Raw genomic sequence first — 68,200 nt, 5'->3', positions numbered from 1 at the left:
GACCATTCTATGATATGGTACTTAATATTTCTAGCATGCTGTCAGTCCTATAATCTCCGAAGACTTGTCTCTTCTGTGAGAGTAGATAGTGGATGTGTGAGGAAAAAAAATAGTATGACTTTTTTTGGATTGCAGCCTCTACAGTTTGGATAAATGGAAGTAGATGTACTGTGTTTGGGTGTGCTTACTATCATATACTCTGTATTGCTGTACTAGGCACTGCTCTTTGCTTCAGTTTTCCTGTCGCATTTTATAAATGGTAGCTGTGGGAACTGTCACTAGGCAGTAGGAGGGTTTTTTCTTCCTCTAAGGCTGTTAGTGTTTATAAACAATGCTTTGTCAGCAGTGGAGTTCAGAATGGTAAAGGTGGTGTAAGGACTTAAATAACTGCTTAACTCTCATGTTTCCTAAGAAGTGAAACACCTTTCTTATGTAACACTAGTCCATTTTTTCAAGAAGACTGTTGCTTTGAGCCATTTCAAGAACAGCAAAAACAAAGTGGATAAATATCAGTAGAGATGCACGTACAAGGAATAACACTAGATGTAAGCGAGGGAAACTACTGATAGAATCATGAAGGCAGGAAAAGACACTTCAGATTATGTCATCTAACCATTGACCCATCTCCGCCCTGTCTGCAGATGCCACATCTACACGTTTCTTGAATGCCTCCAGGGGCAGTGACTCCACCACCTCCTTGGGCAGCCTGTGCCAATGCTTAACTGTACTTTTGGAATAGTTTTTCCTAATATTCAACCTGAACCTCCCCTGGTGCTCCACACCCTTCACTGGCTTTGTTGCCCCAAGGGTCCCCTTGGATGATGCCAGTGGGGCAGCATGGCACATGGGCACTGGGGAAATTGATCTTTCCCTATTTTCAATTTTTGAGTAGCTGACAGCCAAAAACCTTAATTTTCATTGAATTTCTCATGGTACCCTTAAGCACACAAGGTGAGAAAGTACACGAAAAGTACACTTGTCTTGTTTAACCAGCACTAATGTCAAGAATCACTGCCCTTCTGGTCTGGCCTAGTCAAAACTATGTGTACTCAATCAGCTCGATCTTTTTAATTGCCGTACAAAAGTAAAGGTGTTATTTTGGCAGTTCACTGGAGGCTAAATAGAGGTGAGGAAACTGGACATAACTCCAGACAATATTGATGGAGAATTATGGTAGCATTTCAAAATAACATTGTTTAGGCATGAATTCATAATGGAAATTCATCATTGTCAGGTTTTTAAGGGCACATAACTTTAGGATACACTTGTGTGTTTGTGCATTGCACAAACAGCAAACTTTTTTTTGAGGACTTACTTGAGCTGCTTTTCATAATGCATTTCATAATGAGTAGCATTCTGCTAAGGATATGTTATGGGGACCAAATTAACTGAATGGCAGGGATTAAATTCCTTAGGTCTCATGCTCATTAAAAGTATGCTCCTAAAAAGCCTCATTATTCCATGGATAATTCTTAGGGTTAAAGCACCTTGGGGAAGGCAGGACATCAATTGGTCTAAACAAAGCTTACATACACTGTATATACACTGAAAAAAGCGTGGAGTCCCTAAACTGATAGCTTTGAATGCTGGTTTTTCTCTCTAAGTAGCCTTAAATTGTGAATAGGAAAATGGCAAAGCAGGAATGAAAACCTAGAGCCATTTTTCTGGAACAAATCATTTCACTTAATTATGCCTTATTTGTATGATGCCATATTCATTTAAGTGGAGCCTGCACTTTCCTGAATAAAATTGAGTAAAATTGGGTCAATACTTCCTTCTGAAATCACTTTGAATTCTACTGGTAAATGTATATGTATAATGTTCATTAAACATGGTAAGATCCTCGTCTGGAAGAAACAAGTCTTCATTTTGAGATGCAATGATGTGACATTTGGAATGCTGAGTAGTGCTCCTCCTAATGAAGGGTGGTTAGTTTTGAGCATGGCTGCTACATAACAGTTTACAATAGCAGTGTCACAGTTATGAACTTTGGTCAGTTGTCCTAAAACAGTAGGATGGGCTTGTGCTGCTCTAAGTTCTCCTTCCAGATGCAGTCAGCCAAGAGGATGAGAGCTGGACACTTCTGAAGTGGGGTAGTAATGATGTCCTTAGTCTCAGCTTGGAAATACATTTCCATTCGGGCTATTGCTACAGTAAACATGACTGCAAACAAACAGTCCCACAATGAAAAGCAAACAATAAATGCCTTCCGTGAACATTCTGAAGATAAGGTTACCTTGGATTGAGGCACACATCAGAAGTGTCTTAGATTCTGTAGGAACTTTGCACTAGTGTTCTGCAGAGCTCAAATAAGGACAGCTCAGCTTTAATCTTCCCACAATTTCAATAAATCTGTATTTACAGGCATTTCTATTTTAAGGCTTGCTGAAGTCATCAGCATTTTGTCACTTATTCTTTAACCTAGAAAGGCGTTATGAAATAGTGTCTGTGTAGCCTCTATTGATCTTGAAAAAGAACATGCAATGAATCTAAACACTCGGAATACATTTTTACCTCCAGTTTTGATACTGGTTATCTGTTAGTGAAGTTGGGAAGAAATAACACATGCTTGAAGGAAGGGAAGCTGGCAGTCCTCTAGCAGATTGAGTCATTTGTTTATAACGAAGTGGAAAATGAGCTCTTCTGTCAGATCTGTTACTGTATACATGTCACCATGCTAAGCAGCAGCCACCTTTTGCATTTCATGCGGTCTCGGAACAACTTTCTAACACTGAAATTTGAACACAGTGTTCTAGTTGGGCTGGCATTTGAGGGAATGTGGGCTGATATAGCTTTATGGCTAGAGTAAGGAAATATCCACAACGCTTGGCAAAGATGAGCAAGTTTGAACTTCTGGCTTTTTTACAGTCCATTGAGATAGGAAATATCAGAAACTGTCTTGGACCAATGTGAAGATGGTGATAATGCTACTGCTGACAAAGCAGTCTAAGAGAGACATATTATTCTTGTAACTTCAAGTGTCATATTTTTAAATGGTGTCATCAGGAATCAGTTGAGATTGAAGAGGTGACTGATTAAGTAAGCTGCAGACAGACACTATTGGTTTCTAATGGTATCATTTTAGTGTTTGGGTTCATGGACATGGACGATGTCCAGAAACTGGGGCAAATGAGTAAGATTAGAAAATCTTATGTTTAAAAATCCAGTGCAGTTCTTAGCTGTTAAGCCTGACGCCCTTTGGATATGGGAGGTATTTTCTGCCACCAGATGTCAGTATAAACATGATGAAAATTTCCTTTGTGTTTCTCCACTGTTTTTCCCTAACAGTGTTTCTAGGATTTTGGAGTTTTTTACTTGCTTGTTTTTCTCCTGCTGAATAACTGCATTGTTAACACAGCCCTTATGTAAGTGTGACTTTCTGTTTCAGGGGTTTGGTAGCATTAGAGCAGGTATTAATGTCATTACTGCCTACCGCTGTGAAAGAAAACAGCTGTTGGTATCCAACATAGTCAGCAAAGGAATCTATTAAACAGAGAAGACTTTTATATGAAAAGGAATCTCGCTTCTTGTGCGCTGTAGTGCATAATTCTTTAATTTTGTCTGCCTTGCAAAAGATGAACTATAAGCATTGAAGGAAAAACATCATTTCTTGTTTCTGAGGCATCTTTCTGAGATAAGATAATACTGACTTCATAGAATCATAGAACACCAAGGTTGGAAAAGACCTCCAAGACCATCTATCAGAGTGACTCTGGATGACAAGAGGGCTTTTCAACTTCTGTTATCATTAGAAGGAAATTATGTCTGCTTATGTATGAGTGGAATTCAGCCTACTGTCTCTTGTTATGCAGAACCAGGAGACTTGGTTATGAACTGTGTGGAATGTAGCACTCCTTCATGATCAGTATTAGAGATGGCAATGCCTTACGTTGCACTGCAGTTTCTGTGTCTTGAAAGAAAAACTGCTAAGGGAATCTTGTGCTACTCAGCAAGTATGTGTAAGATAATAAATAGTAAAAGTGTCATGTGACATTATTTGATACTGAAGAGATTTGTTTTGTTTTACTTAAATACAGGTTTGTAAACGAATGGACTTGGTTTGTCAACGAATGTTAAATCAGGGATTTCTAAAAGTGGAAAGATACCACAACTTGTGTCAAAAGCAAGTTAAAGCTCAGCTTCCAAGGTATGTACCAGCTAAAATTGTAGTTGAACTTCAGTGTGCTAGATTCTTTTCAGTATTATACTAAAAGGGAGGTTCTTGCTGGCTAATTTGGTTACATATCTTGAAAATTTGAATCTCTTTTGTTTTCTGTTTCTCCCCCCAAAAGCATTATAACCTAAGATCTAACTACAAGATAATGGTGTGGATGAATGTACTTTGTATTATACTATACTAGGAGCTGGAATATTGGAAATTGTCTCTGGTGTTCTAAACAGAGTAAAGAAGAATCTTGTGTTCTTCAGCCTTTCTGGCAAATCCAGAAGGGACTCTTAGGAATGAATAAATGCCATTCCTCTTCAAGACAAACTGATGATTTTTCTATGGCTCTGCTTAAAAAAGCAAGGTTCTTCAGTGCCAAGGATTAAATTAGGAAAGGGAGGAGGCTGTGAGCTCTCCTTACTGGGAGCTTAAGGTTCTCTCAAAAGCAATATTTTTTCTCCTCTTTCCAGTGTATAAGTGCAGTTGCTGCTGCCGTATCCTATCAGATTTCCCAGTCAAAGTGAAGAAACTAAATGCTACTTACTGCTGAGATTATTTGCCAAAAGGTTGTACCTCGGCTTGAACTGTGTAGCCAAGCAGTAATGCTATATTAAATCTGTGTGTTGCATTGAAATACTAAATGCAGGAATATAGGAGGATAAAAATAACCACCCTGACTCATTGTCTGCTGCTAGTTAGTATTGAAAGCCTGTTTTTAGGCTTTGTATGTCCCAAATGACATACAGAGTTTATGGGTAGCAAAAGATGTAATTATTTAGAGAAAAAAAAATTGTCATCAGAAAGTGTGCTATGCTATTATGAGCTGATATCTAGTCTCTGCCATGTTTTGTCCATAGGCAGAACAAATGTAATGGTTATGTTTTCAAACCTTTAAATGGTTTTGAGCATTAACTTGAGTGATAGTTACAGTTTTATCTTGTGGACTCTTTATTAAATTACTGTATGTAAATCACTTAATGGTCTATCTTTTAGACGAGAGTCAGAAAGAAGAAACCATTCGTTAGCTCGTCATGCAGACATCCTTGCTGCTGTAGAAACGAGACTCTCTTTGTTAAATATGACTTTCATGAAGTATGTGGATTCCAATCTCTGTTGCTTCATACCTGGAAAGGTAAAGTGTAGTCTAATTTATGTGAATGTGAATGTTTTTAAAAAACATGATTGTGTAACTTCAAGTACGTTTGTCCCAGCTGCCCCAGATTATGTAATGTATGTGCATACTGAAACTGATTGAGATACTTAGAACTCACAAGGTAATGCTCCTCTGTAACAGGCAGCGTGAAATGAATGAACCAGGCTATATCTAAATACTATTTAAAATTTAATATCTGCTTTACCTTAGGATTTTTACAAGGATTTTTACAACTCTGAATTGTAACTGTATAAAATAGCTGGAGTCCAGGTCATCAGAAGATACAGCAGAAGACTTTAAGTTCTTTTCATATGGTTTTTGATTTTTTTTAGTCATATTTGAATACTTCAAGTTAATTGAAATGAGATGTATATAGTATGTGGAAGCACCTTTCAGTGTTGCTCTGGATGAGGTGTTTCTATAAATTAGGTAGAGTAAACTTTAAATGTAGGTAAACTTTGTTCAATATTATTACTACTAAACAGTTATGGTATTTCAGACTACTACCCCGGCATAAAGTATAAATTAACACGTGATAGGATTGTCTTATAAGCTGTGAAAACAGAGGTATAGAGGGGAATTGACAAGATCATTGTCTGAGGAAGAAACTCAGAAAAAGTTCAGATTGAAACAAAATCTTTCATTAGCCTAACATTCTGCTATTCATGGGCAGATAACTGGGTTGCTCTGGGATGAATGCAGAAGTTAGCTGTTGGGTTGAGATGAAGCATGGCAAGCATTTCTGCATTCAGTACAGCAGGATAGGCTATCAGCATGAAATAGTTTTTATCTTGAACTGGTAACTTGATTTCCATACGCTTTTATTGCCTTGATACTAAGTTAATCTAAATTACTATAGTTTAATACATTCGGGTTTATTAAGTTTATATTATTTTTATATCTATAATCTAATTTAAAATACAATGTAATATAACAAAGTCAAATATATGTAAGGCTGTGATATTCATATACTGAATAGGATACCTAAAAGAAATGTTGCCTTACTTTTCCTGAGGGGTAGGTGAAAAGGCAATGCTGAAGCTAGACCTGGGGTGTGTAGGAGTTGTGCAAACAAGTTTGGCAGCCATTTTCCTTCTGGGCACTGGGTCATAAAGACATTATTTGTATTCCTATGTAACAGTGAAAAGAGATCTTTTTAACTGTTTACTTGGTATATGGGCTTGATACTGCTGCTGCTCTTTCACCATAGTTATCAGTTCACCAGAAAGTCAGGTTTTGGTCAAGTCTATTCAAAGGCTTAGCGTGTGGTTTTCTTCCACCTGCCCTGTTTCAATGAAGCTGCTGCAGAATTTTCAGGAAATGAATGTGTTAGAATACGTGAATCCTGGTTTGAGGTTCAGCGTATTGCGTTAAGGGTTCTTAATACTTCATAGTGAAGTGCCACTGCAAGATTTTATGTTGAGGATAGCAAAAGAATGCTTTGTGGATGTTGTTACTGACGGGTGTCAATCAATGGTTTACAGGCTGGTTTGGCCCAGTTCTGTGACTAGCGGGGCAGAGGGATTTCACAAAATCCGTGCCTCCGGAAAAAGGGAACAGGGAACCCCACAATAATTAAAAAGCAGCGGCAACGATATGAGGAGAAACAAACTAATTTACTAAATATAGTATCAGAATGCAACATAACACACCATAATACAATATAATTAGAATTGAAACTAATAAATCAAATATAATGAGAGAATATCCAAAAGGTGGATAGGCCTCACCATAACACTAAGGCGAGATGCACAGTCCAGTTGAGCAGCAGGGAGACAAGAGAAGAGCCGACGAAGAAGAGCAGACGAAGAAGAGCACATCAGGTGACCTTGCCAAGGAGTTATATCTCCTCTCTGCGACCACAAAGGCCCCTGGGGAATGTAGTTCTTCTCTTCCGGGCAGGTACCCAGAACTTGAGCATTAACAGTTAAATTCCGAGTGCCCCACATGATGTTATGCTGTGGAATACCGAAAACCAAAAATCACAAAACCATGACAACGGGATGTAATGTGGATAAAATTAGAGAAAGAAACCTTTGGGAGCTTGCTGTGAGATGGGATGCTTTGGTGACATCTAGCTTTTACAGCTTTTTAGCTAAGCTTCCTTTATGAAAACACAAGATGCAGCTCTGTTGATTCTAGGCTCTTAAAGCCCACATCCTTCAGTAGAGTCTTAAGCCATTCTTAATCATGTGCAAAATTCCTGGTTTGGTAGTTTCTGTAGTAAGAAACCAGCACTCCTATCTTGGCCTGCTCAGACTATAATTCATAGATTAGTGAGGCACCTTTCATCTCTGTAGTTCTGCCAAACAAAAGGCTGCTTTTCAAGCCTGTTAAGAGGGTGCTTATGCTCTCTGCCAGTCCTGGATTGGTATTTCATAAAGTAATACATTTTGGGTATAATCCAAATTTGCAACATTTTGAGTAGGAGCAAGCGAATTCATGTAAATATTTAGAGCTCTTCAGACTGACATAACAGTAATTCTTCTTATTCCATTCCTATGTTGTGTATGTCTCATGACTGGCTGTGGGAATGACTGCTTAGCTGAATGGTTTTCATCTTGGTTCTCCAAAAAGAAATGATGATGCTTTACTGAGCATGTAGAATTCCAGTGTGTACGCAGTAAAATAATTTCACACAGATGTTATTTCATGAGTTTCAATAGAACTGTGATCCATCAAATTAATGGTTTGTCTGGTATATCGCAAACAGTACTTCATTTCCAAACACCAATAAAGAACTAACACACACAGTGATGTGCAAGAGTAATAGTTCTGTAATGAAAGTCTCTGATGTGCCAATGCTTTTAGAATGATCTGAAATAATCCTGTCTTTATCAGAAAAATCCTAATTCTTCTTAAATGTTTTAGGTAATAGATGAAATTTACCGTGTGCTAAGGTATGTAAACTCTACAAGAGCTCCTCAGAGAGCTCATGAAGTTCTTCAAGAACTAAGGGACATTTCTTCCATGGCTATGGAATATTTTGATGAGAAGATTGTTCCAATACTGAAAAGGAAGCTTCCTGGGTCAGATGTATCAGGACGTCTGATAGGAGCTGCCCCAGGTATTAATTCCAATGTATAGTTAAGTCGTTTTTTTTGTTGGTTTTTTATTATTTTATTTATTAAAACTCAGAGCACTATCTTTTTAAAGCTCCCTCCCTTCAATAAGTGAGCTTTATCACATAAGAATTAACGATACTTGTTTCTTAAGAATGCCAGCCATGAAATTCATTCGCTTTGTAATTTAAGGAGGCTTTGTATTGGCAAAAGAACGGTCACTTGAATGTATGTTACAATTATGCATAGTGTGTATTCATTAAACAAACGCTTTTGTGCCACCAATGAATGAGACTTTATCGTTGCACTTCTTTGAAATTTGGCACATGAGATGACAACTCAAGACGCCTTTTATATTTAGTAAGGATCAGCAAATGAATTGGCCTAAGCTGCTGTAGTACATAGAGAGCTAGAACACACAAGTATGTGCTTTCTTTGTGTTCCCAAAGCAATAAGGTATATGTTAACAATCAGAATGCTTGTGGGTAACACTGAAAAGGCAGCTAAAATAATAGTCTGTAAATAAACAAACTGGTCCTTTGTATAACCTGTCAGGCTTTCTATAATTGATGTGAACCAAAGTGTTAAGGTAGTTGCTCATAGAATGGCCAGAAGCAAAAAGTTAGTAGAACTGTAGCATTTTCCCATACTGAACTTCTTTCCACACACCACTGGAGAACGTTAGGGATTGCAAAATATGCTCTTTGAAAGGATAACTCTAAAAAAAAAACTACAGCTTAACTAAAAATGATAGGCTGAACTGTAGGAACTGCTTGTGGTTTGTTGCATGTCTCGTCCATCCCTTTAGCCATAAGTCTGTATTCCACCTCTTAATTATATCTAGATAATTATACTTCAATTCCAATGAGTCTGTCAACTAAGGAAGCATTGCCCAAAACCATAGTTGATGTCAATCTGCTCACCAAACCCAAGGCTTAATGTGATGTGAAAGTACCTATCCTGTGTTGAGGGAATAGTATATCTAATGGCAACCCTTTAGTGTCAGATAACTGCATCTTAAAGAAAAAAAGAAGAGGATGACTGTTCAAAGCTGTTCCAGATTGTTCTGTCTTCATAGTGCTTAAAAGTTGCATTTTACTTGCACTGCATTGCTAGAAGAGTAAAACAGTAGAAAAAGTGATGGATACCTTTTTATGTTAGAAAAAGTGAAAGAAATTATACAGTAGCTGTTAGTCTCCTTGATTTGCAGGAATTTTAATAAAAACAACATTCCCAAGCTCAAACTCCAGTATGATTTTAGGACTTAGGAAGAATGAGTATACATCATCATGGAAAATAAATCCCCTTCTTCTAAAAAGTAAGTTAAACTGAGATATCTTGTTAAGCCCTGAATAAAAAACAATTAGAACTGTAGCTGTCTACAACTATGACAGCAGAATAAGAGTGCCCTACTGAAATACATTTAATATAGCTGTTGTGTAATACGTCAAATTTATAGCTGTGCTCCAGGTTTTTGACTTAACATGTGTCACTAACTCAAGCTGACCACATGTTCTCTCTGTAATTGTTGATCTGGCTGAAAGGGGGGAGTGAGGGGGGGGGGCTTATATATGGAAAATGAAGAATGAGCTGTTTTCCATGCTACTGGAAATCCAAGTATTTAAAATTGAACTAGCTGTGACCTGAAATGCCATGTGCTTTTGTTAGATACTTAAAATAACAGTAAGTCTGTTTTCATGTTCATGTAACTTATAGCCAGTACTCAGGTTTGTGCTTGGGGGTGGTGTAGGAGAAAGCAAAGTAGGAGAAGTGGGACAGGATTTCTGCTTTTATCCAAACAATGTGGAGCACTAACCAGAGTTTTCTCTGAAGTTCCAGGGCCTTCTGCAGCACTAACAACAATGCAGCTGTTCTCCAAGCAGAATCCTTCAAGACAGGAAGTCACCAAACTCCAGCAGCAAGTAAAAGCAAATGGTGCAGGTGTGACAGTGCTAAAGCGGGAAATCTCAGAGCTTCGCACCAAAGTGCAAGAGCAACAGAAACAACTCCAAGATCAAGATCAGAAACTGCTAGAGCAAACCCAAATCATAGGTGAACAGAACGCCCGATTGGCTGAGCTCGAACGCAAGCTGCGAGAGGTGATGGAGAGCGCAGTAGGAAGTTCTTCAGGTTCTGGTTCAAATGAACAATCTCCTAGAAAACGGAGGAAGGCGGTTGAATCCACAGACTGTCCTAGGAAATCTAAACGCCTTCGAAACAGAAAATAACTTGGGGAGTCACTGACGCCTTCAGGAGGATACACTGCTTTAGTAGCCCAAGCAGGTCTGCTCGTTTGGATACTGTGATTAGCTTCATGGTGTCACGTAGGCTGCTGGCTCTTCAACACACCACTTAGACTTGAACGTGAATTTTCTTTCATTGAGACTTCTCCCCTGCTTTCTGGATGGGTGGGCCTAATGCACAGGATCTTTAAGATTTGCAATAGATACATACTAACCAGACCTGCTCTGTTACATTTTGAAGGGTTAACCTTTTTTTTTTTTTCCCCGTGCAAATGTGTTGAAAGTAAACTTATTTGTGTTTATGCGTATGTTCACATAAAATCTTAAATAAATTCAGTCTTAACTGACTAAAAAATTGAGCTTAAAAACAGATGTCCTGTTCACTTGAAGAAAAGACACGCTTTTAAAATCATATTTTAGAGAACTTGACTTTTTTGTTACAAGTGACCTTGTCTGGAATGTCTGAAAAGCAGTGAATACTTTTTTGGGATCTCTGTAACAAGTAAAACAGACTTGTTAAGTTACGCTATTGCCTATATATTTTTGTAAACTTACAAGGAAAGGCTTCTATCCAGTCTTCACATGCACACGCCCTAGTTCTAGGTCTTGGCAGCCATATTCTACATTTGCATGGATAGATGCATGTAGAGCTTAGCCTGCTAAAAGCACTTGTCTGAAGTTGTCCTTCGCTCTGAGTACAGAGACTTATAGAATGATTGCTTCGTTCCTCAGCCGTAGCTCCGCACCTGCATTCAGCACAACTGCTTTCTTACAGCAAGGTGGTCTTGCAGAGCTAGCAGCAGGAGCTTTGGGAGCCAGCTACCTGCAGGCTACCTGCTGCTTTCGCTGCCTGTAACTTGCAGGTATTGTTGGCCAAAGCAGGAGAACTGAGAAGCTGCCTACGCATCACTTGATACGTAGGCAAATATAAGAATCAGACAAACTGTCCCTATGGTAACTAAACTCAGGGGGACACCAACTGAATGAAATGTTGTATTAAGGAATAATTTAAGCTATTTTGTGTATATGCGTTGGGAGTGGGGTGGAGATTTCTCTGTAATACTGAGGCCGATATTCCAGCCTTCTTTGTCCTGACAGGTAAATCACTTCAGACAAAGCTTTAATTTCTTTTGCACTTCTATTTTGAGCTTGTAACTGGAAAAGCATGTCTCGCACTGTTCAATCTCCCTGCTCACTTTAACAACCTCAGAGTTGTATACAGTGATTTTCTTTCCTTATCTGTGTATTTTTGGAACCTTATACAAATACCATTGTCCTTGGTTTTGTTTTAATGTACTAAACTACGTAGCTTTATCATTTGACTTACGTTTTCCTTTTTTGTTGGTTTTTTTTTTTTTTTTCCTTTCGGCTTAGGTGGTGCCCAGTTCAACTTGGCATGGCACTGAAAATGCAAATGCTGCTTTCAGAACCCTGACACTCTTACCAGAGGTTAAAGTGTGGCTTTCCTGTAGTGCTGACAGCTTAACATGGGGGTTGTACGTGAGTCACCAACAGAACCAGAAATCATCTGGTCAAATGTTCTAAAATTGTAGAGAAAAGATATTTTTCCTGAAACGTAAGGATTTTGCTTCTGGGACATATGAGCTCATATCAGGAGTGACACTGCAAATGCCTAATTTTTGGTAGATGATTTTCAGATATACCTGTTTGATGCTTTTAGGCTTTTCAGAAGGCATTCTGAAGAAGACAGAAGGTTTCTTAAGAAGAGCACTGAACAAGTGGTGCAAAGTTATCTGGGGGAGATGTTAAACCAGTAAAGGCCGATTTGCTATTACTGGTCTTCCACTGCTCATATATTTTTTACTCCTGAAGGTTGGTATTTTGAATCATTCTACATGCCAGCTTGCTAGCTGTATCTTTCAATACAAATTCAGTTGATGATCTTTCAGGTAGACAAAATAACATAACGATCCAATTACCAGATACTTGTGGTTAAATACCTCTGAACAAGCATAAACTTGTTTTTATTGCATTTATTGAGAAGGCTTGTTGGTACATCTCTTAACATCTTTCACTTTAGTTTCTTTGTTCTCTTCCACGAGATGCAAATGACACTCTTCACAGCACACAGGGACATTCGAGTTAATCAGCAGTGCCATTTTTTAATATGCTGGTGAACCTGTAGAGCTATGTGTAAACTGAGATTCAAAGAACAACAGTGTATTGTTACATGAAACATTCTCTGAGAGCGGTGCCAAGTTGGAACCTTCAGCTCAAGGAAGTGTCACATGCTGCAAGTCAGCAGGTGCATCCTGACCCTCGGCGGGCTGCCAAGCACACTGCAATTGAACCAAGCCCACTCAGCTGCACGGGTAGAGGGGAGCAGTACAAGCAAGCTCTGAGAAACGCCACCAAGGACCCAAGAATAGTGCACAGCCTATTTTCCTTTCCACTTCCTGAGAAGGGAGAGTTCAGCACTGGATGGTCCCAAGAGGACTGGAATACACATCAGTGGTACAGAATGTAGAAAACAGTGAATTAATAGCTTAGAGACAATAGCTGGACGTTAACTTCTGACTCTGGATAGTACCTTATTAAATAAAAAAGAATGCATTTTGCAATACATGAACAAGTTGATACCTAGGCTGAAGTAAAACTAAATTAATTTTGACTTTATAGATTACTGTGCATGTTTACAAGGCTTAGTGTGTCAACATGGTAAAGTGCAGCGATCATTGCAATCAGTGACCGTATAATCTGTGCAAGGGAGAACCTCAAACCAGTCAGACTAAGGTGTTGTTTATGAAGTAACATGAAAAGCGTTTTATTTGCAGCCAGTTATCAGACTGTAGCTTTATGACCTGCAGCAAGGGCTGGGACTGAGCAACTCAGAGTGGAAGGAAAGCGATAGCACTGGTTTTCCATGGTTCGTTTCTGAAAATTGCTTAACACCAAGGCTGGCTTTCCATCTTCTTTAGCTTATTTTATAAAACCAGCAGCTTCCTTTTTGTTTCACAGTTGTTTGGTGAGTTGTTTTTTTCTAAGTTTGTACATGTAACAAACGTGGTGTGGATGGTCTCAGAAGACTCTTGAAGCTGTACAGTCATATTTTCTGAGGAAGGGGCTGTTAGCAGTTGCATCCTGCTCCCCAAATGGAACAACATGGCATTTTCCAGTGAGTACGGAAGTACAGAACACAAGCATCTTCTGAACAAGGCCTGATGAATGTAATTGGTCAAAGCCCTGAAGGAAGGAAGACTGCTTAACAAAGTAGATCGCTCAGATTCAAGAGCTAGTAAATTCTTAATATTCCTAATACCCTTTTCATAATGCATTAATCACAGAGGTGACTGATGTTATGAGGATGTCTTCACATAGTTTCTTCACATAAAAGTTAAGGCTGTTTTGAAAAAGAAACCCAGTGGTTGCTCTTGTTGAGATCTACTAACAGTTAACTATTGAAGTACTAAGGTTGCCAAGGGAATTTTCAGCATCAAGAGCCTCTTATAAATAGGATGGCATAGCATGTAGTTAAATCAGTCTTCAGATAGGACTATCCAATCTCTTGGTATTTCTCCTGGTTTTGAGAACGTAACTGGAAAACTGCAGTGTCAGACCATTCTTATGTTAATCAGTAATTTCACTTTGGAGTATTTTATATTAACATGTCTACTAATTGTCAACTATTCTAAAGCAATCCAGTTCCATGCCTGTGGCACTTTGCACCGTATTTGGAGCAGCCCGCGTGTCCTCTGCTGTGGTGGAGTCGTGCTCACTGCATCACACCTTCCTGGTTGGGCAGGGATGTGCTGCCAGCTTTGGTTTATGTGTAACCAAACACTGCAGGATTTTTGTCCTATCCTCGTGCCATCTGATGACACGCTACGTGCTGCGTCTCTGTCTTCTAAAAAGAAAATGTCAGGTAGGAAACCTGTTAGCTTGCTGAAAACCTAATAAATCTGGATTTGTTCTATGGACTGCTTAAACCAGAAAGACTCAGCAATTAAACAGAAAAAAAAAAAATAATAATAACAACACTTTCTTATTTAATATCTTTCTCAGCTACTTAAGCTCTGTTTGGCTGACATTAGCTGTTTAGTTTATGAATCTTTATGGAATGCTGTATTAATTTTCCCACTGAAACTTGTGGTTTCACAAACCTTCAGCACAATAACTCTGCCTCTGTGTACTGAGCTCTAGTACTCCTTGAGTGCTCACAGAAACCATCAGAAACCTTTCTTATCAGCAGACCCATTCATTCTTTGGCAGGATCATCCCAACAAATGAGAAGGCCTTTAGTGCCACGATGGATAGCAGTGCTAATATTTGCACTGCAACCCTAAGGGGTAATTTTCAGAAACATTATGTACAGGGCTTAGAGTGCAGGTGAGCAGCACACTTGGGATCTTGGCAATTGTGCAGCCTGCCTCAGCACTGAGAGCACAGAGCACTTCCTGGTTTACTGTTAAGCAGGCACTGAGCAAAGAATAAAACTGAACATCCCCTGCAAGGACAAAATGCCTCAGTGAAATTCAGACATCTGTTTTACTAACCACATTGCACCAATCCTGACAAAGCACAGAATTCAGATTGCGTGACCGAGCAGAGAAAAGCTGTGAATTCACTTATTTGCCATCTCTGCTGCTTTTTTTTTCACTGCACATTTTAACATAGAGATTAAAAATGCATGTAACCAAAGACATTTGCTGTTCTACTTTACAGAGCTTGTGCTTTGTCCATTACTTTACACCGTTTTGAAATGGAGTTTGTATTTCCCCTGTGTTTGGTACAGCTGCGGCTGTGTGTACTAACCTTGATGCATTATTATTAATACATTTTAAATGAGTCATCATGAGCCTTGAGATATTCATGTGACATTAATAGATAAGGTCTAGCTTTCTTTGTGATAACGTTTCCTGCTGTTTTTATAGCTGCTATGGATTTTGATTATTTTAATTTCAGTGGGTTTGTGGACAACAAAGATTCCAAGCAAACAGTTGTTTTACTTAAAGTCATCCTGGTAAGCAAACCATTCACAGTATTGTACAAAACAGAGATGCAGGACCAGATTAAATTGAGTTTGGCTCTTAGAGAGAAGTTTGCCAAAATTGTTCCTAAAATAATAGAAAACATGAAGAAATCAGAGACCCTGGTGCAGGCATTTTGAATTGCAGTTAGATACTTTTAGGCACCTTTAGAAACGTGTATTTTGGCCAGATGATGGCAAGTCCTTAGAGCCACACATCCCTTACCTTCGGAACAGAACACGTTTTGTTTAAAGAACTGCTACACTTTCTTATTATGAATTTAATTCTTGTTGTATTATTTTATCATCCTATTTATTTTAACGATATTTTAGTGATCCAAAAATACGTTACTGCTTTAATTATATCCCAAGTACAGCAACCAACAGCTGCTGTAACACACTGTTATTTCCACTCTCGCTGCCTAAGAAAATGAGTCACAGGGGAGTGCATTGTCTGCCCACGTACCTCTGACAGCTTTTGGACGTGTCCAAACAGCCGAAAGGGGCACAGAATCGCCCAGAATCACATTCACAGAATCATAGGGCTTAGAAGGGACCTCTGGAGATCATCATGTCCAACCCCCTGCTACAGCCATTCCTTGCAGTAGGTCGCACAGGAAAGCAGATCTTGAATTTCATCTCCAAGAAGGAGAGTCCACAACCTCTCAGGGAGCCTGTTCCAGTGCTCCGTCACCTTCGAAGTAAAGAAGTTTTTCCTTGCGTCTGTACGGAACCTCCTGCGTTCCACCTCGTACCCCCTGCCCTTAGTCCAACCTCGCTGTCTGAAGACAGCGCCTCTGAAGGGCAGGCAGGCCGGGACCCCGGCACGAGAGCTGTCCCACAGCGCGTGGCACGGCTGTTACCCCTGGACTGCCTCGTGTCCGCAGGGCGGGCCGGGGAGGTGGCTGTGGTGGCAGCCGGGTGCGCGGGGCACGGCGAACTGACCTCCCCACAGGGCGGGCGGTGCTTTCTGCCATTTTGAATTGTGGGATGGGGACAGAGGGACTTTTGGTTTCCGTGACGCTGCGGTGCCAGAGGGCTCTCAGAGGTAAAGCGAGAATTACAAGCCACGGAGTGTCCTTAACTCCTAATTAATTATGCATACAGCATTATTCCAAACTAATAATGCAGACAACGCTATTACCGGTTCGAAACGCCAGCTCCTTCCACGCGTCTTGCTCCGTGCTCCGGCCCCGCGGCGTTACAGACCCTCACGACAGCGGGGCTGAGCTCAGACGAGGCCCAGGGTGGGCAACTGGGCTCCTGCTCCGCCGAGTAGCGAAGGGACGGCTCTCCCCTCACGGCGCGACCGCGACACCGCTACCCTGAGGGCAGCGGCCCGCCCCACCCTGCTCCGCTGAGGCGCCGGCAGCCAGGCGGCCCCTGAGGGAAGAGCGAGGAGCGCGGGAGGCGGGGTCTGACAGCCTGACAGCTCGAGATGTCCAATCAGAAGAGAGAACGATACGAGGGGGCGGGGACTCTCTCAGCCATATAAAAGGACGTGCCGGGGGGCGCCGGCAGTCAGGCGGCTGAGGAGCGGGGTGAGCGGAGTTGTCGCCATGGGTAACACCGTCGCCAGGGAGGACTTCGAGTGGGTGTACACGGACCAGCCTCACGCCGACCGCCGCAAGGAGATCCTGGGTGAGGGGAGGCGGCGGAGGCGCTCCTTGGCGCGGGCTGCGTGGCGAGGGGGCTCCCCGCAAAATGGCTGCCGGCCCCGCCGTCGAGGAGCCTTGGAGGCGGCGGAGCGCCGGGGCCGAGCCGCTGGGGCTGCGGGGCTGCGGAGGAGCGCGCGGGGATGGGGCTTTGGGCCGGGCCTCAGGGCGTGGGGGTGGCGGCCGCCGCCTTGAGCGGGGCGGATGGGGCGGAGGGGGGGGGAAGGAGCGGGAAGGAAGGAAGGAGGGAGGGAGAGAGGGAGGGCGGACAGCGACGGTGTTGGATAGTGACCGGAAAGCTCATAGCTGGGCTTGTGCGCTGTGTGCTCGTTGTCGGCTCCACGCCATTTCCTTCCCAGATAGGTTGAGGTGACATTAGCGCTTGCCACGTTACTGGCAAGCCGCTGAGCGATTGAAAAAATGTGGAAATGGCTGAATTCTGGTATCGTTAAAAGCGTGTTTTTGTTCCTGTGGTAGATGAGTCCTCGCTGAATGGAGGGGGAAGGATGTCTGTGTGTTTCTGTGGCTTTATTAGGCTAGAACTCTGTGAGGAGAGGTTTGTGGTGGTGCCCTGATGGTTGGACACGATGATCTTGAAGGTCTCTTCTGACCTCGGTGGTTCTGTGGTATCTGTATCTTGTGTAACTCTCTCCCCTGTAGCCAAACACCCGGAGATCAAAGCGCTGATGAAGCCGGACTACAACCTGATCTGGGTGGTGGTGCTGATGGTCGCGGCGCAGCTGACTGCCTTCTATCTGGTTAGAGACCTGGACTGGAAGTGGGTGGTCTTCTGGGCGTACGTGTTTGGGAGCTGCATCAGCCACTCCATGACTCTGGCCATTCACGAGATCTCTCACAACAGTGCATTTGGCAACGGCAGAGCGATGTGGAATCGGTGGTTTGGAATATTTGCCAACCTCCCCCTCGGGCTGCCCTATTCGATATCCTTCAAGAGATACCACATGGATCACCATCGATACCTGGGAGGCGATGGAATCGATGTGGACATTCCCACCAACTTTGAAGGCTGGTTTTTCTGCACTCGCTTCAGGAAGTTCATCTGGATTGTTCTTCAGCCATTTTTCTATGCCATTAGACCCCTCTGCATTAATCCCAAACCAATTACTCGACTTGAAATCATCAACTTGCTGGCTCAGCTTTCCTTCGATATTGTGATCTATTATTTGTGGGGAGCCAAATCCCTTTTTTACATGCTTGCTGGCTCAGTACTTGGCCTTGGATTGCACCCGATTTCAGGACACTTCATAGCTGAACATTACATGTTCTTAAAGGGGCACGAGACTTACTCCTATTATGGGCCACTTAATTTGCTCACTTTTAATGTTGGCTATCACAACGAGCACCATGACTTCCCCAATATTCCTGGCAAGAGCCTTCCACTGGTAAGTTTAGTTCTGAGGCAGTTCTTTTTCTTAAGCTGAGCCCTACTCTGATGTGAAAATTGGGAAGAACACAAGCTTTTAGAAGAATGCAAGCTTAAAAAACCCCAGAAGTTAATAGAATATGGAGAATCTATTAAGCTTAAGAGTTGAATGGGGGAGAAATGCTGAACAGATCCTAATTTGCTGTTCCACCATTTCTTAAAGGAGGGGAAAGGCCTGTCCTCATGCTGTCTTGGCTTTGTGTTTTATCTGACTCCTAGGTTTCCGTAATTACAGCAGGCCTCCAGTGTTTTTTTTTTCAGTTTGGAAGTATGCAGAAATCTAATTAAGAAGTTAAAGGAACCTCCAAAACTTTGTCAGCTCTGTTTCTGGTATCTTAAGTAAAATAATGTGTATTTATTCTTCAATCTCCTTTACCAATGACATTCTCTGGTAAGGAAAAGATAAGACTAGAGATACTGCTAGTGTGTGTTGTAATTCTACAAATGTTCAATAGCTTTCTGTTCTGAAGCAGTTTCAGTTTTGTCTAGTGAGAACCTTTGAACCCCTTGATAAGTGTCAGCTGTACACTGACAGTTAAGGCTTCAAAGCTAAGACTTAGGCCTGTGGCATCTGCACAAGTGGCAGATGGGTCTTTCACATTGGTTCCCTCCCTCTTCTAGCTCAAGATGCTGGGACTCACTGACTTGCTGTTCGTACCTAGGTTTGTGCTGATGAACCAGATTTTACTTAATGCATATATATGTAAGTTCTAAGTAGGGAATTCGTTTTTGCTGCTACAAGACTGGTAGTCTATGGCTTTAATAAGAAAATGAGGGTTGTTTTTAAAAGAAGTGTAGTTAACTTTGTTGGACTGGAGTTTGCTATTTGGTGAGCTGAAGATAGCTGAAGTAGTGGGGTACTGCTGAGCTGCCCCTGCTTTAGATGACCTATTTCATAGGTGTGATGATAAATCAGAAGTATCCTCAGCTCTGAACCTAGCATGTAAACAACTTGGTTTGTTTGTTGCTTATAGAAATTAACAATAATCCTCTGACACAGGAATTCTGTGGAATTCAGTGAAAACTCAGTTTTGTTGTGTTCAGGCTCTTAAGGCTTCAGATAGTTAACTAGAAGTAAATAATAAGGATACCTGATTGAAACTCCAGCATTTCTAGACCTCTAGCTTACAAAAGCAGTCTGTTCAGCCCCTACATCTAAGAGTAAAATCTTCAGAAGCTGATTATATTCATTCTTAGAAATGAGATGTTCCTGAGAAATAGTGTTCAGAGTGAGGTTTGAAACTCTATATTAAAATGGCTGTTAACTCTTTCAATTTCGCAACATCTTTTTTTTTTTTTTAGTGAGACTTGTATATACATGAGCCAGCTCTGAACTGAGTCATTTCAGCCAGCAAGCCAACAGCTTTTGTGCTTTCTTGGGGCTGGTGAGCTGCATGGTTCTGTAGGCAGCACAGTAAACAGACCTCAGGGGTAGGCTCAGCTTGTTCTGGTTCTCCTCTCCAGTGTACAACTTTTCAAACTACTGTGTTTCAAGAAATTGCCACATTATGACACTAATAGCTGTTCTTCTACTGTCTAACATCTAAACTGGTGCTAGTGGAAATAGTAATGTAAATAGTAAATGAATCTTGTGTCTCTCTTTAGGTGAAGAAAATAGCAGCTGAATACTACGACAACCTGCCACAGTATAACTCTTGGATAAAAGTACTTTATGACTTCGTGATGGATGATACAATCAGCCCTTACTCGCGCATGAAAAGGCAATTAAAGGGTGAAGTGAAGCAAGATTAAACTTCTGGCAACCAAAAAAACTTTGTCTGCTTGCTTTGAAGTGACTGGTACAAGGTCTCTTGCTAAAGATGTTAACTAGTGTCCTGAGTTAAGATCCACAGCAACACAGCAATGCATTCTTAAGGTTATTTTGTAGGAGGCTACTACCATCTACAACATTCCTAGCAGTACTCAGATTCACTGGTTAAATGTGTGTGTTTGCCTAAGGATCAGTGTTATACACATAATGCTAAATCTCTTTGTTACAGAATTTACTTTGGCAGGTGTTTAAATCTGTATGAAATGTTTGGCGCTCATATTTTAAAAGTTCTTAATGTAGTACACTGTCCCTACCATGCAGTTTAGGTGATAGTAGTATTAAGATGCTGTACTTATCTGTTAATTCTAAACTAACATGATTTGGTCAACTTAAATCTTCTGTTGAACTTATTTCCTGATTCACAGGTGGAAAAACTAAATATCTGCTCTTGTTGAAGTAGGTAATGTTATCTGAAGCATTACTCAAAAGTAAGTTACCTGCTCTACAGAAAGTACTCTAAAGGAGCAATGTGTCACTTAGAATGAAATAGCCATGTTCTAGATGGCTTACGTGGTGGCCTTGTTAAAAGGTGGGGAATTTTGATGGTATTGCTGTTCTTGAGTGTCCTCTCCTACTCCTTAAGTGACTCGTGCTAGAATATAGCTTGAGCAGCCAGTGCCTGAAGTTGTACCTGCTGTGAGGGAACTTAGCAGAATTGAGGTTTCTCGTACTGCAGAAATCTTGCTATGGTTTGGAATTCTTCTTATCTGCAAAGGAAAATGAGAAGGTAGAACCTGGTTGGTTCTGCTGTTACCATGGATTTAAATACTGGCTCTAATATTTACACTTGCTTGGAAATTTGGCTGGTATGGAAAACCAAATTAGTTGAACCAGATACTGTTCTGGCAAACAGTGCTAACTACAGCAACTGGCAACTTGACCTTTTCAGTTATTAGTCCTTTATGTGTGCAGAAAGCTGTTGCTAAATGTTCTTCCTATTTTTTTTTTTAAACCTTCCCTACATAAACACTGGTCTTAATTACATAATAAAATGTGGTGAGAGCACAGGTGATGCTATTGAATTACTTGAAGCATTTAAAGTGGGAACAAAGAATGGATTTACTGAGCTCTAAAGAACCTTTATATACCTCAATACAGTGTATTTCTTCTGTATCATTTAATGCCTTGCTGATGGTCTTAAGTTGTGGAAGATGGATACAAATTGCTCCCAAATATCAAATGCTGATTCTATGATGTGTTCTTATTTAAAAGGTGGAATCTGATAAAGGTGGGAGGCTCAGGCTGCTCTCCATGCTGGTCTGCTATAATTTCATTTTTAGATGACTTTAATGCCTGCATTTTTTTACCTGAGAAGCATACATCCTTACATCTTAACCCTCACTTGATTGCAGTTGTATTTCTAATAGAGCTTTGCTTTTTTTTTTTTTTTTATAGAAGCCTGGGCCCTTATCTGTGATTAAGTAACAGAAGTGGTATGAAGGTGTGCCAACCAACTATTTACAACATGACCTCATTGTGATGCGAATGATGTAATAGTTAGCCAGCATATTGCTCAGGGTACAGTGTAATGTCCAAGTATACCTTATTCAGTATTTTTATGTGTAATTAAAAAGCAAAGATTAAAGTAATATTGGGTGAATTTTTAACTGATCCCCTAACACTGAATATCTAGATCAAGCTAGTATTCAAATGGTTGCTGCAAGAAGGGCTTTCCTACTGAGTGGTGTTGTGGAATGAACTGTTGAGAATTACTGCCTATTCTTTTTACTCCGTAGAAAATTTAGTTTGGAAGATTTGAATGGAGTTAAATTGTAAAACAGTTTATTTTTAAGCCCCTTCTTGTATGTCTGCTCAAGTGAGGAATTGAATAGTGGTATGAAGTATCTTCAGTGTTGATGGCTCACCATAGCAAAATGAAGGATGGGAAGTCCCTCTATAATGTTTTATCGCTAAAAGACTGGATAAATTGATTATCTTTATTTATCTAGGAAAACTGAGATCAGAGGTGAACAACTTCTGTTAGGCTTAGTAGCCTACTTTCAAGTCTAATTATAAACACTTTAAGTGCAGGATGGTGGAGAGATCTGAGGAAGTTATCTATGCTTGCCATAACCTTCCTGAAACCTCTAGCTGTGATTTGAGGAACGCTTGTACTAGGTTAATCTGAGCCAGTAAGACTTAATGTTTGGATCTGAACTCGTTAGATTTTTTGCCAGCATGGGTAACTACCCTTCTAAGGTATCTAACCTCTGCATTGCATAAGAGTTATCTGCATCTAACTTCATTAGCAGGTGTTGTGCTAGAAGCAGGTCATCTCAGAGCTGACCTATATTGCAGCATAGCTTCATTCTTAAAAAGAAAGTTAAGAACCTTCTGAACAACTGAGAAGAAACTAAGATCATTTGGGAGTACTGAATTTGTAGTGTATATATATTCTTAACTATTATTTTTTCAGTCCAAAGGTACAACACAAATAAGAAACATTAACAAACATTAACAAACTTCTTATTCATATGGACAGTGTCCTCATTGTTTAAGGAATTAAATAATCTTCATTAATGCTATTAAAATATATCTGGCAGAAACAGCTTGGTGTAATTGTTGAAGGCATAACCTGAAAGTTGGAGGCAGTATCAACTAGCCAGTGAAGATGAACTCAACCTAAAAAGCACTAAGGACCTTGACAGTTATTTTTAATTCTAGTCAGATGGAATTAATGAGCTGTTTGAGTTTATTCTGTCCTGTGTAACTAAAGCATCTTACTAGGTTGTCAGTTAAACTCTTCCTTTATGTGAAATCAGCCTGGAGTTTAACTGTCAAAACACAGCTGACCGAGGGTCAACTGTTAAATGTCATCCAAGTATTGTAGCTGCAGTTAAATAGCACAGAGCTCTGAATGCCCCTCAGGGCTTTCTGAGCAACTCAAAGTTTTCAGAGTAAATTGCTGTTCATGGTTCTCCACACTTCCTTCCCCTGCCCCTGATTATTTGAAGTTGCTTAAGTGGAGTAAGTAATGCATCCTGGAGTCTGATCCAAGGCAGTTTTCCCACAGGACAGGCGTGGATTTATTCCTCTTTCAAAATGCCTTTTGCCTTTGGCATTCTAGTTTTGCTGTAGAACCTGTCTGTTCCAGGACAGTAGCCAAATTATCCCAGGTTAAATAGCTGCACCCTTCTGTCTGCATGACTCCATACTTTCAGATCCAAGCAAGACTTTTTACTTAGAGCCATATGTCAGTCAAAAAGTAGTTATGGTTTCTGGTTCTGTATCTATATTAAAACTTTTCTGTTAAGGCTTTAAATGTAGCTTGTAAGTACACAACACATGCTTTAAATTAAAATCTATAAATGCTGAGAAATGATCTTTAATAGGTTAGCAGGCAGTGTTACATAATGAGCTCAGTGTCTCCACCCCCTTGTCCTTTGTTCTCACACCAGATGAAGTGCAGAGCTGCAGCGGAACTTTCATTATTTTCCAATATAAAACCAAGTTCCACAATCAGTAAGGTGGCCTTATGCTATTGACTTGTTTGGTCACTGGCACTTCTCCTTTGCTTAAAGTGCCAGTACTATGGATGAATCTGCAGGCTGCCATACCTGTTTTGGTGGATGACAAGTAGAAAAGTTGGTTTCAGATGGTGCCCTTGCCTCCTGCATGGTATTCAAGACACAGCTTTAGGGAAGTGCACTCTTTTGTAACTTGAGTTTCAATTCTTAGGGGAAAACCAAATTCTGTTGTACTTTGCACAAAGCAGGGTATTTCTACCATGTAGATATGCCTTTATAGCAATCTGTAACTGTACACATGCAATTCTCTGATGAATCCTGTATTTCAATCAAGCCTGCAGTAACAGACAAGACTTCTTAAGGACAAAAATGTTCAAAATTTTCCAATTGATCCTACACCAGCAAATTTCGTGTTGAAACTTCTCTGAACCATCTCCACTCCCTATGCATGCTTAAGCTACCACACAATATGCCCTGGTAGAGAGTCATTGTGATTTAGATATGTGGCTAGCCTCAGGAAAAGGGAGGGAAGAATGGCATGATAAACTTTTTCTTGATCTTGTCCCAACAGAAATAAGATGACTAGAGGGAAAACTTCCTCTAGATACATCTGCTATTAAGCAAGCAGCTGCATATGCAGAACAAAGTAGTGGTCTCTGCAGTAAGAACAGGCTTGTTCTTGAAGTGATGTCTATTTCTTATGTATGGGCACAAGCGATCTTGCATTTTCTCTTATCAACAGCTTTTCAGTGATGAATGCTGTAGCCTAGGCAGAACTTCTCACAAGAAAAAGCACTGTGGCTATACTACTTTCTTGTGGGAGCAGTCAAGCAGAGTACAGCTGAATGCTTTCCTGTTCTTCGACAAACAGGTAGCCCAGACATGGTAAGCAACTTCAACTTCAAATTTTCTGGTAATTTCAAATCTTCCTGCACTGAGTTTACTTTTCAAATGTCACACTTCAAGAGGAATGATCATCAAACACCTTGAACGTTACACATACTTCAGCAAGATGAATTATTACTACTATTTAGTATTTCTTGATCTTTTTTCTACCCTGCTTTCTTGTTTCATGTAGTTTCATGTATACACATAGGAATAGTATCATGGTAAGAGAAGAGTAGGAGAGAATTCTTAACGTATATGCCAGGGCTTCAGGATTTGACTCCTTTGTAAGCTTGTTAACTATAGCTATACTTAAGTCTGATAGCAGTATTTTCTTTTATGGATATATGAAGGAAAACATCCACATGGTTATTTTCAGTTGTGAAAGAGTGGCTTGTTTGCCACACCTTTTTCCAGGAAAGGACACCAGGTATTTCTGAATTGTATCACTGAAGTTGCATCACAGATTTTTCTTCTAAATTTTATGTAGTTTATTTCTTGTTAGAAATTGATACATGTTACCAGTGAGTTTAAAAAAAAAATATGATGGCTAGAATTTTCATTCTTGAAAGCAGAACTGCTTGCAGCTTCAGAATTGCTGTTTGATTCAGCACATGCTCTTTAAACACAGATTTCATTGTACACTTTCTGTGAAGTTTGCTAGTAGAAACACTTCCTTTTTTGATGCTTGACTGATAGTTGGACTGTTTTAGGAAGAGTAAGACTGATTATAGGTAGCAACTGGGGTACTTTCGTTGCCTCCTTAAGGAACTTTGTAGATTGATGACAGCAGTAAAAATCAGAAGGCAAGTAGGTGTCAGAAATTAGTTGCCCTGCCAGTAACAGTAACACTTCAGTGTTTTAACTTAGATACTTCCAGTCTACTGATGCTGAATGTTATAGCCATCTTTCCAAGATGAAATTTTCTTGTTACAAAAGATACAACTTTGTATTAAAACCCAGCTATGAGAACAAATGAAAGTATCTGATCAAGAACATACTGAAAAATGCCATCAAACTGGATTTCCAGCAGCACTTTAAGGTAGCTGGAAGAATGAAATGGAGCAAAATGAGTTCTTTTACATCGTGTAAAAGAATGAGATCTTTCAAGTGTGTTTCTGCTGATTAAGGCTGTTTCTCAGTTGTGAATTAATAATCACTTAAAGTAAAAAATGTAGTTTGAGTTTCTTCCTTGGCTGTTTCTTACAACAGTAATATTTTATAGAGGATATCAGAATGCTGAATTAAGAAATTCAAGTTGGTAAGAATTTTCAGAGTTTTTTAACAATTCTAACAGTTGTTAACACTTAATTTGAAGTACTTCTTAAATAGTTTAATCATAACATCACAGCATTTCTGAGACTTCCAAGATTTCCAGGGTAACTTTTAAGCTATCTCTAGATAGCTCATTTTCATAAGGTGGAAAAAGATTGTCAAACTCTGAGTAGCTGTGCTGGCACAATCAGTGTATCACTATTTCCAAACAGCATGATTAATAGAGTTACACACTGCACTATATCTCCAGTCTCCTTTCACAACTCTCTTCTCCATGTAATTCCTCCAGAATCCTTGTTCTTGAAAACATAAGTGTTTTAATATTTGAAGATACCTCTGAATAGTAGAAATGTGGAAGAAGCCTGTCTGCTTCTGAGGGATTTCTGATTAAGGACACCAAACATTAATGCAGAATGGACTCAGATCTTTAGCACTAAAAGCATTTATTTTTAAACTGTAAATGTGATGAGTAGAAAATGTATATTGCATCTTCTATTCTACAAATAGTTTAAGGACTGTTTACAACAGTAGATTACAATAACCTTTTTTTCAGGTGCATGACAACAAGTTCAGAGAGATGGGGTACAGCTTCTTTCCAACCTGTATCTTGAAATCTGGCACAGGGTTATAAAATTCTCTGCAGAGTAAGTCTTTCCTAGGAGAGAATGTATCACCTGCACAGTGATTGACGCAGTTCTTCATACATTATTTGATCCTGTAAGTGCAAAGACAAGAAGAAAAAAGACTCTAGACAATGGGAAAAATATATGCAGCACTTAAGAGCTACTCTTCTCTCTTGTCAAAATAAAGAACTTACCAGCTATATGAGACACTAGCTCTACTTTTAAAATATTTACCAGAAAGAAAGCTAACTAAGGGCAAACAAGATCCTACTGCCCTTGTAAATGAGGCTTTCAGCAGCAGTTAGTGGTACATAGTTAACAGAGGGCTTTGGCAGAGTTCACATAATTCACATTGCCATGCTAGGCTCAGAACATCACAAGAACACTAGTGCTCTTTTTGCCAGGGAAGCTCCCAAATTGTCACTCCCACCTACTTCTGCCAAAAATAAGCAGATAAGAATATCTTTTACTGATCTTGGTTAATAGTAACTGTTCCTTTATCTTTCCACTAGTCACTCAAAATGATCATCTTGAGGAAGTGAGTACTTTAAAAATGTTAAATCTTACTAAAATTAGCAGCATGCAGTAGGTATCTGGCTTCAAAAATAACTTGTGGTTAGCCTCTGATCAATCAAATACACAGTAAGTCAACTGAGATGTATGTAGGAGAGAAGAGACTCAAATGAATCAGTCAGATTCAGCTGTTTCCCAGTATTGACAGGAGAACATGTAGAATTTGCTTGATTCAATATATCTAGCAGGTAAGAAATAGTATATGGAAATGGGAGATAGTTCAAAATATTTATTTTGATAAATGCTCTTGGCTGTACAGGGAGAGCTATTAACAAGCAATTTCTATATAATCTTCTCAATTATAGTAATTAAGATAATTGAGCAACTTTCATTTCAAAATAACTAGTCATAAGATAACCTTTAAAATGAACTTCCTTGACAAATGCAAGCGATTAAAAACAAAGATGATAGGACATAAAGAAAACTTTATCTCAAAATGATGTATCTTACACCTTAACAGAGATGGCTGAGCACCTGATGGCATATCCATTAGGGGGAGAAATAGTGGGGGCAAAGGGTAATGCCTTGACTTTTGTGCCTGTGGAATATTCATTTAAGAGGTGAGGGTCAGGTGAATAACTAGTCTGGAAACATCAATTAAAAGTTCAAGGTACTACACTAAATGCTAACCTTGGCAGTGTGGTAATCCATTTACCACAAACCATCATCTATCTGCTGATGAAGAGGGAGACGTTTTTCAGAAGTTCAGAAATGAAAATCTTGGTTATTTAATGCAGAAACAGGTAGCGTCAGTAGTTGGTGAAATACATGCAAATATTTTGCAACTTTAAGTACTTCTACCAGTCTCTAACAAAGAAAGAGAATCCTTTTCAGAGGGCTGGTCAGCCTCACACACCTGAAGCTGTTCTTACCTTTTTTGATACTGAAGATTTCACTTTTCTAAAAGCTTCTTCAAAGTGTTTATGGGAAATCTTGATTTCTCCTTTAAAAAAAAGAAACAAAATATATTATACAAGGAAACTGCAGGTAAGTGACAATCAAGTGATTTTGTTTTTGCTTGTATTATAATGCAGTATTCATGAAACCTAATTCCATGTGCTAATCCTGCTACTTTTATTTCTGGACTTTACTATCTAGATGTGTTCAACATCAAGCTTCCCTATGGAATGCTACTTAAACACCTAGAAACTTAATTAAATATTAATTTATATATTTATATATGTTTACTTAAATACCTAGATTGTTATCCAGATTCTACAACAAGATTCTCAATTCCTAAATAATTCAATTCATGTCATTTTGTTTGACCTCAACCAGAACTGAAAGCTGTCTTTACTTTTTCAGTTGCTGTTTCTTTTAATGTGTATATAAATCCCCTTTCTGACCCTAAAGCAGCTGCTTGGAGTAATTTTTTCCTAACCATACTTCTGGAACAGGTTTGTGGTTTGGTTTTTTTGGTCTGTTAGCAGGTAAGCATACCTCAAATAAATCATGGTTTCCTCTGTTCTCAGAAAGCAAGCTTTCTTTAGCCCAGATGCCACTACCACAGATTCAGTACAGTGCTAACATGCACAGTTATCAAAGGGAGAGGTAAACAAAAGTATGCTTAGAGTTAATTTGGTGCATTTTTCATGCATTTCATTAAGAAACCTTTTGCTTCCAGGGATATGTACTGCCAGTGCCTTTGCAGATATGTCTGTCATGTGATAGGACGTGCAGATGTTACAAAACTTTAAACTTTTCAATATATTTGATGTCAGAGTTCAGAAGAATGTTTTGCTGCATAGCAGGTGGAGATGCCTAAATATGAGAACTTGTTCAAGATGCAGATAAAGTTGAGCAAATTAAACATACAACTTAGCTGCTTCTCATCTTGGTTCTCTGAAGCTTTTATTCAGGATTCCCTCTACAATATGAAGTTATACTAGTAAGAAATAAAAGGTGTAAACTTAACATCTGAATGTAAGTATCCTATTTCCCCAAGACAACACCTACAGTTAGTGAGGAAAAAGCTCAACTTCACAGAAGTCACATGGCTTCAATAGCAAGTCATCAAAACTCCATTAAATATAAAAAGACAGCACTGAGAATTTTTTGCTTTCACTTCTGTTTTTAAGTCTGTTTACTTGAATTATTAAACTAGCTGAGACTATATTTAAAGGGAGAATAAAAAGAAAACAGCTGCAGTCAATGAGGAAGACAATAAGGACATCACTATCAGAAAAAGTTATGGTGAAATAGTTTGTGATACAAATCTAAGTGTATTAGCCGTGACAAGCATATTCTTATGTACTGCTAGTTTACCTCTCAGCAAGAGTAAGTTGGGGGCTTTGCATTTCTTGTGTGGTAAGAGCAGGCACAGTGCTTGTTAATATCAAGCTAGTGTTAGTAACCTGTACCTTTGCTGCTTGCATTCATATAGCTTGCCTTGCTTTTTTTGACTGCAAAACCATTTAGCCTGGGAAATTAAGTTATGTGTGGTTACTTGTCTTTTAGCAGTTTCTCTTTCCATGTTGCATTCAAATCACAAAATATACGAATGTTTCTTTTTAAGCATTATATTTGAAACTTGAGTTACATATTTAAACAAATAAGATTTTTCTTGTTTATCTAGATGAGTAAAGGATAACTGCTTCCTATGATATTTTTGAATTCAAAGTATCAAGCAAGGACCAGCTCTGCTTTTCAGATTCAACAGCAGAAATGCAAAGCTTTATCTCAGTTAGTAAATCACCTTTGTTTTTAGCAGCTAAGAACAAGAGTTCTTAGAATTCCATACACTCTTTACTTAACAAGATCAGCTTTATGGATGATTCCAAGCCTCATGTGTGTTCTGTAGTAAGATACTCCCAGACTCTGTATGCACACTGCCTTTCTGAAGACGTAAATGAACAAGGCTTCAAATCAAAGTCTACCTTACAGCCTTCCGTACTAGCTAAGGGTGACATCCTGGAAGTCCAAATCCCACACAAACAGCTGCTATACATGTGGATCAATCTGTGCCTGTTTGATGGACTTCCTCGCTGCTACCTGTTAATGCAATCAGGGGTCAGGCTGCAACCTCAGGCTTAAAGTCTGGACTGAAGTGAATAACATCTTTGAATCAAATGTGCTCTGTCTGGAGTAGTTATAAAACCAAACAGGATAAGTTCAAAGATTTCCATCAAGAGCAAGCAAATGAGTAATACCTTCATACAACAATGTGAGTTTTTGTAGTCTCTTCTTTTTCCCCCTCTAAATTGAATTGCTCACTTCCCCTTACAGCAAGGGAATAGGATCAAAAAGAATGATTCAAAACCATTAAAATGCCAGTGTGACTCTCACAAATCAGAAGCATAATGAAAGCTCAGTATATTTTTCAAGGCTGTCTGACACCTTAGCATTATCATTTTGACTTAAGTAAAATAACAGAAGATATTACTGGAAGAAAAAAATAGATGCACACAAAGAACAGTTTGCAATTATATTTTCTTATCTGAATGCACTGAAGAAAGGAAAGAAAAGTGAAGCAGAATTGCAGAGAGATATGGAAAAGGCAGAAATTGCACATGAAACAATTTTAACTCCCTGTTAAAGTCCTGGCACAAGCCAAGGATAAGCTCAACACCTAAAATCAAAAACACTCAGCTTTTCCTAGTGCCGTTACTACTGAATGCTTGCACTTAATTACACAATACAATTGCGTGCCAAAGGCAGGCTCAGAACTACTGCTGCACTCAAATCTGCAAATAGATCAGTATAATTAGTCTTTGATAATTATGTGAAAATTGGACAAAGATGTATTCAGTCAGGCATGTAAATCATCTGCTTACACTGCCATTTAATGCTGACTTCTGATTAAGTTCAGAAGAACAAGTGAGCTCCAGGATAATGGTTTTTTCCCTGTTCCTGGCCACTATAACTACTTCATACATTTTCTGAAAACAAATCTGACTTGATTTTTGTTTGGAGCTGTAGTTATCAACCATTTATGACAGCAAACACATCTGTGCTTGTATTAAACACTTCACATTCCATTTATCACTGTTCAGTTAGAGTTTTTGGAAAGCTTTCTTACCTTTCTTGCTTTCAGTATTCGGCAGGGCCATTTCCTGTCTCAGCGCACAAATTGAAGCCTCACGCACTAAAGCAGAAAGGTCTGCACCTCTATATACAAAACCAGAACGGGTTATTTCAGAATGAGTTTAGAGGAGATGGGCAAAAGGGCAAGGGAATTTGCAAAAGTTTCTTAAATACCTACCACATAAATTATTACATTAAAAATATACTCACTAAGTTTCACTTTAAGACCTAGAATACCTTGCAGACTTAGAAATTGAAAGCCATTTAGTTGCAGAGCTAAATGGATCAACAATTAGAATACTGTCAGTGGGCTACATTTCCTTTTTCTCTCTTGTACATTGTTGCATTCTTCCCTCTACCCAACAGAAAGAGACAGAAAAACTATGGGGTACCTTCAGAAGAAGGAAAGCAAAATATGACAGAGAAGGGTCACTGTACAAACACTGAGAAGAGGTTCAAGGACTATCCAGTGCTGCAAGCTCTATTGTGGAATGAAATCCTCCAGCTTTCAGCCTTGGATTTAGATCAAAAGAATGAGAATCAAGGGAAGAGGCAAAATCCATCCAGCATCATCAAAAATATCCAGGAATTGATCAGTGGGAACATGATCCTTTTTTTTTTTTTTAATTGGTCTTATGAAAGATTCAAATGAAATCAGCCAAAATTACAACACAGAGTCGATTGCCCAAAGCTGGATCTCCAGATATATTAACATGCTCTTAAAATAACATCATCTACAAAATGCGGTCAGAACAGACTTGTGAAATGTTTGTTCCCAGTTTCCAGCTGTTAAACTTTTCACAAGCCTTCAGACTAGTGCAAGCTGCTGAAATAAAATGCTTGCAATTAACACCCCATGCTCCTTTGGTGATGGCAGGACTATTCCTGTATTTAAACACTCCCCACCCCTCTGCCCCAGGCTGGGGAGAGAACACAAGCTCCTCTTTCCTAGATCTAAAACACAGACAAACTATAAACGATTACTGGTGGTAGCCTCCACTTCTAGACTCAAAAGCAATATTGTAACATGCAACATGTCATTATCTCCAGAAAATTATCAACTATTAACACAAATATTAAAATATCTAACAGATTCAAACTTTCTGGAGTTCTGTGAAACACTGACTTTGCAAATTACTCTAACAGAGATGGCTATCGAGATTTCCTAAAAAACATCCATCAGTATTCATAAAGCACAGGTTGGAATAGGCCCTCGCTATTACTGTGTCAAACACATTGCTTTCAGTTGTGTGAGAGAACAAGTTAGTTCTGGTTGTTTAACCTATTTGCTTTCATCATCACTGTATATGGATCAACAACTTTAAACAGTGCTCTTTTATCCTCAGATGATGCAAAAATATAAGGCCAAGCAATGTTAAGATGAAAAAGTAGTCTCTCCTGATCCGTATTTACAAGATGAAGAAAGCTATTCCAGATGACAAAGATTTTAGTATCCATAGACTCCCACCCAGTCCTTGGAAACATGAACAAATGAATGTATGAAAAACAGCACAAATTATTGTGCATCACTGCATACTAAAATTAAAGTTAAAAAAAGGAAATACTCACGTATAACAATCACATTGTTGACTGTAAGCAATTTCTTCAAGGTTTACGTCTGTACCTAATGGAGGCCGGGTGCCATCCTAAATAAGTTGTGATAATGAAAGATAAAAATGTAAGTTTTGGTTTTGATTGTTATTATACATATATATACACACACACACTTTTTTTTTTTTTTTTTTTTTTTTTACACATGCTATCTCCTAAGTGATTAGTTTTACCAAATAGGGATATAGGAGTCTGAGAAGCTCTCCGAGATATTCACAAATACCAGCATTGTTTTTATGTCAAACTGACAGGAAGGATCATCAGCCTTAACATCATAAATTATTTCATAATTAAATGCTTTTAATTGTAATTAGATTTTCTATTGTCAAAATGACAGCCAGCTCGTCACAGTGTAGTTACACTGACACCAGTCCATACACAGACATGCTTACATCAACAGCACTGTTTATCTGAACTTCCTCCACTTTTATTAGATGTTGAAATCATATAGCTCAGCAATAGGCATGGAGATTTAGTCTTGCCTCATCACCTTTAAAACTTAATTATTGTATACCTGTTATGTTCTAGACAAACATACACTTTCAGACCTGGAAGTTTTTCATTCTAGATTTTTTGAGTTGATACAGAAAGTAGACTTGCTGACACCACACTTGCATCTTAGTGCTGCTTTCTCCACAAAGACCACAGAAGTGGCTTATTTTTATTTTTGCATCTCCAACAACAAAAAATATTTAGCATTATGTTATATTTGCAACCAGCCAACAAAATCATTTCAAATGTTGTAAGCCCATGGATCTTATCACTCTTAGACAACAGTAAAGCAATATCAAGGCAGTATAGATATTCTAGATGTCTGTAGTATGAACTAATACCTGAATTTTGATGTGAAAGGGCATTTTTTGATAGGACTGATTTGGTTCTGCCATGAAATTTAATTCATTTGGCAGGAATACACAAATACTCCTTTTCTGACTTGTTCAGGTGAACTGAAGTACCACATACCTAAAACGCCTTCAAGATAAAGAAATAAAGTGTATATCAACTTGCAAATTTAAAGCCTTGAAAAGGGAACTGACAGTTAAATAATCGACGAGGGAGGGCTAGGTAGTCTAAGGGAGCAATTTCTAATGAACCTTGGGTAGAACACCAACTTGGAAAGGAAGAAAAAGAGAAGACAAGGGAACAGCCTCATGCTGAAACATCTTGAAAGGAGAAGAGACCCTAACATGGGCATGAGGAAGCTCTATACAATTGCATATGGGATACTTTAATAACTGTTGTACAAGACTGCAAGGCAGTGAGACACCTCTACTAACAAGAAACATTTTGCCAATTACTGTGAGTAGAATATATTGAGCATTTTCTGAGTGGGATGATCTGCCTGCTTCAGAGATGAGCTCAGCACTATGTGCACCAGAGAAGCTGGTGGAGCTTACAGGAATGTCAGTACACTGGGAACTTAGGCATGTGAAGACATGCTTCTCTTCCATAATGAATATGCAATTTGAAAATGACTGATTTGTACAAGTTATCTGAAATAAAACTCAAAGCTTCAAACTCCATCTATGCTGTTCCTTTATACCCTATTGCTCTCACAACTCCCCTTCCTATTCCTCCCACTGCCTTTGTAAGCAGATTTTCCTTCAACATTACTGTGCAAGTATTCCTCTAGGATTTTGGGGCATGACTACCATCACCCAGAATCCCCACATATCTGGATAACATTTTTTGTTTTATCTGAGTGCCCACTTAAACATGTGTTCCTGCACAGAGATTTTTCAAGTTTCCTTACTCAGAGTGCAGGGATGAAGTCTGACAGAGAATAATGCATTTCAATTAATTTAAAATATCTACAGGAACCTGGGGACAGAAAAATATCTCCTATATATTTTTCAAGAGAATAACATATTTCCTGTTCTTAACATTAGAAATACTGTTCTTTACCTAACTTTGTAACAACTCTATAAATGCAGTAATAGTAAAGTGAGAACAGCACCATTCTCATCATGGAACAAGCATGGAAGTAAGCAAGAAGATTCACTCACAGAATGAATCTCATTTCTGCTGGCATCTTAAAACCACAGAATCATGGAGTGTCTTGGGTTGGAAGATCACCCAGCCCCAACTCCCAGCCATGGGCAGGGCTGGGCCCCATCCAACCTGGCCTTGAAATCTTCCAGGGATGGGGCACCACAGCTTCTTTGGATATCCTGTACCAGCGCCTCACCACTGAGTAAAGAATCTCTCTCTCTCTCTCTCTCTCTCTCTCACCTAACCTAAATTGTCCTTAAAACCTTTAAGCCTTGGCCTATCTCTACACTCCCTATAATGAGTCCCTCCTCATCATTGCTGCAGGCCCTCAGAAAGTACTGAAAGGCAACTTATAAGGTCTCCCCAAAGCCTCCTCTTCTCCAGGCTGAACAATCCTAGAAAAGGTTCTATAGCCATCTAATTATCCTCATGGTCATTTAACTAAATACCAAGAAAAAGAATCAATTAGTGACTTAACATCTACTTCACTATAAAGATTTGTAGCCAAAACATCGACTAATATGAATTAAGTATGTACGGAAATGTTTGGCATTCCAAAAATAACACGCATTGATAACTAAAGACAGGAATCAAGCTGGTAAACACTGTGCAATGTGTTGCTTATGATAACAAGGAAGACCATAATCAGATAAGGTCACAGCAGAGATTGCTTGTCAATAGAAAATCTGTGCTCTGATAACAGAATAACAACAAGGTTACTACATCAGATATACCACTTCTCTTGTGTTGTGCAGGCTGTGTCCACAAAGTTATTCAGAAGAAGAGAACAAGGACAATTTGCAGCAACCTCACCAAGATTTATGGCAGCTGAACTAAGAGTCTGAGAATCTAGAAAACAGTTTTCTCTAACAGTTTGCCATTGCTAGTCAAGAGGAAGCCAAGAGATGAAGTGAGGTCAAAATGCTCAAAAGTCCTTATCTTTGATGTTGTGATCCTGGCCTTTCCACTTGGATGCGTGCATCTTGGTGTCTACATGTGGCTGTGAGAGTGTGAGCAAGTGATAAGTTTGAGAGTGACAGAAATAAGTATTGTTTAACACCATCTTCTCCTCCCACAGTCTTGAACCAAGATGTGCTGCATCATTTTACTAAAATCACTATTTAGTGGTACACTAACTTGATTTGTAACTAGTGGTTACAAACATCCAGAGATTCTCCAGCAAAAAATAGTGAGAATTAATACCTGTATGTCAAAAAAATAAAAAGAGAGCAAGTATACACTATCCTAATCAGAGAATCCTTCCATTCTGTCTAGAAAGTCTAAAGACCGACCACTACCACCCACTTCTTCTAGAAGGAGGGATTTTAAGTCAGAACAATCTTATAAGCCCAATTTTTAAATAAGTTTCAAGGCCTTTGAAATAAATTGCAAAATAAAAAAAAGTAATTCCTTACAATATGTTTGAAAGATGACTTGTGGATTAAACGCTCATGTTATTGCTCTGTTTTTTAAAAGGCAAGAATCACATTGTATAAAAGTTTCTACTGAGGAATTTCCATAAAACTCAGAAACAATAAAATGCTAATGGCAAATATATACTTCTGTTTTCTTAACGAAGTAATGGAGCAAACGTAGGGAAGTAAGACTTTGAATTCTTACTAACAGTTTGATTTTTGAACAACTATTTTGGCATGAAAAGATATGCCTGAATTTGTCCTAACTTCCTGAATTCTCCTACAGCATTAACTATTGCCTATGCCATCACTTTATGCTTATGTAAGTGTGAGAGTTATCTTTTTATAATATTTTTCCATATTTTTCATAACATCAGCACTTTATCTCCTCTGTAAGTAATACCTGGTCTCCTTTGCAGCTCAAGAAAAACAGATAGAACACTTGCTCTTAAAAAAATCAATGCTGATCTACTAGAAAAAGTAGGAGATATCTGAATAATTCATAATGCTTTTTAAGCTCTTCTTCTAAGTCTTTGATTACTGCTTTACTGAGAGAAATCCAAATTTCTCAAGTGGTGGAATGTGCCAGTACAGTAAGGAAGACCCATGAAGACAGGTCTTTTTATTTTAACATTTGTACATCTTTAAAATCTTTATACATTTTAACCATTTTTAGAATTTTAACATTTACTTGGACCTACAGCTTCCTCATCACATGCTTCCCATTACTCCTAAAGAGAATTAAGTGTCACAATTAAGTATTGAGTAAATACAGCTGGAGCTATTGAATCATATCACTGAATGTGAGGAAACCTCCTCCCTCCCTCAAAATGCTTACAAAACACTTACAGGCCCTTTATTCACATAGATAGGAATCTTTTAATTAAATCTCTTTAAATAGTGACTATAAAGGCAGCAGCTTCTATTAACAGGTTAGCGTTGCTCAAGATTTATCATCCCTTAGAGCAAATTTAGCAGCAGATTGTGTATTTTCATGGCTTTGTGTAATATTTAAAAATGCTTCATGAGACAGGATCCTGCAATTCTTTTGTAAGGTTTAATTTGTTTTAAATCATTCCACCAATGTCCGAGGTAAGAATTCATTTCCAAATACTCACCTTGGTGATTGTCTTTAAAATAGCAAGTCGATCTTCAGGAGGTGGCAATCCCACATAGAGTGTTTTATCCAGTCTACCAGGACGCAGGATAGCTGGGTCAATTATATCTTAGGTGGGGGGGAAAAGACAAAATAATCCAGAAATGAAATTAACCCTTAGGAAATGAAAAGTAGTATATGAAGGGAATTGAACAGACTTTCAAAAGTGTTTATGCCACAATGTGAAGGTCTGAACAAGACAGATAACTGAAATAGTTTCATCTCTGTCCAGGAGGAGACATTATTACCCAGTACAGCTAAGCTACATCTGGCCAAATATGTCTCGTAAATACTGGTTTCATCTGGTCACAAACAAGGACAACTCTCCTTGAACATACAGCAGAACATTTTTCCTGTCAGACCTAGCAGAGTCAAGTGAGGAATTTCACAACAACGTATAAAAAGGAAAAAGTCTGCTTTTCATTTTATTCTGCTAGAAAAAAACTCTACCTATATTAACCTTGCAAATCTGCATGAAAGCCACCGTGATAAGTTAATTCACAAGTACATGGCCAATCATAATTACTCACATAGAACTTAATTTTATTTTTTGTTTGCTTTTCTACTACACATTAATTTCAGTAATTTTATGCATGGTAATATAAGATTCCCACAAAAACACAAAATAGACCTTCAAAGTACAGAACTTGTTTCCCAGGAAGTACTACAGATTTTATCATGTCTGAAGAAGAAATCAAAAATTATCACAAAAGTTTTTAGAAAAACATTTAAAGCTTAAAAGTAATGGAAATCTCCAGCAAGCTTTCAGCACCACAGGTTTCACTACAGAACCTCTACAAACAGCAGATCAGGATGTAAACACTAAGCACTACTGGTATAACAAGAAACACAAACAGGACGTATAATCTGGGAAAGACCTAAATTCCTGTCATTCCTGTCCACGTTTCAGCACAAATGCTTGGATAATGCTTCTGAATGACTTAGATCCTTGACGCCCCATTTCCTCATCTACAAAAATGATGAAGGTATTACTTGCTCTACTTCTGTGGGATTCTAAAAATCCATATCCTATGTGTGAAGTCCAAAGTGTGAAGACCAAAGTCACAGAAGCACTCACCAAAGATACAGAAAACTGTATTTTTAATATAACAAAGTATGTAAACTCTACAGATGTTTTGGGCAGCTATAGCAAAAGAAAAAACAAACAACTAAGCAAACCTATTTTGCAAGAGAAAATAAAAACAACTGCGTGACTCCACTGAGATTCCAGCTACCTGGTCCTATCACAGTGCGATCTTTCTCCCTTTTTGAAAGATGCACAGTTTTGCTCAAGCTATACTGCCACCTGTGCTTAGAGGGCAAAAAGTGGAATGAATGCATATGTTAAAAATTGCTCCACTACTTTTTTGTTGCCTATTAAGATGAGATTATGAAGTTTACACAACAGATGAATTGTAATAATCAAAACAAAAACTCTCAATAGGGATTGTATTACAGCATCATGCACTTAAATTTTCCATTAAAAAGCTCTTTAACAGTACTGGGATGGAAAATACTGTTTCCATTTTACATGTTGAGATAACAGCACTTGCCACACGTCCAACAATGTGAAGTTAGTAATCCAGGCTAAAGATGTGTTCATCCATTTTTTATGGAAACAAATGCATGGTCTGCATTCAAAGAATTGACGTAAATAACTCCCACTAACTCAAAAGCTGCAGTAATGGAGTTTTACAAAGCAAAGCCCATATGGCAGTTCAACACAGATCTGCACTTCCCATCTTATAAATAAATTCATGTCACGCTGTTAGTTCAGAACTGGGCTTTTCCTCAACCTCGGGGACTCAAGTTCTCTATAGAACTTGAAAAATTAAAACCATGTAGCACAGACATTAGTATTTACTCTTTGGTCTAATTCACTAATTAGATGCACTTCGTATTTGTTTAAACAAAGGAATGATGCTTCCCTTTTAGGAATTTCAAAGCTTTCTATCACGATAAATCATGATGTTCTCTCTATATTGAAATCTGGAAACCAAATATACTGATCAGGAAAGATTTGAATTTGATGACATATTGTAATTTTAAGTACAGAACAAAGCTAATTACTAAATTCAAACAGACACACACACACACATATATATAATAACACGTAATTTCCAGAAGTAATGTTTGATTTGTTATGTCTCTCTTGCTTATGGTTTTTGGGTCCTCACCTGGCCTGTTTGTGGCAGCCATAATGAAAACCTGCTGGCGATTCTCCAGCCCATCCATCTCTGTGAGTAACTGGTTCACTACTCGAACACTGGCTCCTGACTTTAGAAGGAGAAATATGCCAAAACAAACAAAACCCAAACAAACAAAAACAGATAACAAAAACAGTGAGAATATAAATATTTTAAAATAAAAGAAACAAAAGATGTACTCATTCTCCACACAGAAATACTATAAGAAAGCTTCTATTTAACATCTTTCATACAGATGCATTCTGAATTTCTTCATATCCTCAGCACAAATTTGGGGTACAAACAAGTTATCCCTATGCTTGCTGTACAAATCACCCTTGGCAAAGCTTTTCTTCCCCATTAAAAAGGAAGGACTCACTTAAATACACCTGGATAATTGTACTAAGTATTCTCCCATCTACCTGAACAAAAACATCCAGAAGTTCTCATTACTGGGGCTTTGAAAAAGAAAAAGTTTCTGCAGCTGTCCTCACTGGAAAGGAGAGACTCATAGTTTAATATTAACTTCATAGTACTAAGATCCTATAACCAAATTCAATAGATTAATTTGAATTTCATCCTAGAGTTGGGGAGACAAAAAAAAAGCACTGGAGTTGGAGAACAACAGTTTTAGACATGCAGCAAAACTGCTTTGTGGTTGTGAGCAACGCTGTATTACTATTTTAATCATACAAAAATATAAATTTGCCTACAGATAAGTAAAATAGATGATGAAAAGGCATACAGGCTTCAAGAAGACAGTAAAAACACCAAACACTTGTGAATCTCAGTTACAGCTGGCAGAAGACAGCAGTCACCCTGCTCAGACAACACCTCTACTTGTTCAAAGCAGCTGTAAGAGCAGGACAAGGTGGTCTACGCAACCAGTTTTTGCCTGTTGCTGCTACAGAAAGAAAACATAGCAAGGTCAGAGCATACTTATTCCACTCCTTGGCTATCACCACTGCCTACTGTGATAGCTAATACTCAACATCCTCTTTTAAAGCTCTGTGGAAACCACTAGCTCGGGACTTTCAAGGAGTCAAGTCTGAACATTTCAGCTTGGCTATCTTTCAGAGGAAAAAAGTATGCAAATTTGGAAGATAAGGTATGACTCAATTCAAACAGCTGATCAAACCTCCTCTCTCCTACAGATTGGCACTTTAACTTCTGTTAAAGTCATTGATGGCAATATATGAACAGTATTCTACTCAGCTTTTATATTGAAACCAGCATATCTCTCTTTCAGCCATCAACACAATGACCCAGTACACCATCATTAAACCAGACACATTTTCCCTGCATAAAAAAAAGAACACCTTTCCATTCAGTATGCAAACAGTTTGCAACAGAAACAACACCTCCCCATCCCCAAAGCACATGTTAATTTTAGATATATGTAATAACTCCAAAACAAAAATCAAGACAAAATTTGATGAGTGAAATAGCTTTGAAGTCTAATGCATTCCAGACCTGCTCCTGTCTCAAATATACTCAATACTGCATTACAGCTGCATACAAACATCAGAATTTGGCCAGAAAGTAATTATGGTATTAAACTGCACTCCTTCATCTTTTTCCTAGGGCTTTCTCAAGTTGGTAGACAGTCACGTTCTCTAGCTATTATTTTTTAAATACATAGATGCTAACAGAAGTATCAAGCTTTATACAATTTAAAATAAAATGCTTATAAAATATTGCTAGCACATTGCCTCAAAAGGCACAACTGAGAGTTTATTTACGGAAATATTTTCAGACTCACTTCACGGTCAGACCTCCGAGGGCACAAAGCATCAACTTCATCAAAAAATATCACACAAGGAGCTGAATTCCTGGCACGCTGGAATACCTGACGTACAGCACGTTCGCTTTCACCAACATACTAAAATGAGTGACAAAGCACAGTGACACAGTGTAAGCCATAACATTATTGCTTGGAAGAAAAATCAGTCTTAAACACAACACTGGACTAGATTTACATGGGAACTTGTTGTCATTAGCTCACTTTTGACAGTTCCCAGCACTCTAAGAGTTTTAGAGAATTCTTACTTTCTAGGGAATTAATCTAACTTGCTGTCATTCTGATGATGAGAAATAACAAGTACAATCTTCATTAAGGATCCCATTGTTCTTTATCTGTTTATAAACAATGGGAGTAAGAACACAATGAATATTTGAAGTTCATATTAGAATTGCTCAAGGACAAGGACTGAGAGACAGGGAACTGGATATAAGCCAGAATCTCACTTTGAGTCATTATGAGCGGTTTTGCCAAGATGCAAATGGGAACAACTTCTTCTAAACATACATGTTTTGATACAATTAATGTCTCATCACAGTCTCTGAATCACAGCCAAGCACTTTTTCACTCCACAAGGGAATGGGACTCTTCATTAACTTATATTTCTTGGCTGATAGCATTACTTGAAATACACAGTAAAAAGCTTGGAGAAAGAATAAACAAATTCAGTATTTTGGCTTCAGCTTCCAAATTACTGATAAGTACATAACTGTCATTCTTCGAAGATATGTGCTGCAGCCATCTCCTTTCAGATCAACACTCTTAACTCTAAAAAAAATATAATCAGACTACAGTGCCTTTATCTGTTAACATGTAGAAATTACTCTGATCAACTAAAAACCATGGCTTTCCAACGTTTCAGTTTCTGTTAACAAGATGAAGACACTCCAAACACATTTCCAAACTTGAAAACTGAAAGTTTTGCAAACTACTGACTTGCTGCTACCAATTACCAATTGTTCTTACTGTTGATACGAATTTTTGTTCTTTTTCCTGATCTACATAGCAGCACTAATGCACGTAGTTGGTCATTTAGAAATTCTCTTTCACTCAAGAAGGCTCCATCTGCCCAGTAACACATTAAACTGTAATTTAAACCAAAAAGTATTTAAGCTACCCAGATAACTTCTTCCTTTTCACGAGAAAGACATCACTACTGAACATTTTAAGCAGAGGGTAAACAACACAGCTTCTGTTGCTCCTAACAAAAGCACAATGACCAGTGCATACCATATTTAGCAGTTCAGGACCTTTCACAGATATGAAGTTCAGCCCAGATTCATTTGCCACAGCCTATCAAAAAGATGTATACAGAGAAAATCATTTTTTCATGTATTCCTTGGTTCTGTCCACAAAACTACAAAAATCTGGAGAAGGAACATAGCTTAGTGGTCACCTACTGAAAACAGCACGAAGTATCACTGTATGCAGTTAAGAGTGTCAGAGGTTGGAGGATTTAGCAAGTTGCTCTCTCTCTAAAGGGACAGTGATACTTCTACTTTAATGGGGATGATGCTTGTGGCAGTATCATCCAAACTCAGTCATTCTCACAAAAACACCCACTTCACCAAGACTCTCCATTATTTTTAACCATGTTCAGAAAAATATATTACCTTAGCCAATAGTGTTTTGCCACACCCAGGAGGCCCTGCAAGCAGAACACCAGCTGGAGTAGTCAGGCCCAGAGCTTTAAACTGCTCTGGGTTCCGCACAGGTGCCTATGAAATAAGTTATCATGGTTATCTGTGACAAAAAAGCCAGCATTTCAGTTACAGCTGGAAGAAAGTTCATTTGTAAGCAAGTACTTTGTTCTAATGCTTTACAGGTTAAATGAATATACGCAGTCAGTCAACTGGCATCTTATTATATTGCATTGATAAATATCCCCCAAAGTGGGAGAAGCATCATTCAGAGACAAGAGTGGTGAGGCAGTGGCACAGGCTGCCCAGGGAGGTGGTAAAGTCCCTGGAGGTGTTGATGAGCCATGGAGATGTGGCACAGAGGGACACGGGTTAGCAGTCATAGTGGGGACGGACTGACAGTTGGACTAGATGATCCTAGAGTCTTTTCCAGCCTCAATGACTCTATGCTATGACCAGTAACAAGGCTATTAATGTGTCAATGTTGTTTTTTTCCCCCCACATAGCAACTGTCTAACTAAGGTTATTGGTAGAAAACTTCTGGAATACTTAGCACTCAGTAATAATGAAAAATCAAATCTTGAATACAAAAAATGAAGTATTTAATACATGCACTAGACTTGTAACAAATTGGAAAGCAAATTATAAAAGTCTATTTTAAATGATGATGTTGCAATATTTCTAGTTTGCAGCATGCTAGAACTCATGAGCAACACATTATAGCTTAAATAAATACAAACAAACAAACATAAATAGTTTTATTTCCTGCATAGGGGGAAATGCAAAAAAAACCCTTCAAAAGTAACATTAACACATACCAATATTGCCATGGTCAGCTCCTCCCGAACATCCTCCAGGGCTCCAATATCTGCCCATGTCACATCAGGAATTGTGACAAAGCCTTCTCTCTTGGCAGAGGGTTGCACTGATGACAGCGCAACAATAAAATCATTCATCTCAATGCACAGCTTCTGCAGCTGTTCCTCAGGCAAGGGGTCTGGCTTCTTCAGCAAATCTAAAAGGCTCTGTAATTCTTCCTTAGGGTACAGAGAAATGCAGAGAAAACATTGCACAAGTTAAGATGTTTAAAACCTTTTCCAAGGGCTTTTTTAGAGCAATACTATCTCCAGCTGTAATATTCATTATTTTAAAACAAAGTATCATCTATAATATAGTATAATGTAACATAGAACATAAAAATAGCATTAAAGACTGACATTAATAAAAATGCTCCAGGAAAGCTCTATGTAAATTCATCTCAGTTAAAGCACTGAGTTGACAGACAACAATCTTGATTTAAATACTACACAAATGGAACTAATACATCTATTTTGTCCTCAATTTTTTTTTCCTGCTGTTTCTCTCACAACTCTGCCAAACTGGACAATTTGTGGAATACCACGTTACATATAAATCTTTAGAACTCTTAACATACAGGCTTAGATCATAAGTGTTTATTTAATGTAATTTGATTTCAAGTCATCAGTTCATTTCCTCAGGCTGATTAGACCTAGTTTTGTAACCAAACTGTGATAAAATTTGGGCAAATAGAAAACAGATACAGCAAAATGCTTTCTGACATTTTCCATCCTGCAGAGCACGGCCTGCCAAGGGCTGGGCAGACAGGTATGTAACAGTTAGTGAAAATCAATTATAGCTTATTGGGGAAGCTATCTGAGAAAACAGCTCATTAAAGAATACTTGTAATACAGAAAGGCCATATGAAAGCAACGTGATACTGCACCTCAAGTAAAATTAGGCTTCTCACTATAAGACAAAAGGAATAAAAGTTGCAGAAGTCCCTTTAGTTTCAACGTTTTTCTCCACAGCAGAATATGGGAAAGTTGTCCCTCTGTATTAGTTGCAACTAAGATAGCCGTGAAACTCACCACAATGTGTGTTTACAGAGCCCAGTATTTTCTGTTAAGATCTCTCTCTTCTTTCTAACAGAAGCATTAAGAGAAACTATGAAATAGTTGAGACCAACAGATTTGTTTATTGAATTGTGCGAATTATTTTAAAAGGGTTTTATATGTTTATTTTTCTATGATAAATATAATACTACTGTTTTAATGACAATACCCTGTATTAGACTATGTCAACCTCCCACCAGCTATCAAAATATGTCTCTGTTATGATTAGACTTCCTTATCCTCAATAATTCCTTTGATCATGGTGCTGTTGATAAAAGCAGTCACTACCTGTCCCTCCCCCTTTTCTTGTAGTTACATCAGGCCCCAGGAAACACTGGGAGGTATGCAGTACAGCCCTATTACTTTCACACAAAGGCTCTCTGCAGGTTTTTACACTGCTTTTTATTAATCACATTAACAATTTTCTTTGACAGTCCTTCTAAAACCAGAATCTGATGGCAGTGTAGACTTAAAAACACTTCAACTTCTCCAAGATGAATCTTTAGGAATCCTGCATGTAATGCATGCAGCAAGAAGTACACTCAAAATTTTGAGCAACAGGGCCAAAAACCTATAAAGATATTCTGGTTCACTGTCCCCAGCATGTCACACATGCCACAACACTTGTGGCATAGAATACTTCCAGCACTGGAAGCACTATTTCCAGCAACAGAGTTCCAGCTGTACTGCAGGCTAATAGGGCCCTTCTCTGCAGCTAAAGCTGCATTTACTAATCCAACTTCTCTTCCACAGAGTTTTTAAATGCCTCTTCCTCAAACCTGCTGTAGGTACTACATACTGTGTGGGATTTAATGCACACAATCACACAGCTGGAAGGAAAATGTAAATGGCATAAATACTTTTAGACTTTGGCTAGCTCTAAGTCTACCAGATTAGGGAAGATGGTCAGGCATCATGACAGATGTTTCAATGAGGACAAGGCAAATGACCTGGTAAAAACTCAGTGCAAGTTTGAGATTCTTACAATTCTCTTACAATCAGTATAACACTACAGCACAAACAACAACAACAAATTACAAAACCCCACCTTTTGTTAAATATTAGCATGATTTATAGAAGGTCTGGTTTTTGAGAGCCTGTAGTTCAGTCCCATTATACAGATCGTTATGAGCTAAGCTTCTGGCTTCCAAACTGATGTGCCTAAATCTAAATTTAACACTACACTGGCCACAGATGTTTAAGGATTTATGAGCAAAGGCTTTCACAGTTGTAAAATAGCTCAGCATTAAGACAACAGACACAGACACTTAGAAGAACAAATACCTTAGAAGGAAGCTGTTTGGTGTTCTCTCTCACCAGGCTCTCTGTTTCTATTCCCACGCTTTCTTCAGCTGTGTTTTCTCCAGCCTGTGCATATTTCCTTTGCTGCTTCTCAGATTTTATCAGGACCCTGTTCACTGTGCACATAGCTGCCTCACGACAAAGTGCCATCAGGTCAGCACCCACATAACCTGGAGTCAGATGTGCTAAATGAAGAAAGTCAAAGGACTCAGGAAGCTTAAGTTTTCGACACAGTGTCTGAAGAATTCTGATCAACAAGGAAAAAAAGAACAGCAAAATAAAGATGAAAGTGGACTTTTAAAAATTTTCATATGAAAAAATTAGCAACAATTTAAGGTCTCTTTCAGCCCACATGAACTGAAGCAGTACAGTGTGTACAATTTACACACAGCTAGAAAGTAACTAAGCTGAAAGCCACGAAGTAATGCCCTATATTTCCTTTCAGAGTGTAAGTGAAAACCAACACTATCGATCAGGTAATATCATCCAGTGGGTAAAAGCTAGTGACTGAAAAAAGACACAATCTGACTGTACAAGGCTTAGTTAGTTGGGAAAACAAGCTAAAAGGAGTTTCTGTCAAGTTGCTACTTCAATCTTATGCCAAGAGCTAAAATTACTCAAGCCCATGCAGTTTCACCATCAATACAGAACAGCTCCATGTAACTGACAGCTAAGTGCTGTGTTTCCTTATACCTTTTCTTTGTTTCTAAATGATCCTTTACCTTAATGCAGGGAACAAAATCTCTCCCCAAAAAACACCCCAAGACAAAAGAGAAAAGGAGGAAAAAAGTAGTTCCTATAAGGGTATACCTCAAGGAACATGAATACAAACAATTGTGCAAAACAAAAAAGTGTGAGAATGCAACTACTTGTGCACAATCTCTATTACTCACACACAACAGCTTATCTATTCGCAACTCACACCCTCTGAGATAGTGTTGTCTCTAGGGATATCATATTTTTAACACAAGCACTAGAAATACCATAGAATCAGAATTCTCATGAATCAGTTTCAACCTCTAACCACTTGCATGCTTTCCCACAACCAAGGAGAGGAACGCAGATATTACAGAGCTATAAATCTGCAGTGAGGTGGGATGAAAAGAGGGAAGAATGGCAATAGTGCTGACAATAGCAAATGACAATCTCAATGCTGCATGCAAAATGGTTTGCTTTTTCAACCCAGAAATAAGGTTATTTGAGCTAGAGTAACTTATCCTTTAATTTTACTTTCCTTCCCCTGACAACAAAATGTTCTTTTATAGTTCTCTTCATGAGTTTTCTGCTGTTGTGGAAATCAGTAGCAAAAAAACATGAAAGACAAACATGTTTTAAAATCTAATCTAAGGGTCACAGATTTTTTGAGTAAAAAATGCTGGTAACACAGCAGGATGATTGCAGCCTGGCTTAATGCCTGGATTGCTGTATTTCCACAAGAACTAGAACAGAAGGATCTAGGCCTTCTTAAAATGTGCTCAAGAGGACTAAAGGAAGTGCTATACTTAGTTAATGTCCCTAATTCAATAGTTACGTAGGGAGATACATAACCCAATAATATAATGCTAAAATGAGATTTGCATGTAAGAAAGGAAATCACTCCATGTGTACAGCTACCAAGTCACAGACTAGATGCACACTTAAATCTCTTCTGTGCTTTTCAGTTTGTGCTGATATGTACGTGCATGCAGGCACAAAAAGAACTAAGCATAATAAAAGTACTTTTCCTTAATTTGTTTGTAAAAAAACAAAAAAAAAAAAAAACAAAAACAAAAACACAAAGAAGCTTTATCACACATACTTTTCTCTTGCTGCTTCATCAGGTATCCCTAAACAAATTTCTCTATCGAATCTCCCAGCTCGCCTCAATGCAGGGTCCAGTGAGTCAGGCCTGTTAGTTGCTCCAATAACAAGAACCTGGGCAGTGGCAGCCATGTTATTCAAGTCTAAAGGAAGGAAGAAAAGTTAGTACTCATAACCACCTTCCCAACTTTATTCTGATATATACGTTACTCTGTTTCTGCCACAGGCAGTAATACTTAGAACAGTACAAAGTAACCAACAATCACACTAAGATGCTGTATATCCTTATTTCAACTGTCCAGAACAGGTGTTTTGCACAGTTAAGCAGAAATACGCATTTCAAATAATATTTGACAGATTCTCCCATCGAGTCTTTTTACATAACAGAGAGGATGTGAAAAATAATGCAGTAACATCCCCTCAGACTTATTAGAAGTTTCCCACCCCCCTCACACACAGGTAAAACAGTGCCAAAACATGAAAAACGATTACCACCATCTCCACTAAAGTAACCACAAGTCACTAATGAAGAAAAGCTAATTAGACTGACTGATAATTAGAAAGATCTTAGCTCAGTACAGAGGTTTTGAAACTGACCATCCAAACAAGTTAGGAGCTGGGCCACAATTCTCCGCTCCATGTCCTTTGAAGCAACTTCTCTTTTTGGGGTGATTGCATCAATCTCATCAATGAAAAGGACACATGGTGCATTGAGCTAGGTACAAGAATTATTAATCATCACAAAATTACACAGCTGTATTCTAACATTTCAAGCACTTTGCATTCATAAAAAGCCAACACTAACATAAAACAATAACAATAGCATTTAGTTGTAATAGTTGATAATATAAGATTATATTATCAAGCACTCATGGTACAAAGGAGGACTTATGGAAAATACTTGAATCATCATCTAAAAAAGTCTGAATTCCCAGTCAGAAAACTAGTGTTTGAAGCCCCAAGCATTCAGCGTTATCAGGCACCAACTGCGCCATCTAGCTGTCATTCACCTTTTCTTCCCTTTGACAGAAGACAAAGAAGTGAGCTACAAAGATTCCACAGTACATGCACAACATGCAGTGCAATGGCCCTTTCCCTACAAGAGTACAAAAACCAAGTGGAAAATCCACTTATACGAATACAGTAGGAAAAGCAACAAATTTTAAACCTATTTTCTACAATGTATTTCATCTATTAAAAATAACTTTTATAGCAACCTTTTATGAACTAATACATATACAAAAGGTATTGAATTTTAAATACTCTGTGTTCACTTATTTTTGTTCCAAACAACATCTTAATAAGGCTTTCTGAAAATTAAAATGTAGTAGAAACCTGAAACATCATAATCTAACAGCTTGAAAATTAAGCACTTTGCCCTATTTATCACTGTTTTATACATACTCTAAACATTTGCATGCAGTTATGGGGAAAGATAGAATAAAGGAGTAGTTAGAAAACAAGAATATTCTCAGAGATCAGAAACAGAAAACTGTCCCCATTCTTTTGTTTAATTAGCCATATTAACAAACAGAAAATCTTTCAATCAAATTAAAATTATTTCATCCTGGTTCTCTTTGTTTCTCACCATGTCTGAAAGTTGCATCTTTATCACAAGAGTGTTTCATCATTACAAATCTGGATGTCTGATACATAGCAGCTCAGTTCTCTTGTGTGCTTAATATTCATATTAAGGCAGAGCAAGACTTTAAATGCAACTTCACTTCTGCTCTTTGATATTTGTCCCAAACTTCATGCCTAAAGGCCCAAAGCCTTAACTCAAATTCAAAGCCAGACAAAAACAACAATAAAAACTTGTAACAAAAAAAGCACAGTAAACAGCTTGTATAGTTTTTTTAATTTTTAGAAATCATTCCAAGTAGCTCCAAATAAGTAAATAATTTACATTGCTTCCATTATATTGATACTATGAACTATCTTCTGTCAAGACTTTAGAACAGCAACCTTCATGGTCTGTGACCACATGACAGTACAATGGAATTCTGGTCACGGAAATGGAGACACTGTAGCTTGTGTGCAGCAGCATAAAGATTATCACTAATAATTCACTCAAATTCAAACCACAGCAACAAAGTGTGAATCTCTACGAAGAAAAGTGCAAACAACTCGATGTTATTTCCAATGGGTGCCTTACCATGGCCTGATCAAATAATTCTCTCAGTTTCTGCTCAGATTCTCCCGACACTCCAGACACCATCTCTGTTGCTGCCACTTTCAGCATTGGGAGCTCAAGTTCCTGAAAGAAACGAGGAACACTGTACAGTATTACCAGAGGGAAGGAATGTTGGTGGTCCTAAAAAATAAGTATTTTTCAATACAACATCTTTTACACCTGAAGATTTTGTATTCGAAAATAAATCTGAAAGTGCCCTTTAAAAAGATAATAACCTCAATTTAAAAACAGTTTTAAGATATTTTGCTGTATGAATAGAACTGGATATGAAAGCCAAGTTTCCTATAGTAATTTTCATCAAAAGTGCCTTCCATGTATAGCCTTCCCATTTCCCATGCCTATACTGCAATCCTGGGAATGCCTCAGGACAATTAATTCAGTTACATCCCCTCTTCATAGGAGGTCCCATAAAGTGCAAATGCAAATGGAATTTAAACTAAGGAAGTGAAAATAAATGTAGTTTGGACTAAGAGAACAAGCAGAGAAAAGAGATAACAAAGAGGAAAGGACGTACTCTATGATGAAAGAGAGTTATTTCTTCTCTTTCTAAACATAAGGAAAAAGCTAAGTTTATCTTTAGCTTTAGCTTACTCCAGCAATTGCCTGTGCAAGTAGTGTCTTTCCACATCCTGGTGGTCCATGTAGAAGAAAACCACGAGGTGGAACCACACCCAAGTGGAGATAGACTTCAGGATGACGAACATGAATCAGCATCTTGCATATTTCCTATTAAGAACAAGAGAGATCTCCATTTAAATAATAAAAAAAAAAGTATTAAAATTGAAAAAAAAAATTATAAATTGTCAATATTATACACAGACCAAAACAAAAAGAACTTTGGTTTATTAATACAGTGTTAGTGACAGCTTTCAGAAAAATTGATCAAAGGAAAAAAAGAATAGCAACTCTGTTGCTGTTGATATAAGCAACTATTCTTAGTGCCAGATGAATTCTGACAGACATCTCATTTGTCATTTTTCACACGATGTTTTAATCAACACTTAAACTAACCTTCAAAGTTTCGTCGTTGCCTCCAACATCCTCAAACTTCACTGATGGGTGGTAAAGCTCTGGTCCCTTACTTTTACCTGTTCAGGAGAAAATAAGCCATGCAAATTTAGACAAAGCATAATCAAAGCTACTAATATAAAACAAAAAAGATCTCAGCCTCAACAGTTAGCTAAGTACATGGAGCAGTATTATTTTTGGTAGCACATACACGCCTGGAATATGTTTTAGTGCCTATTAACAACACACTCGAGGTCACTTCTCTGTACCTCAGAAAAGTAACAGTTCTCTATAATGGATTCCATGGTCACCCACCATCATCTCTCTGTTAGAGCAGCATGCCAAAAACAACTTCTCACCTTTCCCTTTAAGTAAGATGGATTCAATTTCTTTATCTACATCTGGAAATTCTTCTTTTTTCCTTTTTGCTCTTTTACCCTTTGTCTTCTTTTTTTCACTTTCCAAGACAGAAAATTCTGTTGATTTCTAATGTATAAAAACAGAATAATATAGACAGTCAGTGAATTCCTGCAAATACTTCAAAGAACAAAACATCACAGTGCTTAACAGACATTATTTAGATTTAGATTTTGCCTTGTTTTTTTTTTTTTTTTAATTATTATTTTAGGAGCTAATTATATCAGTCACATTTTTGCTAGGAGTACATACTCATAACCAAACTACAACTAAAAAAACCCCACAATCTAATCTAATCAAAGGATAATTTGTCAAATCTCCCTATTCAATAAGCACTTTGTGTATTCAAAAGGTAGCTGTAAATGCAGTTATTCCTTCATTAAAATAAAATACACAATAAAATTAAATGTTGTTTCCCACAAATAAATAGAGCTTCCAATAGCTAAACAAAGGTGTTTTTTGTTTTTTGGGTTTTTTTTGAAAAAAATTAATGAAAAAAAAAAGCACATGGAGAAAAGTCACAAAGTGAGCAGTAGGTTTGGATAGGAATACCTTCTATTTTTAACTGCATTATACATCAATACGTTTCCAAGCCTTTCAACTTCCCCAATCTTCATCCATCCAAACAATCTCTCTGGGATCACTGAAACTAGCCACTGACTAAGGGAGATCACATGCTATGGCTACAGCAAAGAATATGCTTGGTGACTAGTAACGTTGGTCGCTGGCAAATGGAATAAATCATAATTAAGTTCCACTTACCTTTCCCTCAGTAGGGGCACTAATTTGGGTCTCCCTACTACTAAGAACTACATCTTTCCTCAAAATTATACAAGAAAGTCTTCTTAACTTTTGGACTGAAATTTGCCAGAATGTTCAAAAATCACTTCTGACATAACAGAACAAAGTCCTAAGCCTCATCTTCTTTAGAAACCAGGCTAAAAATCTGTACTCTACTAGGCTCAAGCCAGTCTTCCCTTCTATTTAAGATTTCTGCTGCATTTAATAAAGCATGTATGTTTGTAATAAAAGTAATTTTAAACATCCACAAAGACATACAGTCCTTTTGGTCTTAGTATCTGTCTTTAGAAGCCAGTTAAATTACATAGGAATTTATAGCCATACTTGCTACCTAAAACACATTGGGTTAGTATAATACAATACCTCAGAAATCACTTTCTCCTCATCTCCTTCTCCATCTTCAGAAAGATCAATGAAAAATTCTTTCCCACTTGGAGTCTTATCGATGAACCAGCCACCTTTAGAGATGCGTGTTTCAACCTGAGATGCTGGTGAAAGGGTGCTTGTTTGAGGTGCTGTTTGCACAGGAGTGGAGGTTTCCATTGATTCATTTTTTGGAGTGGCTGGAACAGAATCAGGATTTCCTTTCTTGTATAAGGTCATCAGGGAACTGTTCATATTATTTGTAGACTGCAAATTTATGTATTTAAAAGAAAAACAGAAAATAAAGGTTATAGTTTGGGTTACATATATTAAGAAGCCAATGAAAAGTATTCTATAAACATTAGTCATTATTAACCTCACTGGAAAAAGTAATCGTATATCTTCTATCACACTCCATTCAAGGTCAAATGACCACAGACAAAACTACATCTGCTGGTTGAACAGGCAACAGCCTTTACAATTTACCCTGAAACAACCCATTAATTAGCTAATAGTTATCATTTCAATAATAATCAGAAGTGCCAATTCCTTCAACCACTTCAATCATTTGATGGCCAACACTTCTGGCCCTCCAGCATGCTTTCTTCAAAAGTGATTCCTCACCACAGCTTCTTCCTTTATTGCCAGAAATTAGCCACCTTTTCACTGCAATTTTTAAACTTTTACTGCAATTTTACTAAACACAATCATGCGTTACATAAATACAAGAAATCATAATTTAATATAACTTACTAAATCTTCTGGATAATCATCATCTTCAGAGTCCTCTGTGGAACTTCCTGTAGTCCTTTACATGGTAAGAAGACAAAAACATGATGTATTAGAGAAAAACTGAAAGAGAGACACACGCACAAAACAGAACAAATGCAATTTTCACAACATTGTTCCCCGCAATTAAGAAACACAGGGTAAGAGTGAAAACGAACTGTGTTCTAAATTTACTACTGTGAAGAGTCTAAAACTGCATTCTTTCCATGGCTGCAATGGGTTGGATTAATGTGGTATCCTGGCTGAAAGACAGTCAGGGTAGGGATCTGGCACCAATGTGATTCAGCTCACCATGAAACCAAGGCTAGCAAAAGGGAAGCTACAGTAAATCACTGCTGAATTATAGTAGTCCTTCTGATTACAGTGTCTTAATTGCTCTTGAGATCCTTGATATTTATCACAGGTTAGAAAACACAATCTTCCATGAGACTATGCATAGATTTAGGAGTCAGGAATCTTAATGCCAACCTCCCTGCTAGCAGTGATTTACTCAGAATAGCTTCTCCTGTAGCCTTCTCCTCCAGATTTAGATAATATCTATGACACACATCAAAGATTAAAAACAAAACAAAGGAACTTAAACATATAGAAAACTATCAGGAAGTCAGAAGGATATCCAGTAATTCAGGACCATACATTTCTCACAGCAGAGAAACTATGATCCACTCTTTAACATATGCTTGGAAGAAAAACCTACAGGAAATTAAGGACTGGCCTATAACCTTCAAACTACTAAAACTTAATAATACAGAAAGAGAAAGCTGTAAAGAAAAGCTAAATATTACGGGCAATATTAAAGTTATCAAATGGTAAAAATTCCTCTTACTCATTTCTCTTGTGTTCATGCCTTGCTCTTTTTGCCAAATGTTCAGCTTCTAAAGCTGTTAAATCTTCTTTTTTTTTTTCATTGCTGATTATTCCAAACACTGAAGAAAAAGTTTAAACACATTAGCAGAACAACCGAAGTATAACCAAAATCCTGGTACTGTGGACACAACATCGACAGAACTACCTTTTGCAACTTGTATTCTAAAAGCATTTCGTTTTCTTCGTCCATACTCAGTACTGAAAAAAAAGAAAACCAACAAAATGTCATGCATTGTAAGTTGGTAGCCAAAGTTTTGCACAAATTCTTATTAAGAACCAGCCTGATTGCATGACCATTTTTTTCTTAAGGCCAGAATAAGTCAATCACCAGGATGAAGACAACATCAGAATACCTCAGTCTCTAAAGGGATGTTTAGTAAAAATTATGTAAGCCTTCTTTAGCTATAGAGAGACAGAACATACAAATGAGCACAATGGATTCTATTTCCCAACAACACTACTGGTTTTCTTATTTTAATTTAGGCAAAAACATGTGGACACAGGACTACATCCTGGAAAGGACAGTCCAGTTAGAACAATTGGAATATATAATAACATGTCAGTGAAAGAAAACCCGATCCAATGAGCATCCTTAACTACAAATAAATTATCATTAACATTTTACTTTCACTTCAGGAGACCATTTTGTTTGGTTTTATATAATAGCTGACACAAGAAAAACAAAATGCCAAGACCCATAAAAATCCAAGTCAAGGGTTTCACAGAATCACAGTATCTTTAGAGTTAGAAGGAACCTTTAAGGGCCATCTGGTCCAACTCCCCTGCAATGAACAGGGACACCTGCAGCAGAACAGGTGCTCAGAGCCCTGTCCATCCTGATCTTTCAAGGCCATCAACCACATCTCTATGCAACTGGTTCCAGTGCCTTACTACCCTCAGTGTAAAAAACTTTCTCCTTATAGCCAGCTTAAGCTTACCCTATTTAAACATGAAGCCATTTCCCCTCGTTCTATCACACTTTCTCTAACAAGACATTAAAAAATAGATTGTGCAAACGTGAATGAATATCCTTCTCTACTTCCCTTTACTCCCACATCCATCCACGACCTGCTGAAACACAACCCTTCGCCCCACAAAGAAAAAAGCTGACAAATAATTTGGCAGGGCTGACTGTTCCACTGTGCAAGAGTCAGGGTCCTGCAGCCACCTCATCTGCCTGCATCCAGGTATTATTTTCTTCTATGTTTCCAGCTCTCTAGGGTAAAGATCAACTGCTGTTATGCATCTGTAGTTCTTCAATAAGAGTTGAATCATGAAGCTAACATAATGATATAATGTAAGCTAGTTGATATACCAGCAGAGGAAAAGACTGGACCAGAAACAATCTTACTGTTTCAATTAACCTCAACAACTGGCAAAGAAGGTAACATAAGATTAGAATTTTAACAGCACACAAATACGAAATGATACGTTTTATATCTCGACTATGGAATATAAAGACACTGATCCTACACTCACCTGTAGGTTTTCTGCAGATCAGAGGCCAGGATCCCGATGTCCACATAATCGCTGCACTTGCTGCTTGATAGGTACTGAAATGAGACACAGAATCACAGAATGGCCAAGGTTAGAAGGGACCTCAAGGACCATGAATCTCCAACCCCCCTGCCACATGCAGGGCCAACAACCTCCTCGTTTAATGCTAGATCAGGCTGCCCAGGGCCCCATCCAACCCGGCCTTGAACACTTCCAGGGACGGGGCATCCACAGCCTCTCTGGGCAGCTGTTCCAGCACCTCACCACTCTCTCTGTAAAGAACTTAGACACGTTTGGAGGCGAATCAGACCCACTCGCTCACTTCACCAGAGCAGCCGCACGCAAGCTGCCTGCTCGAGGCTCGGCAGCCACAAGGAGGACGGCACAGCTCCGAGCCGGCCCGCCCGCGAGCGAAGCTTCCACAGACCCGGGGGGAGCGGCGCGGTCCGCCCCTCATCGATGGGCTATGGAGGAAACCGCGCCTTTTCTCCTCTCCTCCGCTCGCTCGGCTCCATCCTAAGGCCGGAGCGGCGGTAGGAAGCACGACGACGGGACGAGGCCTCTCCCCCGCGCCCTCCGCCCGCGGCGCGGCGCGGCGCGGCCCGTCCCGCCCCCCGGGGCTGAGGGAAGAGGCAAGGCACGGACCTGCTTCACGCGCTGCTTCAGCCGCAGGTCCACGAAGGAGCCCGGCCGGCTCCGCATCGCCGCCGCCGCGCGTGCCCGCCCCGCGGCCGGCTGGACTCCCGTTCCCGGCGTGCCCGGCGGCGGGGCGGGTCCTGCGGGACCCGGGCGGGGCGTACGGCGGCCGGGAGGTCGGCGGGATGGAGTCGGTGGTCTTCATCTTCTCGCTTATCGACTGCTGCGCTCTCATCTTCCTCTCCGTCTACTTCGTATCCTTCTGCGGTCGGGTCGGGGCCGCGCCCGGCGGAGGCCGGGCTCTGTGGCGGCTGCGAGGGGCTGCGGGCGGAGCGGGCCCGGCCTCGCGGCGGGGAGAGACCTCGGGACGGCGTCTGGGGGGTCCTGAGCTACTGCGAGCCGCGCGGGGCTCGGCGGCTGCGGCGGTGCGCGGTTGGGAAGGGCGCCCGGCGGGCGGGGTGCGATCCTCGTTCTGCCCCTCGTGCTCCCAGCTCTTAATGCTTGCGGCTTGGAAGGCAAATGGGATCCTGGGCTCCATCAAAAGAGGGGTGGCCAGCAGGGACAGGGAGCTGATTGTCCCCCTGTACTCTGCTCTTGTGAGGCCCCATCTGGAGTACTGCGTCCAAGTGTGGAGCCCCCAGTACAAGAAAGACAGGGAGCTGTTGGAGAGGTCCAGAGGAGGGCCACGAAGATGATCAGGGGACTGGAGCACCTCCCCTGCAAAGACAGGGAGCTGGGCTTGTTCAGCCTGAAGAAAAGAAGGCTGCGGGGTGACCTCATTGCAGCATTTCAGTACCTAAAGGGAGCCTACAGAGGGGAGCGGAATCAACTCTTTGAAAGGGTAGATAACTGCAGGACAAGGGGAAATGGTTTGAAGTTGAGGGAGGGGAGATTTAGGTTGGATGTCAGGGTGAAGTTCTTTACAGGGAGAGTGGTGAGGTACTGGAACAGGCTGCCCAGAGAGGTTGTGGATGCCCCGTCCCTGGAAGTGTTCAAGGCCAGATTGGATGGGGCCCTGGGCAGCCTGGTCTGGTATCGAATGTGGAGGTTGTTGGCCCTGCATGTGGCAGGGGGGTTGGAGATTCATGATCCTTGAGGTCCCTTCCAACCCTGGCCATTCTGTGGTTCTGTGAAATCGTCAAGTGTGCCTCCCTGCTCTGCTTTCGGCATCAAGCTGAACTTTGTTCCAATAGTTGCCGGTGGAGAAGTGCCATAAAGTCATTGAGGCTGATAGTGAAGTGCGGCCTAACCCTGTGCCACAGGGAGGGCTGAGCTGGGCTGATGGAAATGTGCCTGTGGCAGGTGTGCTGTGGAATGGCAATCTGTGCCCAGGGCACAGCGCTCTCCTCAGCTTCCTGCATGCAAATGTAGAATCGTAGAAGATCCCAAGCTAAAAAGGCCTCATAAGGATCAATGATTCCAGGTGGTGGCTCCACCCAAAATCCCAACCCTGTGTCTGAGAGCAGTGCCCAAACGCCCTTTGAAGTCCAGCTCTGGGGCTGTGCCCACCGCCCTGGGCAGCCTGTTCTGTGCCCACCACCCTCTGGCAGAACCCTGTGCTGATATCCAACTTGAACCTCTCCTTTGAGTGCCTGAGTATTCTGACTTAGGGCACAGTTGTTCCTTATCGCTACTTTCAGATAATTACGCTATCAGATTTGGAATGTGACTACATCAACGCGAGGTCTTGCTGTTCAAAACTCAATAAAGTAAATGATTATTCTTTGCATTTAGTGGGGTTTAAAAAAGCAATCTGGTATCTCCGCATCACAAATAACAAATGCTAATGTATATCTGAAGAGCCTGGATTGGCGATACTTTCTCAAAGTGTTTCTCCTTTATTTCAGTCTGCCTGTCTTTGTCAGGTCCCTGTCTGTCAGTAAGTTAGTCCCTAGAGGCTGTTCTGCTGGCTGTCAGAGCTCAGAGGTGGGCTGCTATTCTGAATTCATGGCACTTGAACTTTACTCATCACAGAGCTTTTCAGCTTTCCTCTGTGTGCGTGTGCCATCAGGTAGCAATGTCTGCTTGTGGCTGAATTCAGGGATCCTTAAAGCAGCTGTCTTTGACACTTGTGTATAGTTCCAAACCTCCTCAGCAGCAGAGTGTTTTGCTGGGATTAAAAAAAAAAAAAAAAAAAAAAAGTACAATTTTAATCAAATCCACTTGAAACTGTTTTGCTAAATCAGTATGACATTCACATATATCTGTTCGCTCTGATTCAAAGGTATTTTCTAAACCTTCTAAACACAAGAACACTACAGGATACTCTCAAGCCAAAAATGTGTTCTTGCTAGGGGCTGACCCAGTTTACCCATGTCTGTTTTCATATTGGTCCATATTCTTATTTATACCACGCCTGAAGGTGTTTGTATGTCCTGTATCTGCAGATTTTAGTTATCTGCTTCTTTCATTCCTACATCAAGCGTTCTGTGCAGTGATTTCAGAGGAGCTCTGCATGCTTTCTTATTTTCTTTAATGTTTGTGTAATATAGGTGTGATTGAACGGCTGCTGTGTTTCATTCTAGAAATCACTGTGTTAAATATAGAACCTCTGTTTTAGTACCTTAGGGCATGATTTTTGGCTTACTCATGTGGAATCTGATTGAAGTATTAATTTCCCCACATTGTGATGAAATCACGTCTCCATGAGTTTTCTCAGTTTGATATGGTTAGAACCAGATGATGATGCAGGTTTTTATTTCAGAAAGTAATTTACGTTTGTTTATGTAACTTTATTTTCCATCTTTTAAAAATATTATTATTATTATTTTTACAGTGGGTTGTCCCTGAGGTGATTGGCCATGCTGTTGTCACTGTATTAATGCTTATTTCATTGCACTGGTTCATCTTCCTCCTTAATTTGCCAATAGCAACATGGAATATATATCGGTAAGTGCAAATGATTTTGTGTGCTTTTCATTCACTGTTAGTAGTTCAGCTTTAAGGCTAGCATGAATATGTCTTAATGAAATGTTTCAGTTTCTTGAGCTCTTAAGTCTCCACAGATCTAACTAACAAGGATCTCCTCTCTTTGCAGTTAATATTAGAAGAAACACAGCAGAGTAAAGCATATAAAGCTTTTGGCCTTTGTTTGCAATTCTTTCTAATGAACAGATTCCAAATCAAGATTGACAAATCTTGATATATATGAACAGTTCCTAAGCTTGAAGGAAGTAAGAAGTAACAGCATGTTAGTTGGGGTTAGGAAGTACTGCTGCAGGCACAGTTGCTACTGTCCTTCATTCTTTACCTATGTGTCTGAGAGTGATACCAGCACAAAAGTACATAGCCTGGCTGCTGGCTATAAAATCATCCGCCTTGTTATCCCCAGCACCCACCTTTGTGTATAGTTCAGTTTCTTCCCCTCACTTGCTTTATCTAATAGAATTTTGGGGTCCACCATTTGGAGAGGTTTCCATATTAGTCTCTTTATGACAGCTGTCCGTGGTACAGGTCTTCACACACTGAGCTGTCTGCAGCTTTGGAATGATTTGCTTCCTAGTAGAGCTTTGCATGTGGCAACATTGGGGTGGTCGGTTCAAACGTGTTCTATTTTGTATCATTTTGAAATGTGTGATATCACTTGATGTGCAGAGAATTGAGTCCTAAGGGGTGTTTATGCTGATGAAACTGAATATGGGTTTTTGGCAAATCATTCCCTGTACTACAGGCAGTTAACAGACCAAAAGTGTAAGGCTTAAAAAGTTAGCTGTAATTCTTGTTTCCACACACCTGCTGGGATTGACTGTTTGCTGGGACAGTTTGGGTTGTTGGTTAAATAAAAAAGGGTTTTGTAGCTCTCATGAAAGAGAAGATGTCTTTCCTATTATCCTGATTGTTCTGTGGAACTGTAATTCCGTAATTATGTCTTTTCTGCAAAAGGCTTCTAGCAAAGATTTCAAATGTTTCTTGGTTGAAGAAACATGAGGCGCTTTGTGGTTAATTGCTGAGCGTTGCCTAAAGGCCCACATGGGGATAGTTTTGTTTGGCCACCTGTGTGTACAGCTGTATGCTTGTGCAATGCTGTTGCATCAAATGACTGATGTTCCCTTTGGTATCTGCTGCTGAGAGTAGTATTACTATGTTTCTTTTAGGGTAGCTTGTTTCTACAGAGGCACTAGAGTATGAATGTGTTTTCTTTGAATTTGAGAAGATTTCTTACACTAGTTTCCTCTTTGCTACTTCCTTTTGTTTATGTTAATGTGTAAAGTAGCCTCTTGTTTTCTCATCCAGACCTGTCAGAAGGAATTCTGCAAGCTAATGATGCAGAGATCACTATTTCCACACTTCAGGCAGAAAGCTTTGAATGTTGTCTTTTTTAATTGACAGCTCTCATATTTGTCATTCACAATACACTAAAATCTAGGTTCATTTCCTCAATTCTAGATGTGCAGTACACTTATTAAATGAATATGACAATGTGATACTTTGCCTATCCTGACAGAGGATGTCAAAATGTTAGTTAGGGCTCTACTGTTAATCCTACCTCCTTTCTGAGGATCCAGGGCTTTCACCCACACTGACAGCCTGGACAATCTCATCCATACTGAAGGTGATACAGCTTGATAAAAACAAGTGTGTTTAGTGTTAGAGAGGGGATCTGATGATTTGGGGTAAAACTTAAGTTTGCCCCAGTTGTTTAAAGGACAGATGGTACAGTAGTCAGAAAAATCTTGGATTGTAAAATAGTTTGAGCACAGTAAAGAGAGGGGGTGTCAGTGACTAAGCTAGGATCAAGTAGGAACAGATTAAGTCTAAACCTGTTACTGTGAGCTGCAAACTTCCAGCACCAGGTGGGTGTGTTTGAATCTTCTCTTTATGTTACTGTATTTCAAGAAGTAACTTCTGGAGTAAATGTTGCTGCACATGAATTTAGAGAGGCTTTAATTATTTTACTCCAGAATGAGGACACCAATCCAAACAACAGTGTTGATGCTGAAGAAGTCTGTGCTTTGTAGTGTATCTAAGTGCCTCCTATTATTGAAGTGATTGTTGTAATATGTGGGAGAGTGTTCTTCGGAGGTTCTTTTGTTGTCATTCTTAATCATATAAAGAAAATCTGAAAGTGTGCTGTTCACAGACCTTGCTTTTGCTCCATATCCAAGACCAGGAGTTAATTTGGAGTGTAGAAAGAGTGTTTTCCTAGAAAGATAAAACCTTTGTGAGATATAGGTGAAATGATGGCAATACTGTTCTAGATTGGGCTCAGCTGGAGTGAAAATTTCACAATGCTTGCATTTGTTCTCTTGAGAAATGCTTATGACAAGTAAACATGCTGTTTCTTGAATTTCAACAGGACACAAATGTTTATTTTGCTGCTTTATTCTTCCTATAGATTACATCCGACTTTGTTTCACTCAGCTTGTGCTCTTATGTGGATTCATGCAGTAGTACTGAAGCTCTCCAGTTCTGCTCAGTCTTTCAAGCTGTAGGCCACAGGAAAGCTGTGTCTTTGCTGAGATAATGTAGCACAGTTGTACAAAGACAGAAATAATATGCAGATCCTTTGTCTTATCTTGTTTTGACCATTGAAATTTGTGATAACATACATCTTGATTTTTTTTTTTTTTTTTTTGTAACTAAGTCATTTAATTCTTTTTTTTTTTTTTTTTTTCCCAGTCTCTTTCATTTAATACATCTGTCCACCACAGATAGATGTTTTCTTCCTAACACTGAGTAATCACAAACAGCAATGAAAATGCACTGGCATTGGATATAACTGGGAACTCTCCCACTTTACACAGAAAGCTGGGCTAATCCTGCAATTCTTCGTGGATTGCAATGGCAGAGTTATATGCAATATCCTGAGACCAAAATAGAATTGAAAAAGTGCTCTCTTTTGTTTAACTGCAGAACAACTCTTTGGATGAAAGTCCCTTCTTTGCAAAGTCTTCCTGTCTCATTCCCTGATACTCCCTGTGCTCTAACAACTCTACTTTTCTGTTCTTGGTGTTTTTTTTCCTTTCAGGTTTATTATGGTGCCAAGTGGAAACATGGGGGTATTTGATCCCACAGAGATCCATAACCGAGGACAACTGAAGTCACACATGAAGGAAGCTATGATCAAGCTAGGCTTTCATCTGCTCTGTTTCTTCATGTACCTTTACAGGTTAGTTTCAAAAATTGCTCTCAGAGAACAAAGGAATTGTCTGCCATCTATTTTTATCTCCTCTATTCTGCTCATGTAATTGCTGATGTTCATAATTGTCTTATCTTCTTGCATCCTGCTAAGCTTCAGTGATGTATTTTGACTGCCAGCTGCAAGTGTATCGTATGCCTTTATTCTTTCTGATCAAACATTGCTTGGGAAGTCAGGCTAGTTCTTAATTTCAAAACAATGATAAATACAACATAAAGATTTACATGATTTTAGCACTTAAAGTAAGTGGCCTATTTAGAAATTTATTAATTAAGGTTTATTTTACAAGTTCTATTTGAGAAAATAAAGTTCATCAGGTTAAGTTAAAACCTGATGAGTTCTGTGATGGGGCTACCTACAACCAGAGAGAACAACTGCTGTTTTCTACTGCAGTCCCTCATAAATAAATCAAGTACTGTAGCTGCCTTGACTTTCTATTACAGAATCAAGTGATGTTCCTACCTGCATGTGCTTCAGTAATACACTGGTCTCGTGTTTTCTGTTTTATCACAGTATGATTCTGGCTTTGATAAATGATTGAGAAGTTGAAAAAGAACCATTAGCTGCCAAATTGGGTCATCACTCCAGTGACTGGTTATGGAGCCACAGCCACCTACCGAACATACCTAGACCAGTGGCATCATGCAGTATATTTTTCTTCTTTGAACAATAAATATTTTCCTGTATTTTTAACATAAAATATTTTCAAAAGACATTGGATTTGTGTAGCAGTTTTTGTTCCTTTTTCTTTTTTAATAACTCAAAGTGCTGTAGCCGTTGCTATTGTAAGGTGAAATCCTTGCTTATAAAACTTATAGGAATAAAATGGTGAAATGGGAGCACAGTTGAACAGCTCAGGTGGACAGTAGTACCAGTTCTAGAACAAATTTAAGTGCAGTTCTAAAGTCTGCTGCTTACAGAAAGGTGGCAGGACATGCCTGTGGCTGTCAAGCTGTCTGAGTAGGGCATAGGTTGAATCATCCCTTGGTATACATATTTCAAAGTGGAGCACTAGCACATCTTTGTGTCACTTTGTTTTGTTCCGTTACCTTTTAGCTGGAAAAAGAAGTTGTGCTTTTCTCACTTCTCATCCCTCTCCTCCCACCCCCCAACTGTACAAAGTGTTTTGTTTGGAGGGATTAAGGTTGCTTTGTGACACTTGTGTGTAAGAGCGAAGAACTTGTATTGCTACAGATAAATGTAACACCTGTAAAACAAGTAACACTTGATTTTCAACTGTTTTTTTGTCATTGAAATACATCATGGCCTTCTGCATCAAGTAAACAGTAGAACACAAGGCAATCCAGAGGCCATAGCTGCTCTGTAAACCTGCTGTAGCCATATCCAGGAGGTGAATCACAAACAATTCTACCTAGAGGAGGTGGTCTGGTAAACCATAACTCAGATCTCCTCACAATTCTGTTGTGATTCTGCTACAAAGACACGAAGTTTAAATTCTTTTTGTGCAGTTCTTACATCAGTGCTATGTACATAAAATGGAGTCTGTACCCTCACTACCAACAACTTGGGTCTTTGGTCTTTTTATATATGCATAAAAAGATTTTCTGGAAACATACATGTCAAATGTAGTATTTAAAAAATGTGGGTGTGTAATTTAGAATTCATGAGTGCTAAGTACTTGTCATTCTTTCTTGTACAGCTGCAGTTAGAGTGCATTGGCCTTAATCTGTGTGCAACAGCTTGGTTTGGTTTTGGTGTTTTTTTTGGTCAGGCAGCAAAAAGGCAACGCTGAAGCCCAACTTCTGTAGCTAACTTACATTCAGGGTTTGTTCTGGGATCGCAGAAACAGAATCACAGAATGGCCAGGGTTGGAAGGGACCTCAAGGATCATGAATCTCCAACCCCCCTGTCACATGCAGGGCCAACAACCTCCTCATTTAATACTAGACCAGGCTGCCCAGGGCCCCATCCAATCTGGCCTTGAACACCTCCAGGGACGGGGCATCCACAGCCTCTCTGGGCAGCCTGTTCCAGCACCTCACCACTCTCTGTAAAGAATTTCCCCCTGACATCCAACCTAAATCTCCCCTCCCTCAACTTCAAACCATTTCCCCTCATCTTGCAGTTATCATCCCTTTCAAAGAGTTGATTCCCCTCCTGTTTGTAGGCTCCCTTTAGGTACTGAAATGCTGCAGTGAGGTCACCCCTCAGCCTTCTTTTCTCCAGGCTGAACAAGCCCAGCTCCCTCAGCCTGTCCTCATAGGGGAGGTGCTCCAGTCCCCTGATCATCTTTGTGGCCCTCCTCTGGACCCTCTCCAGCAGTTCCCTGTCTTTCTTGTACTGGGGGTTCCACACTTGGAGGCAGTATTCCCGATGGGGCCTCACAAGAGCAGAGTAGAGGGGAACAATCACCTCCCTGTTCCTGCTGGCCACCCCTCTTTTGATGGAGCCCAGGATCCCATTTGCCTTCTGAGCCACAAGGACACGCTGCTGGCTCATGTTAAGTTTTTCATCTATCAAGACCCCCAGGTCCTTCTCCACAGGGCTGCTCTCAAGGACCTCTCCTTCCAGTCTGTAGGGATGCCTGGGATTCCTCCGGCCTGAGTGCAAAACTCTGCACTCTGTCATGCTGAACCTCATCAGGTTGACTCAGGCCCACCTTTCCAGCCTCTCGAGGTTCCTTTAATAGCATCCTTTCCTTCAACCGTGTCGACCGCACCACTCAGCTTGGTGTCGGGATAATTTTGGCCCTCAGTTTATGATAGATGGAACCCAAGTAAACTGTTGCAAATATCAGGAACTATGCATGCTCATTAGAAAACAACTAGGGAAATAGCTACCACAGCTGCATGTCAGTTCTGCTTGACACCATGCAAAACCAAACTCCAGAAAATATTGCCGTGTAAAACTGAACCTGAGAGAGGATGTTGGTCTGTAAAAAGGAGAGAAATAGCACTTCAAAAGAGAAAGTCAGTCATTTTTTTAGTAACTTAATTGCCTACTATTTAAGTTAGCTTACTTATACGCAAGGACAATTCAAGGTATTTAACTTACAGCCTCTTATATTCCTGTGGAAAAATAAAAGCAGATCTACGCTTACATTGGTTTTAATCTATTAGAAGGTCAACGTAAGCTGCAATGTATCATGTAAACTGGACACCACTCGCCTTGAAAAGCTTCTGTTCTCCTCTATCTAGTGAAGTGTTTCTTCCGAGGGGGGAGCAGGAAAGGAAGGGTAAGGGAAAAGATTAATATCTATTAAAGAAAATGGGGGTAGGATGTGCCTCAATTCGTGAGGAATGTAACAGTGCATTCTTCACCACCTCCCTCCTCAAAAATGAATTACTAACCACAACAGACCAACGAGAACAGTTATGGATGTTGTCAAATATGAAATGATACACTTTTTATGAATGCAAACTTTTTTCTAATAAATCTTCTGATCATTCCTCTATAATGACTTAGAAGAGTTGTGAAAGCCTCAGTAGCAGAGTCTAAAGACCACAGTTTTAAGCACTTTAGCATTTGAAGAAGGCTGTTAAGCTCTTTTCCTTACCCACAGTCTATAATATAATTAGTTAGCTTTGATACTATGTTAGTACTCAACTGTTTAGTGAAAATATAGTTCATTTAAGTGAAAGGGATTAATTAAAAGTAAGATAATACATTTCCTGCTAATTCATTGATTATTTTGTTTGTTCTGTTCATGAATGTTTTATTCTAAAGCAGTTCTGTATTATGGTAACAGTAGAGTAACCAATGGAAGTAAGAGGATGTGTGGAAGCCCTAGTAACCATTCTAATAACCCCCATATGGGGGTTAACAATTGACCTGAAACTCTGATTACCCTATAAAAGCATATATCTACCTTTTTTAAAATTTAGTATTGGTACAGCTTTATTCTAATTCTTCTTTGCATCACAAGAAACACCAGAGCATTTTTTACAAATGCTAAGACTTTTTTTTTTTTGCCTATGACAATATTATAGTAATGATATTAGAGGTGGTGGCAGAACAACTAGATGTGTACTATTTTTGGTGGTTAATCTTTGGAACATTCTATATATGTATTATATATACAGGGTTTTTCTTTTAAGATGAAGCAGGAACTGAGACTGCCATCTTTCTGTAAGGAGCAGAGAGCTTAAGCATGTGCAACACATGGCAAGGTAGCAGAGGACTGCATCAAGAAACATGGGAAGCATAGGTGCTAAAGTGTGAAGCACAGAAGTACCCTATCTTGGAGTTTGGATTTAAGCTAATTATGAAGTGGCCACTTAATAGTAAGTTCTTTACATGAATTCTCTTACATAATCTAATCTAACAAGTTAAAAAAAAAATCACAATTCATTTTACATCTTACTTATGTCACAGTTTTTGGAAATCACGTACCTGTTTCTCTTTTACTCTTCTCACCAGCCAGAGGCAGATGTAGGACGTAGGCAGATGTAGGTGCAACAGTGTGTGTGTGTGGGGGTAGTAGGGGGAACGGTTAAAGAAACTAAATTTCCTTCATCTGCCCTAGGGATAATTTATGGCTGAATTGGGTCTGCAATCTAGCAACTCTTGTATAAACACTCGTACCCCAGGCAAGCAGCAAAAACAAGTGCCTGGAAAGGGATAAGACATGCCCATTCTGTTTGCAGCTGCATTTAAGGCATGGTTATATATACACAGCTTAACATCTAAGCAAGGGAGTAAATATTAATTAAAAAGTACTACTATGAGATGGCATAAAGACCTTTTTTCTAATCCAAATAGAAGCTGAAAGGATTAAAAAAACTGAACGCAATTTGCCAAAGCATTCGAAGTTGGAAAACTTACAGGTAGAAGGCAAATTTAGGTACAGTTTTTACTTATCAGAACGCTAGCTACAGCTGAACAACTCTGTGGTACCAGTGCATACAAAATACAATTGCACCTCAACTTTATCCTGCAAAGTAGGAGGAGAAACAAGAATACAGAGGTAGGTGGAAGGAAAAAAAAGCAACAGGTAAGGAGTGGGTTAAAGAGCCACAAAAGCTGCTCAAGTCAACTTCAGATAAGATGTCCCTGATGTGCAGCTGGTAAGAGAAGCCTAAGCAAGAAACAGAAGTACTTTTAAGAGCACCTTCTTAATGTGGGAAAGAACTGTAGGTATAGATGGGTTATGGTCAGCAACCTGCTTACGATACCTGAGTGAGCTCCAGCATTAAGAAGGCTCTCATCCAGCCTCAAAGAGCAGGTGTTCAGTAACATAAATAAGCACAGAATGGGATGCAGGTGAGCAGTATGTTGAACTGCTTCAATGTACAGTTGAAAAGCAGGGGGAGATCAGAGCCAAATA

General features: G+C 39.2%; 4 protein-coding genes across 7 annotated transcripts in view; 3 read left to right on the top strand and 1 right to left on the bottom strand.

Moving 5' to 3' along the window:
- Positions 1-10,991, top strand: part of FBXO28 (F-box protein 28) — a 12,223-nt gene extending 1,232 nt beyond the window's left edge. Inside the window, exons 2-6 of one of the 2 annotated variants that reach the window (XM_031596358.2) lie at positions 4,038-4,147; positions 5,159-5,297; positions 8,190-8,385; positions 9,591-9,698; positions 10,214-10,991. In XM_031596358.2, coding sequence (XP_031452218.1) covers positions 4,038-4,147; positions 5,159-5,297; positions 8,190-8,385; positions 9,591-9,698; positions 10,214-10,608 — 948 coding nt within the window. In that variant the 3' untranslated portion in view covers positions 10,609-10,991. The remainder of the gene's footprint in view (positions 1-4,037; positions 4,148-5,158; positions 5,298-8,189; positions 8,386-9,590; positions 9,699-10,213) is intronic. The other variant, XM_031596368.2, reaches the window with a different exon arrangement.
- A 5,964-nt stretch (positions 10,992-16,955) lies between these two features.
- Positions 16,956-22,129, top strand: DEGS1 (delta 4-desaturase, sphingolipid 1). The gene is made up of 3 exons (XM_031596381.2): positions 16,956-17,251; positions 17,926-18,668; positions 20,315-22,129. The coding sequence occupies exons 1-3, from the start codon at positions 17,170-17,172 to the stop codon at positions 20,459-20,461; spliced, it is 972 nt and encodes a 323-aa protein (XP_031452241.1). The 5' UTR covers positions 16,956-17,169; the 3' UTR covers positions 20,462-22,129.
- A 3,715-nt stretch (positions 22,130-25,844) lies between these two features.
- On the bottom strand, positions 25,845-56,909 carry NVL (nuclear VCP like). Of its 3 annotated transcripts, none has more exons than XM_031596344.2 (23): positions 56,784-56,909; positions 56,121-56,194; positions 54,787-54,839; positions 54,601-54,700; positions 53,739-53,793; positions 52,986-53,252; positions 51,764-51,890; positions 51,408-51,484; positions 50,988-51,122; positions 50,358-50,459; positions 48,800-48,917; positions 48,201-48,345; positions 46,385-46,649; positions 44,006-44,224; positions 43,161-43,265; positions 42,778-42,840; positions 41,509-41,628; positions 39,738-39,837; positions 37,523-37,629; positions 32,956-33,032; positions 31,382-31,470; positions 28,236-28,306; positions 25,845-26,882 (listed from the first exon to the last, which is right to left on the bottom strand). In XM_031596344.2, the coding sequence occupies exons 1-23, from the start codon at positions 56,838-56,840 to the stop codon at positions 26,838-26,840; spliced, it is 2,571 nt and encodes an 856-aa protein (XP_031452204.2). In that variant the 5' UTR covers positions 56,841-56,909; the 3' UTR covers positions 25,845-26,837. The 3 variants fall into 3 exon arrangements, with proteins under 3 accessions (XP_031452204.2, XP_089991122.1, XP_089991123.1); XM_090134996.1 differs by lacking the exon at positions 56,784-56,909 and adding an exon at positions 56,461-56,672; XM_090134997.1 differs by lacking the exons at positions 42,778-42,840; positions 56,784-56,909 and adding an exon at positions 56,461-56,672.
- CNIH4 (cornichon family member 4) lies at positions 56,880-64,878 on the top strand. Its single transcript, XM_031596392.2, has 5 exons — positions 56,880-57,028; positions 58,415-58,483; positions 59,551-59,663; positions 62,743-62,883; positions 63,427-64,878. Exons 1-5 carry the CDS (start codon positions 56,960-56,962, stop codon positions 63,452-63,454), a joined length of 420 nt encoding a protein of 139 aa, XP_031452252.1. The 5' UTR covers positions 56,880-56,959; the 3' UTR covers positions 63,455-64,878.
- Positions 64,879-68,200: the final 3,322 nt, after the last annotated feature.

This window comes from Phasianus colchicus, chromosome 2 (assembly GCF_987193195.1).
Source record: "Phasianus colchicus chromosome 2, bPhaCol1.hap1.1, whole genome shotgun sequence".
In the NCBI taxonomy this organism is placed as follows: Eukaryota; Metazoa; Chordata; class Aves; order Galliformes; family Phasianidae; genus Phasianus; species Phasianus colchicus.
This window is presented reverse-complemented; position numbering and strand designations above follow the sequence as displayed.

Excerpts from the sequence above, each read along its gene's own strand:
- DEGS1 (XM_031596381.2), top strand. The coding sequence starts at position 17,170 with ATGGGTAACACCGTCGCCAGGGAGGACTTCGAGTGGGTGTACACGGAC. Across the intron at positions 17,252-17,925 it reads CCGCCGCAAGGAGATCCTGG|CCAAACACCCGGAGATCAAA; the intron begins GTGAGGGGAGGC and ends TCTCCCCTGTAG. Across the intron at positions 18,669-20,314 it reads CTGGCAAGAGCCTTCCACTG|GTGAAGAAAATAGCAGCTGA; the intron begins GTAAGTTTAGTT and ends GTCTCTCTTTAG.
- NVL (XM_090134996.1), bottom strand. The coding sequence starts at position 56,595 with ATGAGGGGCGGACCGCGCCGCTCCCCCCGGGTCTGTGGAAGCTTCGCT. Across the intron at positions 53,253-53,738 it reads ATGATTATCCAGAAGATTTA|TCTACAAATAATATGAACAG; the intron begins GTAAGTTATATT and ends ATAAATTTGCAG. Across the intron at positions 50,460-50,987 it reads TTGCACAGGCAATTGCTGGA|GAACTTGAGCTCCCAATGCT; the intron begins GTAAGCTAAAGC and ends CGTTTCTTTCAG.
- CNIH4 (XM_031596392.2), top strand. The coding sequence starts at position 56,960 with ATGGAGTCGGTGGTCTTCATCTTCTCGCTTATCGACTGCTGCGCTCTC. Across the intron at positions 57,029-58,414 it reads TCTTCCTCTCCGTCTACTTC|ATAATTACGCTATCAGATTT; the intron begins GTATCCTTCTGC and ends CGCTACTTTCAG. Across the intron at positions 62,884-63,426 it reads TTCTTCATGTACCTTTACAG|TATGATTCTGGCTTTGATAA; the intron begins GTTAGTTTCAAA and ends GTTTTATCACAG.